We start from the raw sequence: 60,948 nt of genomic DNA on the forward strand, positions 1-60,948 counted from the left end.
TTTCTCTGGAGCTGAGTATTGAACTCGAATCTCCAACATTTATACCAGTGTAACGGCAGATGCCTTTAACCACTCAGCCATATGAATGCCCCGCTGCTCGCCTTGCAATTGGTCTCTAAGTGTTGCCTTTTTTGTTTAAGTTTGATTGGATAACGGTTGGTTGTACTTCCATATATCAAAATAATCAGGATCGAAAAAAAATTTGATTGAGCCATGTCCGTCCGTCCGTCCGTTAACACGATAACTTGAGTAACTTTTGAGGTATCTTGATGAAATTTGGTGCGTAGGTTCCTGAGCGCTCATCTCAGATCGCTATTTAAAATGAACGATATGGGACTATAACCACGCCCACTTTTTCGATATCGAAAATTTCGAAAAACCGAAAAAGTGCGATAATTCATTACCAAAGACAGATAAAGCGACGAAACTTGGTAGATGAGTTGAACTTATGACGCAGAATAGAAAATTAGTAAAATTTTGGACAATGGGCGTGGCACCGCCAACTTTTATAAGAAGGTAATTTAAAAGTTTTGCAAGCTGTAATTTGGCATTCGTTGAAGATATCATGTTGAAATTTGGCAGGAACGTTACTCCTATTACTATATGTATGCTTAGTAAAAATTAGCAAAATAGGAGAAGGAGCACGCCCACTTAAAAAAAAATTTTTTTTTAAAGTAAAATTTTAACAAAAAATTTAATATCTTTACAGTATATAAGTAAATTATGTCAACATTCAACTTCAGTAATGATATGGTGCAACAAAATACAAAAATAAAAGAAAATTTCAAAATGGGCGTGGCTCCGCCCTTTTTCCTTTAATTTGTCTAGAATACTTTTAACGCCATAAGTCGAGCAAAAATTAACCAATCCTTTTGAAATTTGGTAGGGGTATAGATTTTATGGCGTTAACTGTTTTCTATGAAAATCAACATATCTTTACTGAACTTAGTTCACGTACTTATCTCAACGCACTTTATCTTGGTATAAAAAATGAACGAAATCAGACTATGACCACGCCCACTTTTTCGATATCGAAAATTACGAAAAATGAAAAAAATGCCATAATTCTATACCAAATACGAAAAAAGGGATGAAACATGGTAATTGGATTGGTTTATTGACGCGAAATATAACTTTAGAAAAAACTTTGTAAAATGGTTGTGACACCTACCATATTAAGTAGAAGAAAATGAAAAAGTTCTGCAGGGCAAAATAAAAAACCCTTTCGAAACGGCGTCCACCTATAGAACTAAGGCCCACTCCCTTTTAAAATACTCATTAACACCATTCGTTTGATGCCCATATTGTACAAACAAATTCTAGGGTCACCCCTGGTCCACCTTTGTGGCGATATGTCGAAACGGCGTCCACCTATGGAACTAAGGATTACTCCCTTTTAAAATACTCATTAACACCTTTCTTTTGATACCCATATCGCACAAACGCATTCTATAGTCAACCCTGATCCACCTTTATGGCTATATCCCTAAATGGCGTCCACCTATAGAACTATGGCACACTCCCTCATAAAATACTCTTTAGTGCCTTTCATTTGATACACATATCATACAAACACATTCCAGGGTTTCCCTCGGTTCATTTTCCTACATGGCTATTTTCCCTTATGATGTCACCATATCTCTCAACTGAGTATGTAATGTTCGGTTACACCCGAACTTAACCTTCCTTACTTGTTGTAATTAATTTTATTCACCATGTAAGGCAGATATAATTCTATATTCTGTTTTAACCTAATGGTGTTGAATTTTTAGGCGCGCTTAAAAGCTTAGTAATATTTGTTTGGATTTTAACAGTATTTATTATTAATACTTCCACTTTTACCTTATATAAATGTAATCATATGTATGTAATTAGCGAGACTGGCTCATATAGCTTTATACAATGGTTTTTGTTATTGATATTCAGAGAAAAATTGCAAAGTTTACAAACGGCAATGATTACTAGGACATGTTTCTGAATTTCACTTTTTCATCAGCTAGTTTCTCGGGAGCTGAGTATTGAACTCGAATCTCCAACATTTATACCAGTGTAAAGGCAGATGCCTTTAACCACTCAGCCATATGAATACCCCGCTGCTCGCATTGAAATTGGTCTCTAAGTGTTACCTTTGTTCTAATTAATTTTATTCACCATGTAAGGCATATATAATTCTATTTTCTGTTTTAACCTAATGGTGGTGACTTTTAGTAACATTTGTTTGGATTCAAAGTTTACAAACGGCGATGGTTACTGGGACATATTTCTGAATTTCACTTCTTCATCACCTAGCTTCTCGCGAGTTGAGTATTGAACTCGAATCTCTAATATTCATACCAGTGTAAAAGCAGATACCTGTAACCCCTCAGCCATATGAATGCCCCGCTGCTCGCCTTGCAATTGGTCTCTAAGTGTTGCCGCTTTTATACTCAGTTGAGCAGAGCTCACAGCGTATATTAACTTTGATTGGATAACGGTTGGTTGTACAGGTATAAAGGAATCGAGATAGATATAGACTTCCATATATCAAAATCATCAGTATCGAAAAAAAATTCGATTGAGCCATGTCCGTCCGTCTGTCCGTCCGCCTGTAAACCCGATAACTTGAGTAAATTTTGAGATATCTTGATGAAATTTGGTATGCAGGTTCCTGGGAACTCATCTCAGATCTCTGTTTAAAATGATCGATATCGGACAATAACCACGCCCACTTTTTCGATATCGAAAATTTCGAAAAATCGAAAATGTGCGATAATTCATTACCAAATACGGATTAAGCGATGAAATTTGGTAGGTGAGTTGAACTTATGACGCAGAATAGAAGACTAGTAAAATTTTGGACAATGGGCGTGGCACCGCCCAGTTTTAAAAGAAGGTAAATTAGGAGTTTTGCAAGCTGTAATTTGGCAGTCGTTGAAGATATCATGATGAATTTTGGCAGGAACGTTACTCTTATTACCATATGTCAGCTTAATAAAAATTAGCAAAATCGGAGAACGACCACGCCCACTTTTAAAAAACTTTTTTTTTTTTAATTCAAATTTTAAAAGAAAAGTTAATATCTTTACAGTATATAAGTAAATTATGTCAACATTCAACTCCAGTAATGATATGGTGCAACAATATACAAAAATAAAAGAAAATTTCAAAATGGGCGAGGATCCGCCCTTTTTCATTTAATTTGTCTAGGATACTTTTAATGCCATAAGTCGAACAAAAATTTACCAATCCTTGTGAAATTTGGTAGAGGCTTAGACTCTAGGACGATAACTGTTTTCTGTGAAAAAGGGCGAAATCGGTTGAAGCCACGATCAGTTTTTATACACAGTTGACCGTCTGTCCTTCCGCTCGGCCGTTAACACGATAACTTGAGCAAAAATCGATATATCTTTACTAAACTCAGTTCACGTACTTATCTGAACTCACTTTGTATTGGTGTAAAAAATGGCCGAAATCCGACTATGACCACGCCCACTTTTTCGATATCGAAAATTACGAAAAATGAAAAAAATGCCATAATTATATACCAAATACGAAAAAAGGGATGAAACATGGTAATTGTATTAGTCTATTGACGCAAAATATAACTTTAGAAAAAACTTGGTAAAATGGGTGTGACACCTACCATATTAAGTGGAAGAAAATGAAAAAGTTTTGCAGGGCGAAATCAACAGCCCTTGGGATCTTGGAAGGAATACTGTTCGTGGTATTACATATTTAACCCTAGTTCGACCGACGCGTCACCGAGGTGACTATTTAATATTCTCCCCTCAAAAAAACATATCTCTAATACATTTTTTTAACTGATTTTCCGTAACATCCTAAGTTAATGAATTTTAAGCAGAAAAAATACAAAATAAGGTTTTATAATTTTAGTCATAGACAACTGTAACGGTTTGAAAACTTTTATTCTTTTGTTGGCCGACGTAGTCACCCATGTGACCATGAGTAAATACCAATTACAAGCAAGACATGTACATATGAAAATATTATTGGTATATCGTTTATGAGAACAGAGTTTTATAAAAAATAGCAACTTTATTCGCTGCACTGAACACATTTGACAATGGGCTGAATATGCTCCTGGCACACTGGCCTTTTACAAACTAAGCAAACTTTCCGGGAGTTCCGTTGTCTTTTATTCACTTGTTGGCAAACATGACACTTGCCTTTGATTTTCATTCGACCTGTTTCGTCACGTTGCTCAATTTGCAATTCCGATGCAAAGGGCAGAGATAAACGGGTATTCAGAACATCCTCCATAGCGGTACGTACGTGATAATGCTGCAGGATTCGGGGGTTTGATTCTCGCCGATTGACAGCCTCAGTGACCAATTCACGAGAAAGTTCTTTTAGATAAGTTCGACGGCTGATACTAACATGACTCGTTACATAATTATCCCTATAAATAATGTGTCCACCTAGTGCCATTACATCCAACATATTGAAAAATAGAGCCAATGGCCACCGGTGCGACTTTCTTTTGCATGTGTAAATTCCGAGCATTTGATCCATTGTATCGACACCACCTTTTGTACGATTGTAGTCGAGAATTATTTCAGGTTTGTTTGAAGCAGAATCGATTGATGCATTATTGTGCAAGGTAGAGAGCAAAAAAACATTTTTGTTGGCTTTGGCTTTGTAACTCAGGAGGACAGTTTCATTGCGGAACGCAAACTTAGATTCACCCAGAGGCGCAGATTTATCAAACTGCAGCTCTCTAGGAATGAAGCGCTTGTTTTTACGGACAGTGCCAACTAAGCTAAGCTTGATGTTCTTTAGCTCATAGGCAAGGTGCAATGAAGTGAAGAAGTTGTCCGTGGTAACATTTCGTCCACTATTTTTCCATGGTTGCACCAACTCAAGCACAATTTTTTCACCTAAATTAGAAGCTGTTGCCTGCCCAGGTTGCCGCCCTAAATACAATATACCATGCAAGGGATAGCTGGTTTCTGCATCACACGCCCAAAATATTTGTATGCCGTATTTTGCTGGTTTTGAGGGGATATATTGACGGAACGCCACTCTACCACGAAATGGATAAAGTTGCTCATCAATAGTTATATCACTGTGGGGTCGATAATGCTTCCGCATGTTTTCGTTCATAAGCATCCAAATTTCCGATATTGGAGCTGCTTTATCAGCTTCCTTTCGAGCCTCACGTGTTCTATTATCATCAAAACGAATAGTGCGAAGAATAGCTTTGAATCTATTTCTGCTCATCGCAGCACGGTAGAGTGGAAATGAATAAGAAGCCCATAACTCATCAATCGTCTCCATGCTGGACTTATGGACACCACAAGCTAATAAAATTCCATAAAATGCATCCATTTCAATACTGTCAGTTTTTTCCCATACTTTTGGGGGCGACTCTTGATGTTTCTCGTTCCATATTTGGGCCAGCTGCTCGCCTTTTCTGTTTGTGTTTCGCACTATTATATCCTTCATAACGTCGGAAAACAACAAATTAAACGCATCCAAGCGGCTCATAGCTCCTTGGCAAGCAGGCCCACCTAAACATAATCAAAAGCAAATAAATAATTATTTGCACATAATATTCTACTTCATTGGCTGACCTCTTTGTCTAAGTATATTGTGGCTACGAGTTTGACCTGTTGGTGATGGATTCTGAGACCACTGAGTTCCATCGGGCGCTTCATACACTAATTGCGACCCAATAATATTAACCGTAGTACTTTCTATTTCTTCATCGCTTTCTGGCTCGCCCACTTCGTCAATCACATCCCCTGTCTCAGCATCCGATGCAGTTTCGCCACCTGGTAGCCATTCATCACCTTCGCTATCGTTGCCATCGCCAAATTCAACGTCATCGTCATCATCAAGAAGCAGCGTCTCAATATCCGCATCCGATAATGCTCTATATAGCATTAATATATAGTACATATTTTCACCTAAAATGTAGATATGTACCTTCGATTAACGATGCGCTGTAGTCGGTTGTCGTTGGAAACCGCTCTTTCTGCGTCAATTTCAATTCCACTTTCCGGATTTTCATCTTTACTGGTTGAACTGGTTGCATTTTCGTATCTTAAACGCTTAGAATCACTAATTTTCAACAAATAAGGAACCGGATGAAATTTTTCTCAAACTGGATTCAATCTTTCACAACTGCACTAAACAAGAACTATGAATATAATCAGCTGAATGTTGTTGAATATAATCAGCTGTTAATGTTGCCAGATGCCCATTTTCATTAAACACCAGTTTTTTCTGAAGTTTGTTCCCTGCTTTTAAGCTGAATTTTCATTTTATTAAAAGTCACCGGGGTGACTGCGTCGGCCAAAATGAGTTGTAAAAATCGTCGGCCGAATGAGGGTTAATAAATTAGCGGTATCCGACAGATGATGTTCTGGATCACCCTGGTCCACATTTTGGTCGATATCTCGAAAACGCCTTCACATATACAACTAAGGGCCACTCCCTTTTAAAACCCTCATTAATACCTTTAGTTTGATACCCATATCGTACAAACACATTCTAGAGTCACCCCTGGTCCACGTTTATGGCGATATCTCGAAAAGGCGTCCACATATAGAACTAAGGCCCACACCTTTTTAAAATACTCAGTAACACCTTTCATTTGATACCCATATCGTACAAACAAATTCTATAGTCACCCCTGGTCCACCTTTATGGCGATATTTCGAAAAGGCGTCCACCTATAGAACTAAGGCCCACACCCTTTTAAAATTCTCATTCACACCTTTCATTTGATACCCATATCGTACAAACAAATTCTAGAGTCACCCCTGGTCCACCTTTATGGCGATATTTCGAAAAGGCGTCCACCTATAGAACTAACGCCCACGCCCTTTTATAATACTCATTAACACCTTTCATTTGATACCCATATCGTACAAACAAATTCTAGAGTCACCCCTAGTCCACCTTTATGGCGATATTTCGAAAAGGCGTCCACCTATAGAACTAAGGCCCACGCCCTTTTAAAATACTCATTAACACCTTGCATTTGATACCCATATTGTACAAACGCATTCTAGAGTCACCCCACCCACTTTTATAACGATATTCCGAAAAGGCGTCCACCTATAGAACTAAGGCCCACTCCCTTTTAAAACACTTATTAACACCTTTCGTTTGATACCCATATTGTACAAACGCATTCTAGGGTCAACCCTGGTCCACTTTTATAACGATATTCCGAAAAGGCGTCCACCTATAGAACTAAGGCCCACTCCCTTTCAAAATACTCATTAACACCTTTCATTTGATACCCATATAGTACAAACAAATTCTAGAGTCACCCCTGGTCCACTTTTAAGGCGATATCTCGAAAAGGCGTCCACATATAGAACTAAGGCCCACGCCCTCTTAAAATACTCATTAACACCTTTCATTTGATACTCATATCGTACAAACAAATTCTAGAGTCACCCCTGGTCCATCTTTATGGCGATATCTCGAAACGGCGTCCATCTATAGAGCTTAGGCCCACGCCCTTTAAAAATACTCATTAATACCTTTCATTTGATACCCATATCGTACAAAATAAATTCTAGAGTCACCCCTGGTCCACCTTTATGGCGATATCTCGAAAAGGCGTCCACCTATAGAACTTAGGCCCACTCCCTTTTAAAATTATCATTAACACATTTCATTTGATACCCATATCGTACAAACAAATTCTAGAGTCAAGCCTGGTCCACCTTTATGGCGATATCCCTAAATGGCGTCCATCTATAGAACTATGGCCCACTTCCTCTTAAAATACTCTTTAATACCTTCCATTTGATACACATGTCATACAAACACATTCCAGGGTTACCCTAGGTTCTTTTTACAACATGGTGATTTTTCCTTACTTTGTCTCCACAGCTCTCAACTGAGTATGTAATGTTCGGTTACACCCGTACTTAGCCTTCCTTACTTGTTTTAATTCATTTTATTCACCATGTAAGGTAGATATAATTCTATAATCAGTTTTAACCTAATGGTGTTGCATTTTTAGGCGCGCTTAAAAGCTTTGTAACATTTGTTTGGATTTTAACAGTATTTGTTTTTAACACTTCCACTGTTACCTTATATCAATGTCATCATATGTATGTAATTAGCGAGACTGGTTCACATTGCTTTATAAAATGGTTTTTGTTACTGATATTTAGAGCAAAATTGCAAAGTTTACAAATGGCGATGGATACTAGGACATGTTTCTGAATTTCACTTCTTCATCAGCTCGAATCTCCAACATTCATACCAGTGTAAAGTCAGATGCCTTTAACCACTCAGCCATATGAATTCCACGTTTCTCGCCTTGCAGTTGGTTTCTAAGTGTTGCCTTTGTTGTAATTCATTTTATTCACCATGTATTACCAATCGTCGGGCATACACTCGTCCGCCCATATTTTGCGAAGAAGCTGATGCATGCGCCAACTCCTCGCCACCGTATTTGAATAGCTCCGCAGGCAATCCATCAGCGCCCGCGGCCTTGTTGCTTTCAATCTGGTTATTGCTATTCAGGCTTCGTAATTATCGGGTGTGGGGACATTTATTCCATCATCATCGATTGCCGGATCGGGTTCGTCATCCCCGTGCGGTAAATCTCTGTCTCCATTTAGGAGAGCAGATAAGTGTTCCCTCCACAATCTAAGTACTCTCTGGACATCAGTTACAAAGTCGCCGTTGTCGTTCTTGCAGGAGTTTGCCCCGGTCTTAAAACCTTCCGTCTGTCGCCAAATTTTTTGGTAAAATGTTCGGGCGTTATTCCTGGTGTATAGCAGCTCAGGCTCCTCGCACTCACGCCTTTCTGCCTCTGCTTTTTCTTCCTGAAAAGGCGTCTCGCTTCCCTTTTTAACTCGCGATAGCGTTCACACATTCCTCAGTTGCGCCCGCTTTTAACGTAGCCCTGTAGGCAGCGTGCTTCCTTTCGGTTGCAATGCGGCATTCTCCATCGTACCAGTTGTTTTTCCGTGCCCGCCGGTAACCAATTTTTTCCTCGGCGGCAGTACGAAGTGCTCTGACTGCTCCTGCATTCCGTCAGGCTGAGTTGTGCTCTCAGAGACCAGGTGTGAGAGTCGAGTTGCGAAATCTTTGGCAGTCGATTGCAGTCTTTCGACGTCAAGCTTTCCTTGTGTTTTTTGTTCATTTGTTTTAGCCGCGCAGAGGCAGGTGCGTATTTTGGCTGCGACTAGATAATGGTCCGAGTCGATGTTGGTCCTCGGATCGTGCGCACATCTAAAACACGGGAGGCATGCCGTCCGTCTTTCACAACGTGGTCGATCTGATTGCAAGTATTTCGATCGGAGGCAGCCATGTAGCTTGGTGTATCTTTTTATGCATGAACCTCCTGCTGGCTATGACCATGTTTCGAGTACCGGCAAAGTTAATCAGCCTCAGTCCGTTAGGAGAAGTTTCATTGTGTGGGCTGAACTTTCCGACTGTAGGGCCAAAAACAACTTCTGTTCACACCCTGGCGTTAAAATCGCCAGCACGACTTTTATATTATGTCGGGGGCAGCGCTCGTATGTGCGTTCTAATTGTAAATAAAAATCGTCTTTCACCTCATCGTCTTTCTCTTCTGTCGGTGCATGGCCGCAGATGAATGATATATTAAAAAAATTTGCTTTTATTGGGATAGCGGCGAGACGTTCGTCCACAGGTGTGAACGCCAATACTTGGCGACAAAGTCTCTCTCCCACCACGAATCCGACGCCGAAACTTCGCCTATGTGTATGGCCACTCCAATGTATTTCACAATTTTTAATCTTCTTTCTTTCTTGCTTCGTCCAACGCACTTCTTGGATGGCGGTGATTTCAGATTTTGCTTTGACGAGGACATCAACAAGCCGGACATCTGCACCAATCTCATTCAGGGAGCGGACGTTCCAGGTGCATGCCCTCATTTCATTGACTTTCAAACCTTTGCCATAGTATCATCATAATTATAAATACTGCGAAAAATTTTATGAAACGGGTACCTTCAATCAGTGATGAGGTATATCGAAGAAAAAATATAGAAATCATTAAGCGAACACTGGAGGACGACTACTTCCCAACCCGTCTTATAAACAGATATATAAATAATCACTTCGCTAAAATTGAAAACAATAAAAAGGAGGCAAATACAATATATAAGACAGTCACCTTTGTACCAGGCTTGTCAAGCAGAATGAAGCGTACTAATATGTATGACAAAGAAAAAGTTAGAATAGCATATAAATATGACAATACTCTGCAACCAAAAATATATAGCAACCCAAAAAGTGAAATCGAAATATACGAGAAATCCGACGTAGTTTATAAAATCAAAAGCAATGGTGACGGGTCCCACGTATGGAATAAGGTATACGTGGGGACAACTAAATCAAAATTAAAAACAAGGATTTCCGCTCACAAATCGAATTTAAACAAGTAAGGAAGGCTAAGTTCGGGTGTAACCGAACATTACATACTCAGCTGAGAGCTTTGGAGACAAAATAAGGGAAATACTCCATTTATCAAAATTAACCTAGGGTAACCCTGGAATGAGTTTGTATGACATGGGTTTCATATGGAAGGTATTAAAAAGGATTTTAGAAGGGAGTGGCCCATAGTTCTATAGGTGGACGCCATTTCAGGATATCGCCATAAATGTGGACCAGGGGTGACTCTAGAATATGTGTTGTACGATATGGGTATCAAATGAAAGGTGTTAATGAGTATTTATAAGGGAGTGAGCCTTAGTTCTATAGGTGGACGCCTTTTCGAGATATCGCCATAAAGGTGGACCAGAGGTGACACTAGAATGTGTTTGTACTATATGGGTAACAAATGAAAGGTGTTAATGAGTATTTTAAAAAGAAGTGGGCCCTAGTGCTATAGGTGGACGCCTTTTCGAGATATCGCCATAAAGGTGGACCAGGGGTGACTCTAGAATGTGTTTGTACGATATGGGTACAAACTTAAAGGTATTAATGAGCGTTTTAAAATGGAGTGGCCCTTAGTTGTATATGTGAAGGCGTTTTCGAGATATCGACCAAAATGTGGAGCAGGGTGACCCAGAGCATCATCTGTCGGGTACCGCTAATTTATTTATATATGTAATACCACGAACACTATTCCTGACAAAATTCCAAGGGCTTTTGATTTCGCTCCGCAGTACTTTTTCATTATCTTTTAATTAACATGGTAGGCGTCACACCCATTTTACGAAGTTTTTTCTAAAGTTATATTTTGCGTCAATAAACCAATCCAATTACCATGCTTCATCTCTTTTTCCATATTTGGTATAGAATTATGGCATTTTTTTCATTTTTTGTAATTTTCGATATCGAAAAAGTGGGCGTGGTCATAGTCGGATTTCGGCCATTTTTTATACCAAGATAAAGTGAGTTCAGATAAGTTCGTGAACTAAGTTTAGTAAAGATATTTCGATTTTTGCTCAAGTTATCGTGTTAACGGCCGAGCGGACTGTGTATAAAAACAGGGCGTGGTTTCAACCAATTTCGCCCATTTTCACAGAAAACAGTTAACGTCATAAGATCTACGCCCCTACCAAATTTCAAAAGGATTGGTAAATTTTTGTTCGATTTATGGCATTAAAAGTATTCTAGACGAATTAAATGAAAAAGGGCGGAGCCACGCCTATTTTGAAATTTTCTTTTAGTTTTGTATTTTTTTGCACCATATCATTACTGGAGTTGGAAGTTGACATGATTTACTTATATACTGTAAAGATATTCAATTTTTTGTTAAAATTTGACTTTTAAAAAAAAATTTTTTTTTTTAAGTAATCCGATTTTGCTAATTTTTCCTTAGCACATATATAGTAATAGGAGTAACGTTTTTGCCAAATTTCATCATGACATCTTCAACGACTGCCAAATTACAGCTTGCAAAACTTTGAAATTAAATTCTTTTAAAAGTGGGCGGTGCCACGCCCGTTATCTAAATATTTACTAATTTTCTATTTTGTGTCATAAGGTCAACGCGCCAACCATGTTTCAGCGCTTTATCCCTCTTTGGTAATGAATTAGCCCACTTTTTCGGTTTTTCGAAATTTTCGATAACGAAAAAGTGGGCGTGTTTGTAGTCAGATTTCGTTCATTTTAAATAGCGATCTGAGATGAGCGCCCAGGAACCTATATACCAAATTTCATCAAGATACCTCAAAATTTACTCAAGTTATCGTGTTTACAGGCGGACGGACAGACGGACGGACATGACTAAATGAATTTCATTTTTCACCCAGATCATTTTGATATATAGGAGCCTATATCTATCTCGATTAGTTTATGCCGTTACGGATTACCGTTATGCGAACAAAGTTAATATACTCTGTGAGCTCTGCTCAGCTGAGTATAAAAATCGCGACCACCCTAATAACAACAAACCGGATTTAACACAACTTTGTATGACCACGGGAAACTATTCAGATTTAGAAAATGTAGCGGTATTAAACAAGAAAAGCATTATAATAAGCCTTTCATTCTGAAAATGTTGCACATTATAAATACTCCCAAAATAGCTACAAGCAATGCTGAGTCTCATTTGTTGGTGCTCTGTCCTACCACCCACGATTGCCACTTTGGTCCATTTGGACCAACAATTTTCATTTCCAACCCCATTGGGCCCGCTGTTAAATTTTTTTCAATTTTGGTCCTTTTTAGGCTGTAACCAAGATTTTGTACGTTTCGTTTTCACTGAGGTTAGAATGTACAACACTGCCCACAAAATTTTTCTTAAATAAGTAATGTTCAATTTACCTCATCGGATTTCTTGCCAAAACAATTACTGTCATTAAAATGTAGAATAATAATGGCATTTCACCTGGCAGATAATTTAAAAATAGTTGGATCTTGAAGCAAACCAATTTTCGTTAATTATTGATAAAACAAGCGGCTAAAAAGAAGTTCTTGCAAATGCACGTGCTCCTCAAAGAAATTTGACGGAGTTTGCCACTAATGAAGCCATTCTGGAATTGAAAACTAAATTAAAACATTGATACTAGTTTGTTTTGTATTAAGTGCACTTGCCACTTCCTTATGTTATGCGTACAAACATACCGACAAATATTGAGAATATGTGAAGCAATATAATCACGTACCAAACAAAAAGTGACCCTTATAAAATGTTTACAAATGAATCCTATATAAAAGTTTTGAAAGTCTTATGTTTTTTAATTAGTTTTAAGGAATTCCAAGACTATTGTGGTGTTAAGCCACGCAATATACTAGGCATTTATTCTACTCGTTGGCTCACCCTGGAAAATATCTTCTTGCGTACGCCTCACACTGCGATGCGGCCATATTTTCTATCCTTATATCTGGAAGCTAATGGCGTTTCTGCTATAAATAAATAAAAATAAATGTAAGGCCCGATAACCTCCGAAGAGATTTTTTACTTGTTTTATGCCGACTCCGAACGGCTTCTGCAAGGCAGAGACTGAGAAGCTTTTCATGACGAAATACAATCGGAGTGCTTGCCAAATACTGCCGAGGGGCGACCCCGCTTAGAAAAGTTTTCTTCTAATTGAAAAAACTTGTTTCTAAATTTTGATGTTGCTTTGCCCGTGGGGTTTCTGTAATACAACTGTCAAATTTTATCAGTCATTGAATTAAAAGTTTATATATATTTTCGGCCTGCACCAAAGAGTTCAATCAGAAAAAGTTTGTCTGCCGATATTATACCATCAATATAAAGTATCTACATTTTGGAAAATTTTAGGTACAATGACTATATCAAAATATTGGATATTTACAAAATTGCAGTGTACATAATTTAGAGTATAATTACAAAGCTTATAAACGGCAATGGTTACTAGGACATGTTCTGAATTTCACTTCTTCATCAGCTAGTTTCTCTGGAGCTGAGTATTGAACTCGAATCTCCAACATTTATACCAGTGTAAAGGCAGATGCCTTTAACCACTCAGCCATATGAATGCCACGCTGCTCGCCTTGCAATTGGTCTCTAAGTGTTGCCTTTTTTTGTAATTAATTTTATTCACCATGTAAGGCAGATATAATTCTATATTCTGTTTTAACCTAATGGTGTTGAATTTTTAGGCGCGCTTAAAAGCTTAGTAATATTTGTTTGGATTTTAACAGTATTTATTTTTAATACTTCCACTTTTACCTTATATAAATTTAATCATATGTAAGTAATTAGCGAGACTGGCTCATATAGCTTTATACAATGGTTTTTGTTATTGATATTTAGAGAAAAATTGCAAAGTTTACAAACGGCGATGGTTACTGGGACATATTTCTGAATTTCACTTCTTCATCACCTAGCTTCTCGCGAGTTGAGTATTGAACTCGAATCTCTAATATTCATACCAGTGTAAGGGAGATACCTTTAACCACTCAGCCATATGAATGCCCCGCTGCTCGCCTTGCAATTGGTCTCTAAGTGTTGCCGTTTTTATACTCAGTTGAGCAGAGCTCACAGAGTATATTAACTTTGATTGGATAACGGTTGGTTGTACAGGTATAAAGGAATCGAGATAGATATAGACTTCCATATATCAAAATCATCAGTATAAAAAAAAAATTCGATTGAGCCATGTCCGTCCTTACGTCCGTCTGCCCGTTAACACGATAACTTGAGTAAATTTTGAGGTATCTTGATGAAACTTGGTATGTAGGTTCCTGGGCACTCATCTCAGATCGCTATTTAAAATGAACGATATCGGACAATAACCACGCCCACTTTTCCGATATCGAAAATTTCGAAAAATCGAAAAAGTGCGATAATTCATTACCAAATTTGGATTAAGCGATGAAACTTGGTGGGTGAGTTGAACTTATGACGCAAAATAGAAAACTAGTAAAATTTTGGACAATGGGCGTGGCATCGCCCACTTTTAAAAGAAGGTAATTTAGAAGTTTTGCAAGCTGTAATTTGGCAGTCGTTGAAGATATCATGATGAAATTTGGCAGGAACGTTACTCTTATTACCGTATGTCTGCCTAATAAAAATTAGCAAAATCGGAGAACGTCCACGCCCACTTTTTAAAAAAAAAAATTTTTTTTAATTCAAATTTTAAAAGAAAAGTTAATAATAACAGTATATAAGTAAATTATGTCAACATTCAACTCCAGTAAAGATATGGTGCAACAAAATACAAAAATAAAAGAAAATTTCAAAATGGCCGAGGCTCCGCCCTTTTTCATTTAATTTGTCTAGGATACTTTTAATGCCATAAGTCGAATCTTTGTGATCCTTTTCAATCCTTGTGAAATTTGGTAGAGGCTTAGATTCTAGGACGATAACTGTTTTCTGTGAAAAAGGGCGAAATCGGTTGAAGCCACGATCAGTTTTTATACACAGTCGACCGTCTGTCCTTCCGCTCGGCCGTTAACACGATAACTTGAGCAAAAATCGATATAACTTTACTAAACTCAGTTCACGTACTTATCTGAACTCACTTTGTATTGGTGTAAAAATTGGCCGAAATCCGACTATGACCTCGCCCACTTTTTCGATATCGAAAATTACGAAAAATGAAAAAAATGCCATAATTATATACCAAATACGAAAAAAGGGATGAAACATGGTAATTGTATTGGTTTTTGACGAAAAATATAACTTTAGAAAAAACTTGGTAAAATGGGTGTGACACCTACCATATTAAGTGGAAGAAAATGAAAAAGTTTTGCAGGGCGAAATCAAAAGCCCTTGGAATCTTGGAAGGAGTACTGTTCGTGGTATTACATATTTAATAAATTAGCGGTATCCGACAGATGATGTTCTGGATCACCCTGGTCCACATTTTGGTCGATATCTCGAAAACGCCTTCACATATACAACTAAGGGCCACTCCATTTTAAAACCCTCATTAATACCCATATCGTACAAACACATTCTAGAGTCACCCCTGGTCCACGTTTTTGGCGATATCTCGAAAAAGCGTCCACATATAGAACTAAGGCCCACACCTTTTTAAAATACTCATTAACACCTTTCATTTGATACCCATATCGTACAAACAAATTCTAGAGTCACCCCTGGTCCACCTTTATGGCGATATTTCGAAAAGGCGTCCACTTATAGAACTAAGGCCTACACCCTTTTAAAATACTCATTAACACCTTTCATTTGATACCCACATCGTACAAACAAATTCTAGAGTCACCCCTGGTCCACCTTTATCGCGATATTTCGAAAAGGCGTCCACCTATAGAACTAAGGCGCACGCCCTTTTATAATACTCATTAACACCTTTCATTTGATACCCATATCGTACAAACAAATTCTACAGTCACCCCTAGTCCACCTTTATGGCGATATTTCGAAAAGGCGTCCACCTATAGAACTAAGGCCCACGCCCTTTTAAAATACTCATTATCACCTTGCATTTGATACCCATATTGTACAAACGCATTCTAGAGTCACCCCACCCACTTTTATAACGATATTCCGAAAAGGCGTCCACCTATAGAACTAAGGCCCACTCCCTTTTAAAACACTTATTAACACCTTTCGTTTGATACCCATATTGTACAAACGCATTCTAGAGTCAACCCTGGTCCACTTTTATAACGATATTCCGAAAAGGCGTCCACCTATAGAACTAAGGCCCACTCCCTTTCAAAGTACTCATTAACACCTTTCATTTGATACCCATATAGTACAAACAAATTCTAGAGTCACCCCTGGTCCACCTTTATGGCGATATCTCGAAAAGGCGTCCACATATAGAACTAAGGCCCACGCCCTCTTAAAATACTCATTAACACCTTTCATTTGATACTCATATCGTACAAACAAATTCTAGAGTCACCCCTGGTCCATCTTTATGGCGATATCTCGAAACGGCGTCCACCTATAGAACTAAGGCCCACGCCCTTTAAAAATACTCATTAATATCTTTCATTTGATACCCATATCGTACAAAATAAAATCTAGAGTCACCCCTGGTCCACCTTTATGCCGATATCTCGAAAAGGCGTCCACCTATAGAACTTAGGCCCACTCCCTTTTAAAATTATCATTAACACATTTCATTTGATACCCATATCGTACAAACAAATTCTAGAGTCAAGCCTGGTCCACCTTTATGGCGATATCCCTAAATGGCGTCCATCTATAGAACTATGGCCCACTTCCTCTTAAAATACTCTTTAATACCTTCCATTTGATACACATGTCATACAAACACATCCCAGGGTTACCCTAGGTTCTTTTTACAACATGGTGATTTTCCCTTACTTTGTCTCCACAGCTCTCAACTGAGTATGTAATGTTCGGTTACACCCGAACTTAGCCTTCCTTACTTGTTGTAATTCATTTTATTCACCATGTAAGGTAGATATAATTCTATAATCAGTTTTAACCTAATGGTGTTGCATTTTTAGGCGCGCTTAAAAGCTTTGTAACATTTGTTTGGATTTTAACAGTATTTGTTTTTAATACTGTAACACCAGCCTGGCCCTATTTGTTCTGAATCCGGCCCCTGTATCATTACCTATGTGTGTGTGTGTGCGTGGGCAAGTACTTTTGTGAATACAATATCGTATGTTAGAAATGCACTTTGCGGGACTATAAGGCAGTTCACTATGCGTATGTGTGCGTATCGGTTGCTAAGCAAAAGTAGGAGAAATTCAGCGATTAGATACAATGAGATACATATACACATGAAACTAGTCAGTTAGGCCAAGAACAGGAACCGTAGGGTATAAAAGGGTCATAACGGCGGTAAACTCCGCATTAAGGGGCGTTTCTTTTGCAAAGTGCGATCGGCAGCCAACAAAATTGGCATTAGAAAAAAAATAATAAAATAAAATTTTTCTATGTTTGGTGAAGTGTGTTGAAGTATATTTTCAAGCGAAAGTATAAGTCGCGAGTGGGTGAATAGTGGAGTGAGTGCAAAAAAAAAACTAATAAATCACTGAAAACTTTGAGTGGACGAAGTAGGTGCGGGCAAACCTAGAACCCGATGCAGGAGCGAAACCCCTGGGTCGATCGAGTAAGGACGCCTGAAGGCTACCAACAATAAGGCAAACCGCCACCAAGCACCCTGATCTTCGTGCATACACACAATCACCTACGCATACACACAATCACACACGCACACTAATATTTTATATGCCCGCGATCACCCGCCAATCACACGCCAACATCAACAGCAAGAAAAGTATCTGCGAGATTGTAAGCGGTGACAGGTGAAGGATATCAACAACCACCACAGGTTATTATATGCTAACACAGCTGATCAAGTAAGTGGAAAGCTAAAGAAAGTCATTGACCGCGGCAAGATCTCCAGCGGCCACCTAACAATACCCCATGGAAAACCAGAGAGCGTGAGAGCTGTGTAACCAGGAGACGAAGAGTGAGTGCGCCCGCTCCATGCGGAGAAAATACCAACGAGAAGGTCCCAGCGCAGCAGCCAGCAAGAAGATCAGATTCGAGTTCTCTCTATATGTATATATTTTTGATTTGCTTTGTTTGTAAGGTTCTTGTAAATGTATGCTCTCAAGCTTTGTAGGACACGTAACTAGTTAGGTATGCTTTGCTTTGTTTCTTGTTCCCTTTGCGTTTCGTTTCCTTAGATATCATTTCATTAGGCCAGCACGACATTATAAACTCAAATTTTGGTATTATTGAAAGCAAGGAAACCTCAAGAGGAAAATCTATTTCGAGGAGATCAAAATTCGAAATTAAAGGATGTTGCATAGATATTTCGAAGTTTGATTTCGTTTGAGCAATTTTCTAGGTGAGAAAGAAAAAAAAAAGGGAAAAGGCTCAGACCCGAGAACGAAATTCTTCTTGATGTGGTATTGTATGTCAAGCGTAATAAATAACGATCAGGGTAGCGAAAGGCAAAGGAAAACAGAAAAAGAAAGAAAAAAAAAAATAGAAATATAGATCTGCCGGTTTTTTTTTTTTTTTTTTTTTTTGCACGTAACATCGGAAGGCAGCCCAGGTGACACTAGTTATTCATTATCGGAATAACCCAAGGAGTAGAAGAAAAAAAAAATACTCATATTCGGCCTCAGTTTTTTTTTAGTTCAATTCACTATCAATTACACTTTTCTTGCTCTTCCTTTTTTTGTTTTTTTGTCCTTTTTTATTGATTCCTACCGTTTCCCGCTCGCTTCCGGAATTAACAAATTTGCTGATGTGATTTAAGGTAATTTTATTTTGATCCCGCCAGGGATTTGCTAGTATCTATTATTTATGCGAAATTTCACTTTTGAACGCAACAAATCTTGCAAGTTCTTTTTATGTTTTTTTTATATTAATTTTGATCTGCGAACATGGCCGGGTTGCTCTATTCAACGCAATAAATAAACAACTAACGCATGGTTGACCCGCTCGCTGCTCCCAAACACGAGCGAGTGACCAGGCACTAGAAAAAGAAAATCTAAGAGACCACTGAGCAACCATCTACAAACTTATGTATGGATGTAACCACGTATGTCTATCTCTCCCACTCTTTAGCTGGAGTCATTGGTGCCGTATGTCGTATCGCTGTATCCGTATACCTAACGTAATCAGCTGTTTATCGTTACGATGGTAAACCAAAACCCAATTGGTTGGCTACGATACGGTTACGACCTTAGCGGCACCAATAATCGATTGCATTGATTCTCATAAGATTGGTCGAATCAGCTGTTCTAAGGTTACCGATACGGTTACCGATAAAGCACCAATGTCTCCAGCTTTTAGCAGAATCCGCGCTCTGGTACCATAACGCTGGAAAACTGAGATGAGTGAGATCACATATACATATACACATATATATTCCAATTGTTTACTTTGAAGTTTTGCTTCTTTTATATCATATGTATGTGCGTATATTTATGTGGACATAAATATGTACATGGATAACATATGACCAAATACATACCCCAAATCTATCTTTTGTTTTAAATTCTAGCTTTGAATTTTTCGGTAGCAACCTGAAGTTGCGTTGGATTAACTTTCTATAAACCTAAGGTTTCTCGTGTATTTCCTTTTTAAGTTTTTTTACACGGATACGCGTGACATTAGTTCGTAGACAGCTAGGCTGTTATGTTACAAGAAAAAAAAAAAGAAAAAAAAAAAACTAATTATGATTTATTTTTTTTTAGAATAAACTTGATATTTCTTGAATTTCCATATATATATATATCTCATAGTATTAGTTATACCCAAAACTTCTTATTTGCCTTGTCTTGGTAACATTTTTTTTATTTAATGAATTACCTAATCCTTAGAATATTGAACTATAATGTAGTTATGATAGGGTAGATAGTAGAGGAGTACAATAAAATTTAATGTTGGTACCGTGAAATATACTTCAGTCTTTTGCCCTTAAAGATTGGATGATGGAGTGCTAAGCATATATCTCTGGTGTGGGTGTTACGCTAGGGTAGGAAAGGGGCCGTGGGAGCAAGGAAGAAATGACTAGACCACACTTGCATTAGGGACGGACTATCTAGTATTCGGATAAGGGGGCGTTGCACACTGGAGTCAAGGCGACGCCCAAGTCTGCGCAAGAAACGCCGCAGGAGGGGAGGGCCGACTCCAACGGACAGGACAGGACTTTTCTTTCTTCATCTTCCCTGCACCCAATTCCTATTTTCTCGCCCTTTTACTTTCTGTCCCGGTATCCATCACCTTTTTACCCCGCCCCATCCTTACCCAATCCTATTTGATTTCCTCCCTGATGAAACAAACATAACCAGGCATGATAAATAAAAATTTTGTTAATGTTAGTGCTATCAAGGAGGGTGGAAAGGGCCCCCCCCACCGACGAGCTAGCCCGGGCTCGCCAGCATGCCTGTTCACCACCACACCTTGATAGAAACACGCACCCACATAACAATGGCGCCCAACGGACGTGCCTGGAGGTAATGAGTCCAAGTACTTGTTATTCCCCGACTCCGTTTTCCCTCTCCACATCTTATTTGTCTTTTTCTACTTATCTTTTCGGACTGGTTAGGATCATGAAGGCAGCATCCGTCCAGCTTTCTGGAAGGGATTAGTGCTTGATTGAAATATAGATAAATCACTTTATTTAAGGGGGGTGTGATTAACACAATGTCGACAAGCCTTTCATAAGGTCAGCACACGTGAAAGTGGTGTTTGATATTGAGTGAATCGCAATAAAATTTCGTGTAAGACTCAGCCATTTAAGCTGCCTCTTATGCAGTCCAGTACAGCGTATGAGTGAGGTTTTGGCGGCTTACCAGGGGTAGATAGGGGTTTCGCGGTGAGGTGTAGCATCCACGCTGCATTTTACAGCACTCGCTACTGTTGTGCTGAACCCTACCAGAAACTTAACAGATTTAGATGACCTAGACGCCGGACGGAAGACGCACGGACGTGAGATTCCCACCATAACCCTGCCTAGCAGTAACACCAAGTAAGCACCAAAGTAATTACAACAGGAGGTTTATAATTTTCAGATATAACGATACATTTTTTTTGCTAGATAACAGTTTTATCTTCCTTCAGCAGAATTTGTTTAAGTTTTGGAGGTAGTGCACTTTTGTAATACTCACTGAGTTTTTCTCTTCTTGGTTTTTCCTTTTTTATTCGTGCCTATTAAAGATCTTGTAGTGAGGCCAAGTCATTGAAATCTCGATAGTGCATTCTAAAACGAATTACGCAATTGATACACACACGAATATAAATATTCGAATTCATAACATTAGTGAATATTGTAATTAATATTTTGTTATAATAGGTATCCTTTAACACATTTTTGAATGATTTTTATTGAATTGCATACACGTTTTTGAATTTTTGGGTGTACAACAATTGAATTGAAATTAACTTTAAAACTGTGGTTTATTTCCAAAGTTTACTGGTTGAGTTATCCATTGAAAATTTGAATTTTTCCAGTTTTTATTTCTAAGGTGGGGAGTCTGCTTCCATGTTTCTTGCGTATCAAGAAAAAAAAAAAAAAACTAAAAGTCGGAAGCGCACATATAAATTGAAAATTTTTATAATTTTTTTTTGTCCTGTTTTGTCTTTTAACGGACTATCTCGGCCATTTCGAATTCGCACTTTGGCGTGAATGGAAGATAAGGAAGAAGAGGATAGAGCCGTTGCAGGAGGTCTAGGGTTGTTAGCGTCGAACCGCAGAGTTACGCGTAATTTAGCGAGGCAAACAGAGAACCAGATAGCAGGGTCGCTTTTTACCCAGATTGATACTGGTATTCCGCTTCCAGAAGATTTTGTTCCCACTGAACTCCTGACCCGGTGTACCGCACGCGTTTTTGGAACTACGATTCCCGGCGTACCTCGGCAACCAACGATCCGAATCACAAAAGAGGTGACCTTTAATACCTCCGACAGCAGTTTGAGTTTCTCTAGGAAGCTTGACGAAGTGATGGAGATGTCGGAAGGAGAGGACCAGCAAATAGAAACCGTACCAGGAGTCGTACCAGACGGAGTAGGGATGCCCGTCAACGACGACGGGGCAGGAGGCTCGAAGGGAAGTGGTGGAGAATAAAGTTTGCCACCGACTACTGTCGAACAGCTGAGTAGATTGATGGCGATGGTTGCCCAGCAGAATGACATGGTCGCCCAGACTGATGAAAGAAAATGTTAGGAACTTGAGCAATAGAGTGGCGGAAGTGGAAACGTCAGCGGGAACACCAAGAAACACCCCAGAATAGAAAAGATAAGGGAACAATATGACATTTCATATCACCAGTTATTCACAGATTTTCATTGCCTAGTAACCGGTAGTGCCTTGAAATGGTACTTGCAAGTCTTGGAGGACCATGCCGACGAGCTCGACTTCGGGTACTTCAGGCTGAAGACCGAACTACTCACCCATTTCAAGACGGCAGAGACGGACTATGAGGTCATAAGGGAGATAATGGAGCGGAAGCAGCACGCACAGGAGACCTTCGAGGAATTTTATGGTGATGTTCATAATCTTACCTTCCGACTGAGAAAGCGGATCCCGGAGCAGGAATTAGTAGGGATAATTAGGGGTAATCTGAAGCCATACCTGGCTAATCTAACATTCGCGGCCAAAATACAAACCCTCGCGGAACTTAAGGCAGAGTGTAAACGAGCGGAAAAGGTGATGAAAGAGAACAAAAATAGGCCAAAGTTAGTTAACGAGTTGGAGTATGTGGGAACTGAGGGGCAGGAAGAAAAAAGGATAGAAGCCCTGGGGAGAGCCCCTTTTAGTAAGTCACAACAACCGACCACATCCCAAAATATGGCGTCTCCGTCCATGGGTCCTGATGCGTTGAAGTCCACGATAAAGTCTTTTTGTCCGTCTCCGTTCTACTTAATGTTATGTTTTTCATGTGGGATGCCAGTAGACTTTTTTGTAAAGAATCCTCTGGAAGCTAAAAAGGAAAATAGGTGTAAGTCGTCTTTTCATAACATGGTTTGTTTTTCTTGTGGCGGTGATTCTTCGTTCTGTGTCTTCAAGCCAAGTCAGGGAAATCCGAGGCTGGCAGAGATGTCCGGGAGCTCCTGCCAAGAAAAGAAGTACCCGGAAGCCTCGAGCCAGTAAGGTTGTTAAGGAGGGAAAGTAAAGAAGAAATTAAAGGGAACAAAAGAGAAAGTATGAGTAGGGAGAGTAAAAGTTTACATCAGAGGAAAGTAGAATATGAGGAAGCGAGGAAGCGAATATTTTGTGAAGAAATTATAAAGAGGAAAACAAGTAGGAACTATAGGAAAACAGGGAAGTTAAGAGCAAAGAGGAAGGAGTTCAAGAGGATAGCGAAGAAGATAGTGTCCACCATAGTGACAGTTAGAGGCGACAACAGGTTCTTCGCCCAGACAAAAATAGGAGGTGTGGAGGTGCTAGCGCTGCTGGATTCAGGAGCAGTCGCATGCTGTATAGGGAAAAACGCAGAGCTTTTATTAAGAGGCAAGGAAGCGTTGGTGAAACCCATCAAAGGGCAAAACATTCGCACAGCCAATGGAGAAGAAACAGCGGTAGTGGGAATAGTCACCTTGCCAGTGTTGTGGGATAATGTCACGAAGGATATAGAGTTTTTAATAGTGCCAGCTCTACAGCAGGAGGTTTACTTGGGGGTTGATTTTTGGCAGGCGTTTGATATGAGTGTCGTGAGTAAAGGTGTCCGTGCCAGTGTGAATGAGGTTTCAGTAGCAGAGCTCGCGCCCGCCGAAGGAGACCTGTCCTTTGACGCCGTTCCCCACGATCTGTCCCCCGAACAAAGCGTAATATTGGAGCAAGTTAATGCCAGATTTCCTTCATTTGCCGTATTAGGTTTAGGAAAAACAAATCTCGAAGAACACGTGATCGAGGTAACAAACGAGAACCTACCTGTCAAACAAAGACACTACCCCATATCCCCAGCTATCCAAAAGCTCATATATGGCCAGCTGGACCGAATGCTGGCCATGGGGGTAATAGAAGAGAGTGGTAGTAGTTGGAATTCGCCAGTGTCCCTGGTTGTAAAGGGCACCAAAAATAGACTTTGTTTAGATGCACGAAAGGTTAACGAGAGAACTATTAAAGATGCATACCCACTCCCGCACATTGACGGCATACTAAGTCGTCTACAAAATACGCGTTTCATATCAGCCATAGATTTGAAAGATGCCTTCTGGCAAATACCCTTAGAAAAGAGATCTCGAGAAAAAACGGCATTCACAGTACCCGGCAGGCCCCTGTACCAATTCACCGTCATGCCTTTCGGGTTGTGTAATGCCGCGCAACGCATGTGCAGATTGATGGACAAGGTTATACCCGCTTCATTACGAGAGTCTGTGTTTGTGTATCTGGACGATTTGCTAGTTTGTTCAGAGGATTTTGTGTCTCATATGTGTCTTCTTGGAAAAGTTGCTAAATGTCTGTGGGATGCCTATCTAACAATAAACGTTGAAAAGAGTAAATTTTGTTTTAGAGAGGTTAGGTACCTTGGCTACGTGGTAGGAGACGGATGTATACGCACAGATGCCAACAAGGTGGCAGCCGTGAGAGACTTCCCAGAACCCCGTACCCCGAAGCAGCTCAGGCGGTTTCTAGGTATGTCAGGCTGGTACCGCAGATTCATACAGGACTACGCGACCATCGCAGCACCGCTGACGACTGCCTGGCAAAAGACAAGATTAAGAAATTTACGATGACTGACGAAGCTAGACTAGCCTTTGAACGCTTGAAGCAGAGTCTAATCTCTGCCCCCGTACTGATACACCCAGACTTCAATAGACACTTTTATATACAATGCGACGCCTCAACGGACGGAGTGGGAGGGGTATTATTTCAGCTAGACGATGAAAATAATGAGCGCCCATCGCATACGTTTCGGCGAAGTTAAACAAAGCGCAACGCAACTACAGCATCACGGAGCTAGAATGTTACGCAGCAGTTTTAAGTGTTAAGAGGTTTAGGCCCTATGTAGAAGGACTTCCCTTCACGGTGATTACGGATCATGCGAGTTTGAAGTGGCTAATGAACCAGAAAGACCTGTCTGGTAGACTCGCAAGATGGAGTCTAAAACTGCAGGCCTATGACTTCGACATCCAACACCGGAAGGGAGCCCAAAATATTGTACCCGATGCCTTGTCACGCATGAATATGGATGAGATAAAAATTGACGACCGGACCTTAGACATATGTTTGGACTCACCACTTTTCAAAAGCGAAGAGTATGAAACTTTGAAAAGGACCGTGACAGACAACCAGCACAAACTACCGGAACTGTGTATATCTGACGGGTACGTGTACAAGCGAACGCAATTTAATAGGGGGGACGAACATCAGCAGACCTACGCCTGGAAACTCTGGGTACCGTCAGGGCTTCGTCCGGGGTTGGTGGAATCCTCTCACGACTCGCCATCGGCAGGACATGGCGGTATGCACAAAACCCTAACTAGGCTCCGCGAAAGATATTATTGGCCCGGCATGGTGACAGACGTACAGAGGTACGTAAAGGAGTGCCAAGTCTGCAAAGGCAACAAAACACAAAATTCATACCATAAGCCTTTAATGGGAAAACAGCGCATAACTGAAAGACCCTTTGAGCGTTTATTTATAGACTTTATGGGTCCATACCCACGTACATGTAGTGGCAATGTTTATATATTCGTGTGTTTGGATCACTTCTCCAAATTCGTGTTCTTGAGGCCAATGCGTAAGGCTACCGCGGCGGAAATTGTTAAGCATCTAGAAAACGAAATATTCCATATATTCGGTGTACCAGAGTATGTTCACTCCGACAATGGAAGGCAATTCATCTCCGAAGTGTTCAGTTCACTTTTAAAGAAATATGGTACCCAGCATGTGAGAACAGCGTTTTACTCTCCACAAGCTAACGCCGCGGAAAGAGTAAACCGGTCGGTGCTTCAAATGGTGAGGTCGTATATCGATGGCAATCAGAAGAACTGGGATAAGCACGTCCGCGACGAAGCGTTCGCACTCAGGAGAGTGGAGCACACTGCAATAGACTGTTCGCCATATTACGCAATCTTCGGTATGCCGATGATACAGCATGCTGCATCATACGGGATATATCGAAGACTTGGCGCCTTAAAGGATATGGATTGTGAGGTAGATGCGATAGGAGACAAATCCCAGCTCATTAGGGACAAAATCCTAAAAGAACTTAAGTTGGCACATGAGCGGAGCAAAAAGGTTTACAATACACGAAGCAGAGAAGTGATCTTCAAAGTCGGACAATTGGTATACCGCCGCAACTTCAAGCAAAGTTCCCAAGTGGAAAACTACAACCCGAAATTAGCACCAAAACAAGTTATATGTATTGTATTAAAAGTAATCGGGAACTCTATGTATGAACTTGGGGACATGAGTGGGAAGAAGGCGGGGGTATACCATGCTAAAGATATCTTTGTGGCGTAATATGTGGGCCGTGTGTAGTATTGCACCTGTGAACTCCGTGAATGTCTCTGTCTGTCACTTCATGAGTAAAGTTACGTGTACGTGTGTTGACGTAGTGACGTAATTTTTCTTAACGCAAAACTTGACCAGTGAAAGTACTTGACCACAATTCCGCCCATATGTGATTTTCTTGACGGTGGTAGTATTCCTTTTGACTTATCCGCTAATATTTTATTTGTTTTGATTATTCTTGCGATTATTTATTTTTTTTTACTATTATTTGACTGGCTATTTTACCTTTTTATTGACTGTTTTAGGGCTTATTTGGGCATGTTCTGTGATATACAATTTAGGCTGTAAAATATGTGATATAGACTTTAAGTTCCCATAGCTGTGATATAGCCATAGAAGTTCATGTATGTATGTACCGATGTTTTGTTTTAGTAATTGCAATCTGCACATGCTTTAATACCTGGCTACAAGTCGTGGGTCGAAGCCACACGTTGGGCTAATCCTAGACGTCAGGCGGCGTTAGGAATCCTTTACGCACACGCTCCATGCTGCAGGCAACATCGGCGGATGCGAGCCTGTAACGCCAGCCTGGCCCTATTTGTTCTGAATCCGGCCCCTGTATCATTACCTATTTGTGGGTGTGTGCGTGGGCAAGTACTTTTGTGAATACAATATCGTATGTTAGAAATGCACTTTGCGGGACTATAAGGCAGTTCACTATGCGTATGTGTGCGTATCGGTTGCTAAGCAAAAGTAGGAGAAATTCAGCGATTAGATACAATGAGATACATATACACATGAAACTAGTCAGTTAGGCCAAGAACAGGAACCGTAGGGTATAAAAGGGTCATAACGGCGGTAAACTCCGCATTACGGGGCGTTTCTTTTGCAAAGTGCGATCGGCAGCCAACAAAATTGGCATTAGAAAAAAAATAATAAAATAAAATTTTTCTATGTTTGGTGAAGTGTGTTGAAGTATATTTTCAAGCGAAAGTATAAGTCGCGAGTGGGTGAATAGTGGAGTGAGTGCAAAAAAAAAACTAATAAATCACTGAAAACTTTGAATGGACGAAGTAGGTGCGGGCAAACCTAGAACCCGATGCAGGAGCGAAACCCCTGGGTCGATCGAGTAAGGACGCCTGAAGGCTACCAACAATAAGGCAAACCGCCACCAAGCACCCTGATCTTCGTGCATACACACAATCACCTACGCATACACACAATCACACACGCACACTAATATTTTATATGCCCGCGATCACCCGCCAATCACACGCCAACATCAACAGCAAGAAAAGTATCTGCGAGATTGTAAGCGGTGACAGGCGAAGGATATCAACAACCACCACAGGTTATTATATGCTAACACAGCTGATCAAGTAAGTGGAAAGCTAAAGAAAGTCATTGACCGTGGCAAGATCTCCAGCGGCCACCTAACAATACCCCATGGAAAACCAGAGAGCGTGAGAGCTGTGTAACCAGGAGACGAAGAGTGAGTGCGCCCGCTCCATGCGGAGAAAATACCAACGAGAAGGTCCCAGCGCAGCAGCCAGCAAGAAGATCAGATTCGAGTTCTCTCCATATGTATATATTTTTGATTTGCTTTGTTTGTAAGGTTCTTGTAAATGTATGCTCTCAAGCTTTGTAGGACACGTAACTAGTTAGGTATGCTTTGCTTTGTTTCTTGTTCCCTTTGCGTTTCGTTTCCTTAGATATCATTTCATTAGGCCAGCACGACATTATAAACTCAAGTTTTGGTATTATTGAAAGCAAGGAAACCTCAAGAGGAAAATCTATTTCGAGGAGATCAAAATTCGAAATTAAAGGATGTTGCATAGATATTTCGAAGTTTGATTTCGTTTGAGCAATTTTCTAGGTGAGAAAGAAAAAAAAAAGGGAAAAGGCTCAGACCCGAGAACGAAATTATTCTTGATGTTGTATTGTATGTCAAGCGTAATAAATAACGATCAGGGTAGCGAAAGGCAAAGGAAAACAGAAAAAGAAAGAAAAAAAAAAAATAGAAATATAGATCTGCCGGTTTTTTTTTTTTTTTTTTTGCACGTAACATCGGAAGGCAGCCCAGGTGACACTAGTTATTCATTATCGGAATAACCCAAGGAGTAGAAGAAAAAAAAAAAACTCATATTCGGCCTCAGTTTTTTTTTAGTTCAATTCACTATCAATTCCACTTTACTTGCTCTTCCTTTTTTTGTTTTTTTGTCCTTTTTTATTGATTTCTACCGTTTCCCGCTCGCTTCCGAAATTAACAAATTTGCTGATGTGATTTAAGGTAATTTTATTTTGATCCCGCCAGGGATTTGCTAGTATCTATTATTTATGCGAAATTTCACTTTTGAACGCAACAAATCTTGCAAGTTCTTTTTATGTTTTTTTATATTAATTTTGATCTGCGAACATGGCCGGGTTGCTCTATTCAACGCAATAAATAAACAACTAACGCATGGTTGACCCGCTCGCTGCTCCCAAACACGAGCGAGTGACCAGGCACTAGAAAAAGAAAATCTAAGAGACCACTGAGCACCATCTACAAACTTATGTATGGATGTAACCACGTATGTCTCTCTCTCCCACTCTTTAGCAGAATCCGCGCTCTGGTACCATAACGCTGGAAAACTGAGGTGAGTGAGATCACATATACATATACACATATATATTCCAATTGTTTACTATGAAGTTTTGCTTCTTTTATATCATATGTATGTGCGTATATTTATGTGGACATAAATATGTACATGGATAACATATGACCAAATACATACCCCAAACCTATCTTTTGTTTTAAATTCTAGCTTTGAATTTTTCGGTAGCAACCTGAAGTTGCGTTGGATTAACTTTCTATAAACCTAAGGTTTCTCGTGTATTTCCTTTTTAAGTTTTTTTACACGAATACGCGTGACATTAGTTCGTAGACAGCTAGGCTGTTAGGTTACAAGAAAAAAAAAAGAAAAAAAAAAAACTAATTATGATTTATTTTTTTTTAGAATAAACTTGATATTTCTTGAATTTCCATATATATATATCTCATAGTATTAGTTATACCCAAAACTTCTTATTTGTCTTGTCTTGGTAACATTTTTTTTATTTAATGAATTGCCTAATCCTTAGAATATTGAACTATAATGTAGTTATGATAGGGTAGATAGTAGAGGAGTACAATAAAATTTAATGTTGGTACCTTGAAATATACTTCAGTCTTTTGCCCTTAAAGATTGGATGATGGAGTGCTAAGCATATATCTTTGGTGTGGGTGTTACGCTAGGGGAGGAAAGGGGCCGTGGGAGCAAGGAAGAAATGACTAGACCACACTTGCATTAGGGACGGACTATCTAGTATTCGGATAAGGGGGCGTTGCACACTGGAGTCAAGGCGACGCCCAAGGCTGCGCAAGAAACGCCGCAGGAGGGGAGGGCCGACTCCAACGGACAGGACAGGACTTTTCTTTCTTCATCTTCCCTGCACCCAATTCCTATTTTCTCGCCCTTTTACTTTCTGTCCCGGTATCCATCACCTTTTTACCCCGCCCCATCCTTACCCAATCCTATTTGATTTCCTCCCTGATGAAACAAACATAACCAGGCATGATAAATAAAAATTTTGTTAATGTTGGTGCTATCAAGGAGGGTGGAAAGGGCCCCCCCCCCACACCGGCGAGCTAGCCCGGGCTCGCCAGCATGCCTGTTCACCACCACACCTTGATAGAAACACGCACCCACATAACAATACTTCCACTGTTACTTTATATCAATGTAATCATATGTACATATGTAATTAGCGAGACTGGTTCACATTGCTTTATAAAATGGTTTTTGTTACTGATATTTAGAGCAAAATTGCAAAGTTTACAAATGGCGATGGATACTAGGACATGTTTCTGAATTTCACTTCTTCATCAGCTCGAATCTCCAACATTCATACCAGTGTAAAGTCAGATGCCTTTAACCACTCAGCCATATGAATGCCCCGTTTCTCGCCTTGCAGTTGGTTTCTAAGTGTTGCCTCTCTTGTAATTTATTTTATTCACCATGTCGGGCATACACTCGTCCGCCCATATTTTGCGAAGAAGCTGATGCATGCGTCAACTCCTCGCCACCGTATTTGAATAGCTCCGCAGGCAATCCATCGGCGCCCGCGGCCTTGTTGCTTTCAATCTGGTTATTGCTATTCAGGCTTCGTAATTATCGGGTGTGGGGACATTTATTCCATCATCATCGATTGCCGGATCGGGTTCGTCATCCCCGTGCGGTAAATCTCTGTCTCCATTTAGGAGAGCAGATAAGTGTTCCCTCCACAATCTAAGTACTCTCTGGACAGTTACAAAGTCGCCGTTGTCGTTCTTGCAGGAGTTTGCCCCGGTCTTAAAACCTTCCGTCTGTCGCCAAATTTTTTGGTAAAATGTTCGGGCCTTATTCCTGGTGTATAGCAGCTCAGGCTCCTCGCACTCACGCCTTTCTGCCTCTGCTTTTTCTTCCTGAAAATGCGTCTCGGTTCCCTTTTTAACTCGCGATAGCGTTCACACATTCCTCAGTTGCGCCCGCTTTTAACGTAGCCCTGTAGGCAGCGTGCTTTCTTTCGGTTGCAATGCGGCATTCTCCATCGTACCAGTTGTTTTTCCGTGGCCGCCGGTAACCAATTTTTTTCTCGGCGGCAGTACGAAGTGCTCTGACTGCTCCTGCATTCCGTCAGGCTGAGTTGTGCTCTCAGAGACCAGGTGTGAGAGTCGAGTTGCGAAATCTTTGGCGGTCGATTGCAGCCTTTCGGCGTCAAGCTTTCCTTGTGTTTTTGTTCATTGGTTTTAGCCGCGCAGAGGCAGGTGCGTACTTTGGCTGCGACTAGATAATGGTCCGAGTCGATGTTGGTCCTCGGATCGTGCGCACATCTAAAATACTGGAGGCATGCCGTCCGTCTTTCATAACGTGGTCGATCTGATTGCAAGTATTTCGATCGGAGGCAGCCATGTAGCTTGATGTATCTTTTTATGCATGAACCTCCTGCTGGCTATGACCATGTTTCGAGTATTTTGCGAAGAAGCTGATGCATGCGCCAACTCCTCGCCACCGTATTTGAATAGCTTCGCAGGCAATCCATCGGCGCCCGCGGCCTTGTTGCTTTCAATCTGGTTATTGCTATTCAGGCTTCGTAATTATCGGGTGTGGGGACATTTATTCCATCATCATCGATTGCCGGATCGGGTTCGTCATCCCCGTGCGGTAAATCTCTGTCTCCATTTAGGAGAGCAGATAAGTGTTCCCTCCACAATCTGTTTCGAGTATTTTGCGAAGAAGCTGATGCATGCGCCAACTCCTCGCCACCGTATTTGAATAGCTTCGCAGGCAATCCATCGGCGCCCGCGGCCTTGTTGCTTTCAATCTGGTTATTGCTATTCAGGCTTGGTAATTATCGGGTGTGGGGACATTTATTCCATCATCATCGATTGCCGGATCGGGTTCGTCATCCCCGTGCGGTAAATCTCTGTCTCCATTTAGGAGAGCAGATAAGTGTTCCCTCCACAATCTAAGTACTCTCTGGACAGTTACAAAGTCGCCGTTGTCGTTCTTGCAGGAGTTTGCCCCGGTCTTAAAACCTTCCGTCTGTCGCCAAATTTTTTGGTAAAATGTTCGGGCCTTATTCCTGGTGTATAGCAGCTCAGGCTCCTCGCACTCACGCCTTTCTGCCTCTGCCTTTGCCTTTTCTTCCTGAGAATGCGTCTCGCTTCCCTTTTTAACTCGCGATAGCGTTCACACATTCCTCAGTTGCGCCCGCTTTTAACGTAGCCCTGTAGGCAGCGTGCTTTCTTTCGGTTGCAATGCGGCATTCTCCATCGTACCAGTTGTTTTTCCGTGGCCGCCGGTAACCAATTTTTTTCTCGGCGGCAGTACGAAGTGCTCTGACTGCTCCTGCATTCCGTCAGGCTGAGTTGTGCTCTCAGAGACCAGGTGTGAGAGTCGAGTTGCGAAATCTTTGGCAGTCGATTGCAGCCTTTCGACGTCAAGCTTTCCTTGTGTTTTTTGTTCATTGATTTTAGCCGCGCAGAGGCAGGTGCGTATTTTGGCTGCGACTAGATAATGGTCCGAGTCGATGTTGGTCCTCGGATCGTGCGCACATCTAAAATACTGGAGGCATGCCGTCCGTCTTTCATAACGTGGTCGATCTGATTGCAAGTATTTCGATCGGAGGCAGCCATGTAGCTTGATGTATCTTTTTATGCATGAACCTCGTGCTGGCTATGACCATGTTTCGAGTACCGGCAAAGTCAATCAGCCTCAGTCCGTTAGGATAAGTTTCATTGTGTGGGCTGAACTTTCTGACTGTAGGGCCAAAAACAACTTCTGTTCACACCCTGGCGCTAAAATCGCCAGCACGACTTTATATTATGGCGGGGGCAGCGCTCGTATGTGCGTTCTAATTGTAAATAAAAATCGTCTTTCACCTCATCGTCTTTCTCTTCTATCGGTGCATGGCCGCAGATGAATGATATATTAAAAAAATTTGCTTTTATTGGGATAGCGGCAAGACGTTCGTCCACAGGCGTGAACGCCAATACTTGGCGACAAAGTCTCTCTCCCACCACGAATCCGACGCCGAAACTTCGCCTATGTGTATAACCACTCCAAGGGATTTCACAATTTTTAATCTCCTTTCTTTCTTGCTTCGCCCACGCACTTCTTGGATGGCGGTGATTTCAGATTTTGCTTTGACGAGGACATCAACAAGCCGGACGTCTGCACCAATCCCATTCAGGGAGCGGACGTTCCAGGTGCATGCCCTCAATTCATTGACCTTCACACGTTTGCCATAGTATCATCATCATTATAAATACTGCGAAAAATTTTGTGAAACGGGTACCTTCAATCAGTGATGAGGTATATCGAAGAAAAAATATAGAAATCATTAAGCGAACACTGGAGGATGACTACTTTCCAACCCGTCTTATAAACAGATATATAAATAATCACTTCGCTAAAATTGAAAACAATAAAAATTAGGCAAATACAATATATAAGACAGTTACCTTTGTACCAGGCTTGTCAAGCAGAATGAAGCGTACTAATATGTATGACAAAGAAAAAGTTAGAATAGCATATAAATATGACAATATATATATATAGCAACTCAAAAAGTGAAATCGAAATATACGAGAAATCCGACGTAGTTTATAAAATCAAAAGCAATGGCGACGGGTCCCACGTATGGAATAAGGTATATGTGGGGACAACTAAATCAAATCAATCAACTAAATCACAAATCGAATTTAAATAAGTAAGGAAGGCTAAGTTCGGGTGTAACCGAACATTACATACTCAGCTGAGAGCTTTGGAGACAAAATAAGGGAAATACACCATTTAGCAAAATTAACCTAGGGTAACCCTGGAATGAGTTTGTATGACATGGGTTTCATATGGAAGGTATTAAAAAGTATTTTAAAAGGGAGTGGCCCATAGTTCTATAGGTGGAAGCCATTTCAGGATATCGCCATAAATGTGGACCAGGGGTGACTCTAGAATATGTGTTGTACGTTATGGGTATCAAATGAAAGGTGTTAATGAGTATTTTAAAAGGGAGTGGACCTTAGTTCTATAGGTGGACGCCTTTTTGAGATATCGCCATAAAGGTGGACCAGGGGTGACTCTAGAATGTGTTTGTACGATATGGGTATAAACTTAAAGGTATTAATGAGCGTTTTAAAATGGAGTGGCCCTTAGTTGTATATAGGAAGGCGTTTTCGAGATATCGACCAAAATGTGGACCAGGGTGACCCAGAACATCATCTGTCGGGTACCGCTAATTTATTTATATATGTAATACCACGAACACTATTCCTGACAAAATTCCAAGGGCTTTTGATTTCGCTCCGCAGTACTTTTTCATTATCTTTTAATTAACATGGTAGGCGTCACACCCATTTTACGAAGTTTTTTCTAAAGTTATATTTTGCGTCAATAAACCAATCCAATTACCATGCTTCATCTCTTTTTCCATATTTGGTATAGAATTATGGCATTTTTTTCATTTTTTGTAATTTTCGATATCGAAAAAGTGGGCGTGGTCATAGTCGGATTTCGGCCATTTTTTATACCAAGATAAAGTGAGTTCAGATAAGTACGTTAACTAAGTTTAGTAAAGATATGTCGATTTTTGCTCAAGTTATCGTGTTAACGGCCGAGCGGAGTGTGTATAAAAACTGGGCGTGGCTTCAACCAATTTCGCCCATTTTCACAGAAAACAGTTAGCGTCATAAGATCTATGCCCCTACCAAATTTCAAAAGGATTGGTAAATTTTTGTTCGATTTATGGCATTAAAAGTATTCTAGACGAATTAAATGAAAAAGGGCGGAGCCACGCCTATTTTGAAATTTTCTTTTAGTTTTGTATTTTTTTGCAACATATCATTACTGGAGTTGGAAGTTGACAAGATTTACTTATATACTGTAAAGATATTCAATTTTTTGTTAAAATTTGACTTTTAAAAAAAAAAAATTTTTTTAAGTAATCCGATTTTGCTAATTTTTCCTTAGCACATATATAGTAATAGGAGTAACGTTTTTGCCAAATTTCATCATGACATCTTCAGCGACTGCCAAATTACAGCTTGAAAAACTTTGCAATTAAATTCTTTTAAAAGTGGGCGGTGCCACGCCCGTTGTCCAAATATTTACTAATTTTCTATTTTGCGTCATAAGGTCAACGCGCCTACCATGTTTCACCGCTTTATCCCTCTTTGGTAATGAATTAGCCCACTTTTTCGGTTTTTCGAAATTTTCGGTAAAGAAAAATTGGGCGTGTTTGTAGTCCGATTTCGTTCATTTTAAATAGCGATCTGAGATGAGCGCCCAGGAACCTATATACCAAATTTCATCAAGATACTTCAAAATTTACTCAAGTTATCGTGTTTACAGGCGGACGGACAGACGGACGGACGGAGGGACATGACTAAATGAATTTCATTTTTCACCCAGATCATTTTGATATATATGAGTCTATATCTATCTCGATTAGTTTATGCCGTTACGGATTACCGTTATGCGAACAAAGTTAATATACTCTGTGAGATCTGCTCACCTGAGTATAAAAATCGCGACCACCCTAATAACAACAAAACGGCTTTAACACAACTTTGTATGACCACGGGAAACTATTCAGATTTAGAAAATGTAGCGATATTAAACAAGAAAAGCATTATAATAAGCGTTTCATTCTGAAAATGTTGCACATTATAAATACTCCCAAAATAGCTACAAGCAATGCTGAGTCTCATTTGTTGGTGCTCTGTCCTACCACCCACGATTGCCACTTTGGTCCATTTGGACCAAAAATTTTCATTTCCAACGCCATTGGGCCGGCTGTTAAATTTTTTTCAATTTTGATCCTTTTTAGGCTGTAACCAAGATTTTATACGTTTCGTTTTCACTGAGGTTAGAATGTACAACACTGCCCACAAAATTTTTCTTAAATAAGTAATGTTCAATTTACCTCATCGGATTTCTTGCCAAAACAATTACTGTCATTAAAATGTAGCATAATAATGGCATGTCACCTGTCAGATAATTTAAAAAGAGTTGGATCTTGAAGCAAACCAATTTTCGTTAATTATTGATAAAACAAGCGGCTAATCAGAAAATATAGTTTTGGTGGGTAAATATTTCGATCGGTTATCAAACACTTTTCGTAATAGATGTTTGTCACTATTTGAGCCTAAAAAGAAGTTCTTGCAAATGCACGTGCTCCTCAAAGAAATTTGACGGAATTTGCCACTAATGAAGCCATTCTGGAATTGAAAACTAAATTAAAGCATGATACTAGTTGGTTTTGTATTAAGTGCACTTGCCACTCCCTTAAGTTATGCGTACAAGCATACCGACAAATATTGAGAATATGTGAAGCAATATATCCACGTACCAAACAAAAAGTGACCCTTATAAAATGTTTACAAATGAATCCTATATAAAAGTTTTGAAAGTCTTATGTTTTTTTAATGAGTTTAAGGAATTCCAAGACTATTGTGGTGTTAAGCCACGCAATATACTAGGCATTTATTCTACTCGTTGGCTCACCCTGGAAAATATCTTCTTGCGTACGCCTCACATTGCGATGTGGCCATATTTTCTATCCTTATATCTGGAAGCTAATGGCGTTTCTGCTATAAATATATAAAAATAAATGTTAGGCCCGATAACCTCCGAAGAGATTTTTTACTTGTTTTATGCCGACTCCGAACGGCTTCTGCAAGGCAGAGACTGAGAAGCTTTTCATGACGAAATACAATCGGGGTGCTTGCCAAATACTGCCGAGGGGCGACCCCGCTTAGAAAAGTTTTCTTCTAATTGAAAAAACTTGTTTCTAAATTTTGATGTTGCTTTGTCCGTGGCGTTTCTGTAATACAACTGTCAAATTTTATCAGTCATAGAATTAAAAGTTTATATATATTTTCGGCCTGCACCAAAGAGTTCAATCAGAAAAAGTTTGTCTGCCGATATTATAACATCAATATAAAGTATCTACATTTTGGAAGATTTTAGGTACAATGACTATATCAAAATATTGGATATTTAAAAAATTGCAGTGTACATAATTTAGAATATAATTAATATTCTGACCCAAGATCTTGACCCAATAAATATTTTTATTGGAAGTAAGACAGAAATATTTTTTGAAAGCGTTAACTTTACATATGCTCGACGTAGACCTGATATAAATGCGTTGTGTAAAATTATTCCCGTTGGAGAGGAGAACCACAAAACCTTTAATAATAACATTGTTAACTAATTTCTCGTACCTACATAGTTCAATGTGATCAAAATTCTATTACTACACAGTTGAAACTTTTTAGCCTTTTCAATGGTTAATCTGAGAGCTGGGGCTAGATTCAATAAATGTGAATTTTCAAATGTACAGGTTTCTCTAAAACAAATTATATGGAAAAAAAGTGTACCTTTCCAAACTTACACTTACTGAATCTAGGCAATAGATGGGAAAATTAAAGCGTAAGGGTGTATTGGTAAACGGGAGAGCAAAGATTTAAATCTGCGTATCACTAAAAAATTGGAACACCCAGGTATTGGAAACATTTTTTGTTTTAATTCTTAGGACTCATTTTATGATTAAATTAATGCAACGGAACTCTGGGGAAATTTAGTTTAAAAATACATGTACATTTATGTACATAAATAAAGCTGAACTTGTTTGGCTTGCGGCACGTATTTTCCTGTAACGTTTTTTGTTAAAACAAAAATTTATATAAGGCTTTTTGTTAAAACAAGTGTGTGACATTGTACTTTACAAAAGCAGATTAATTCTGGAAATGTAGAAATGTAATACCTAAAAATAACCTTTAACTTTGTTTGTTCAACCTTTTGTTATTTTTAACATATACATATTTAGACAATTCACAAAATTTTCTTTTCGTTTAATAATAATTTCTTGTATGAAACCATGGAAGCAGCCTGAAATTTTAGATCTTACAACGAATTCGACACATTTGTGACTTGCCGAATTGTTTGTAAACGAATTAAATAATACAAAACTTTGGTCCATTTCTTTGAGATTTGGTCCTTTTTTTCGATGAATTTTGGTCCCATATGAAAACATGGTGTGGCAACCCTGCTACCACCTTTGCACAAATCACACAAGAAGATTGCGCATTGCGCATGTAAAGGCCGTGACACAATGACATTTTTCATATAGATGCGTTTAAAGCTTCCATTACTGATACTTAGCATAGACTTGACTTGACTTGGCGTAAACTTGGCAACTTAGCCACGATTATACTCCACTTGGCGCATACAACCTGGCATCATAATCAGTGTTGAAATTTATTTTTAAATAAATGTCAATTTGTATGACAAAATGTCAAAATGAAATGGAAACAAACAAATGGCATCTCAAAATGTAAACGTCACTTAGAACTTACATAGAAAATCAAAATTCAACAGACTTCTAAGTCAAGTTAAGTTTTGAGTAATCAGTAACATGCAATGCTAATTTAACAGAACTGTAAGTGACAGTTCGCAAGCCAAGTCAAGTCTATGCTAAGTATCAGTAATGGAGCCTTAACACAAGCTTATGCGTGACAGTAACAGCACCACACTCAATGATGCAAGATGGCGTATTTGTAAACAAAAGTCAGCTGATGTTTATTTTCGCCGAATGTGTAAATTTGGGAGACCAAAGATAATATAATTTAAATTTTAAGATTTTATAAAGAAGAACAAAGAGAAAAATAAATTGGTTTTGATTTAAAACTGAAAACAGTTTTTCAATCACGCATCGGACTAATTTTTGAATTAACTTTCTTAATCTTTTCATTTTACCTCTGTTCATACTTGTTAAAATTATACTTGTTTCATATATATATTATCATTATATATAAATATCATTATATATATTATACGCTTTCGTCAATTTCAAAAAGGGAAAATGGGAAGATTACAAAACGTTCACAGACAATCGCTTCGATGCCCTCCCAATCCCGACTGATACCCATCAAGGGGAGCGTGCATTCCGCAAGGTCAGCGAAATCGCGTCGACTAGTTTTATTCCCGCCGGAATAATCCCGGAAATCCGGCCACATTTTCCCGCGGATGCCGCAACTCTAGTGAGAGAAATAAGAGACATTAACCAACGCATCAGACAGCTTGCGAATAAACACAAGCGGCCGAAATGGGAGGAGCACCTAACGAATTGTAACCTCTCTGCCGGTGTGCGTAAGCTATGGTCTTCCCTATTGAACCCAATTAAGTACAACCCCAGAACACAACGAAGCACTGCTACAACAACAACAACAAAAACAACAACCACATTGAACCTTCTACTCCTTAGGTGGGTGCCAATAATATAGATCATAATTTTTTAGGGGATTTTTCAGATTAGAACAAAGGTTTTCAACACAATTGAAACCGTCAGCTAAACCAACCCTAATGGTGAGTTTTTAATTTAAGACAGGTTCTGTAAAAAAATGTATTTTACCATATATTTATTATTTACATAAGTGTAGCATCTCTTTTATATATTTTTATTCGCCCAATACATTAAGTAATTAATTATCAGTATAGTAGTGTGAAAAAGCTTCCTTCTAATTCAAAATCATTTTCGTCATTAGGTGCCGACACCTTAACTTTGAATTCATTGAAAAATTTACCATCCGATTCCCGTTCCAAGTGAGCACATCTGATGATTTATTAACTTGCACCCCGTCATATTTTAGTTGAGGATATATACACTTAGTATATTCCAAGGGACTACTATACGATTCTGTGCGGGGCTTTAATTAATTAATTTATTTATTTATTATAACGTTCCTCAAAAAATTCAAATATTTGTTGCTTGCTCGTAAAATTGTTGAGCTCCAAGCTCAGCTTCCTTTTCATATGACTGCTCCACATAATGATGGTGATGAAAACATTGAATATGTGTGTGATCACCAGCACGTGTGGCAATATCCAATCATTGCTGCACACATTCCATCGACATTTCGGCTTCCCCGCAGTGTTCGTTAGAAAGTGAATGATTTGAAAGTAAACCTCGTGCTGCCATTGCACCATCAGCCTGTGTTTGTGCATGCAAATTTTTAGCGTCTTGCCATGTGCGAACATTGCCATTAACAATAAGTGGGTTTTTGATTAATTTCTTTAATTCAGACATAGCGGTAATATTAAGAGGATCTGATACCTTCTGCCACATGTTTCGTCCATGTAATGTCAAAAATTTCGCACCACATTTTTCTAGTTGACGTGCCAGTTCCACTGTAGATCGTACTGATTGCTCTCCACCGCCATTTGATCAGCGTAATTTTATCGATATGCTAAAATTGTTTGGTAGCACACGCCTTGTAGTTTCTACAATATCTTTCACCAGTTCTGGATGTCTCAGCAGACTACAGCCATATGCTTTAGAAATTGCCCATGATTGCGAACAGCCACAATTCAAATCCATGCCATCAATATATAGTATTTATTAACTAGGCTGGTAAGGAGAATTCATGCGCATCGCACGTAGCGAATTGTGATATACAAGGAATGTCCTCTAAACTTGTGGTAAATTCATTACCACGCGCCTTTTTACTATTTATAAATGAATCAGCAATGATTATTGGTGTCAATAACAATTTCACACCATGTTGACGAAGAAGCCGCCTGAATGCCAATTTGCACCATTGGCACGCTGACTTTGGAAATCCATACGATGTGTCCTTTTCAGTGTTAAACACATTTAAAATATATATATTTGGCCTTTGTTCTTATTATTCCAAGTTAATTTCGCAGATAATTACATTTATTTATATTTACCAATTTCTCTTCATTTCCACGCTCAACTTGTAAACAAATGTCAAATTCTTCTTCTTATGATTTGTTGGCAACATAATTTAAGAGTTGGCTACTTTTTTAATATCAGATGGCGCAAGTGTCGCTCAATCTATCGTTCTCCATAAAAATACGTGCAATCTACTCATAATGCATAAGCTTGTGTTAAACTCGTCTATATGAAAAACTGCTTATGTGACGGAGCTATAAACATTAGATAAGCTGTTTATCATTTTCATTTAGCCGCGCTTTGATATACGTATATTTGGTGTTATTTGTTAGAGTTTTAATTAAATAAATATATTAATAATGCATTGTTCTGTGTTTGTAAGTCAATCTCAAAACAGAATGCATATGTGAAGGGCATTTCGCTCCCGAAAATTTCGAAAAAAATATGCAATATGAAACGGGTGAGTATATAAAATTTCTGATAAAGAATTCATTTAATTACAATAAATATTTAAAATTTTAGGGCTATGTACCAAAAATCCACATAGCTGCTACCCAGCGCGTTTCCGACGAAATATTCAACCTATGCAGTCGCGTTCAAGGAAGCAGCTGGTAGAAAACTTGTTGACTGATTCAGATGGCTCAATGGATGTAAGCCAAACTGAGGATATCGCTGACGCACAAATCATCGTAGCACCAATAGTTGACGAGAAGGATGCGAAAATTCCGGCAGCACTTGGGCAAAGACAAAGAAATTCTCATTACTACCCTGCCTGTCAAACCAACTAGATGAATACTAGTTTGCAAAAAATCCCAACTAGTATGAGTTCTGTAATTTTTTCATATCAGCAACTGGTATTTTTAACATGGCGATGTCCTACGAAATATCAATTTCCAGTCTCTGCATCAGCATCATACCAATTGACAAACTAGTCAGCATACTAATCAGGCTCATACCAATTAACATACTAGTCAGCCTTTGCACCAGCATTATACGAGATGGCATACTAATTATTATATACATCAATATCATACCAACTGACATACTACACCTATCCCCAGATTTACACGGACGATCGGTTCCAGGCAAAACCGTATAAAGTGAAATCTTCATTTTCCTATACAAAAACCGTGTAAAGCGAAAAAACTACCCAATTCAGTCATTTATTTAAATAAAACAAAACTAAAACATCCCTGCAGTCAAACCAACTAGTTGTATACTAGAAGAATACTAGTTTGCCAAAAATCTATACTAGTATGAGTTCTGCCTTTTTTCCATATTACCAACTGGTATTTTTAACACGGCGATGTCCTACGAAATATCAATTGCCAGCCTCTGCATCAGCATCATACCAATTGACAAAATAGTCATTATATACACCAACATCATACCAGATGACATACTAGTCAGCATACCCATCAGACTCATACCAATTAACATACTAGTCAGCCTTTGCGCCAGCATTATTCCAGATGGCATACTAGTTATTATATACACCAATATCATACCAATTGACATACTAGTCAGTAGACTGGGTTTGCCCCCATACAAAAAAAAAAGTTGCTAATGTCCGCCCCTAAATTTGAAGATTATGTTGAGAGGGTTTCGGAAAAATTTTTTTGATCCTTCGAAATACAGCCAAAAAGGTTTTTTCGTTGTAACTTGGTTATTTGACGACCGATTTTTAAAATTGATATGCCATTATTTTGGCCTTGAGAAGCTCCACATTTCCGTTTAATACCCTTTTAAGCTATGAAGTCGCTTTCACATGATTAGGTCAGCTAACAAAATTTTACCACCCCCCCCCCCCCCCCCCTTATGTATATTTTTTTTCCTTACCAAAAGAAAGTACTTAAAAATTCAAGAAAATGTTGCTTTGAAACCATATTACTAAAGTAATAAACAAAGAAGTTATAGCACTTTCAATATTTATTGCAACTGTTTTTTTACCTGATTCTTATTATACTTAGACCTGAAACTCATGATATTTTTGCAGGAAAAATTGCAGGGTTTGGATTGAAAAGTTAATAAAGATATGCCAAATATCAGGAATAGGGGAAATCAAAGTAAATAAGTGAGTCAAACCTGTAGTTTCGTATTTATAATAATAACAAATCAACTTTTTTCTGGGTATTGGACAAAACCCACTTTTTTGTAGAGATTGAGGCTTAAGTAAACAAAGTACTATCTCGGTTTTTCCCACATTAAATCCCTCAAGCCAAGAGAACTGCTAGGGTTCATCATGGAAGTCGGATGGGATGAGGTGCTGACCAAAGGTCGCAGTGCAATCCTCAATAAATTATCTATCTATCTAACGGAGAAGGGACGAACCAGTAGTGGTTGACTGTGTAAAAACAGGCCAAGCTGCACTAGCGCCGTCCTGTTATGAGTGTTAATGGAGTTCAGAATGGTGGTAGTGATATGCACTTTACGGAAGTCATGCTTATGGCTGGATAACCGAACAATTTCATTTAATTGAGGGAATCATAACGGCTTTAAACGTTTTCGTTACTGACTAAAGGGATAATATCGGTAGATACTGGCTGGGTTTCCGGTCTTTCTCTGTTATTCTGGAAAGGCATAGGCTTGTAAGGACAAGTAGAAAAAATGTCCTAGGCTACTGATGCCCTCATAGCACAGGTGTTTTGGCATCGGTATAGGTCTTCCGTCTGGGACTATTGATATGGATGGCTTGGCCTATTCAATAACTTCTTTAACCTCTGTTGAGGTAACGGTGAGGTTTGATTCGTCATGCTTGTGTTTATGTGCCCGTTGATTTGGACAATATCTAGCATTGTCAACTGAAGTATGCATTGCAAATTGACTACAGAAAGCACTCGCGCATTTCCTTGAGCCGACAGACGAAATTCTAGTCAAATGAATTATTTAAATACTAACTAGTATTAATAACACCACAAAATTATAGCCAATGAACCATTCTAAAACTGACCAGTATGATAAACGCCACACAATTCTAGTCAATTAACTACTCATACACTAACTAGTATGAATAACACCACAAAATTATAGTCAATGATCTATTCAAAAGCTGACTAGTATGAATAAACCCACAAAATTCTACTCAATGAACTAGAATGTTTGCTGAATACTTTGGCTTTTGACTGCAGGGATCTTAAAAAACTTAAAACTAAGTATTCTTTGACCAAAAAATAACTAACTTCCGTAGTTTTTTTCGAAGTTTTTGGCATTTTAGAAACTTGAAATATTAACACAAATCACATATGTACTCATGAAGGTTCTCGAAAAGATAATTCAGTCGATAACTTACCAGTTCAAACCAAAAAAACTCGCAATAATAGCAAAAAGTATGGCTTTTTGTTAAAATTTTCATCAAACGATTTTCCTTCCACATGAACTACGTACTCTGCGTTTGGTTATGTACATACATATCCACAATAAGGGGAATCCCTCAATATTGCAATCAGTGTTGCCAAGGGGACTCAAAAAGGTTTTTAATGATTTGTGAATCTTCGGAGTTTTTCAAATTTTGCTGATGTATGTAAAAGCGAAATCGTGTAAAACAAGTACCGTGTAAATCGGGGAATAGGTGTAGTTAGTGTATTCTACATCAACATACCAGTTGGCATACTACTCAGCCTGTGCATCATTGTAATACCATGTGATATACTAGTCCATACTTGATCAGCATCCTACTAGTTAATAAGCTAGTCCTAGTTGGGTTGAAAAATTACTCGAAAATTGATAAATTACCTCAAATTCATTATATTTCGTATATATAAAAAGTATGTATATTAGACTGGGTCGATTTATCAACCGATATCGCGCCATTGATTTTACAACATTTTTTTGAAAAAAAAATTTTTTTTTTTGGGTTTTGGGGATAGTTTTGGTCGAAAAATTTACCCTTTCGCCATTATTTTTTTCGCAGGCTCGAAAATTATTTTTTTGGGTATGCGTAGTGGAACTTTTTTTCTTGAGCCCAAATCCTATCGATGGCGCGATATTGGTTAACTTTCGTCCATACAAATCGACCCATACAATCGACCCATATACATATGTACATATATCACATTAAAATTTATCACTTCAATACATTATCCCTTGGAATAAATTTTGATAAAAATACGTTATGTACCGAAAAAGTAACGGAATAACACATGCCGATTTTGTGATCGATCAGCGGAGCCGGCGGACCATATCCTGTGACGCAATCTCAAGACACAGGGCTAAGTTTATGGGCTCGCCATGGCCAGAACATTCCCACATTAAATCCCTCAAGCCAAGAGAACGGCTAGGGTTCATCAAGGAAGTCGGCTTGGATGATGTGCCGTGAAGGAGGTAAGGGCACAATAGACCAATGGTCGCAGTGCAATCTTCAATAAATTATCTATCTATCTAACGGAGAAGGGACGAACCAGTAGTGGTTGACTGTGTAAAAACAGGCCAAGCTGCACTAGCGCCGTCCTATGATTAGTGTTAATGGAGTTCAGAACGGTGGTAGTGATATTCACTTTACGAGAGTCATGCTGATGGCTGAATAACCGAAGAATTTCATTTAATTGAGGGAATCGTAACGGCTTCAAATGTTTTCGTTACTGACCAAAGGCATAATATCGTTAGGTAGTGGCTGGGTTTCCGGTCTTTGGTAGTGGTTTTATCCTTGCCATTCTCCGTTATTCTGGAACGGCAAAGGCTTTTAACGCCAAGTAGAAAAAATGTGCTAGGCTGCTGATGCCCTCATGGCCAAGGTGTTTTTGCATCGGCATAGGTTATCCGTCTGGGCCTATTGATATGGAAGGCTTGGCGTTTTCGATATCTTCTTTAACCTCTGTTGAGGCAACGGTGAGGGTCGACTCGTCATGCTTGTGTTTATGTGCCCTTTGATTTGGACGATATCTAGCATTGTCAATTGAAGTATGGATTGCAAACTGGCACTGGCGCATTTACTCGAGTCTGACAGACGAAATTCTAGTCGAATCAATTATTCAATTACTAACTACTATGAGTAACACCACAAAATCATAGTCAATGAACCATTATAAAACTGACTAGTATGATGAACGCCACAAAATTCTAGTCAAATAACTACTCATACACCAACTAGTATGACTAACCCCACAAAATTCTAGTCAAAAACTAGAATGTTTGCTGACTACTTTGGCTTTTGACTGCAGGGTACTTACAAAGCAATTGGCCGGCTGCTTGCATGCTTTTATATAAATTGGTCGCACCTATTGGATGAACAACAGAGAAGGTCATTTGGACCTTGGCGTATTTGGTAGAAAATTTTCCTGAGGGTTTATGGTGGTGTGATATACATATGAGCTTTTCGTAGATACGCGAATAGAGCAACGATTAAAAGCACATAGACATTGTAGTGTTTAGCACAAAGAAAAGAATGTATTTCATTTGGAGCAACGATTAAAAGCACATAGACATTTTAGTGTTTAGCACAAAGAAAAAAAGTGATGTATTTTCCGGTTTTCTACTAACACCTAGTTTTTTAATTCATTCCTCATAAGCGCCCTCGCCATCTTCGTTATTTTCATATTCAATATTATCCTCATCTTCGTTGTCATCTCCCTCCTCTACGCTCTAATTCTGAGATAAAATTTTTATATTCCGCCTTCGGATTATCGTTGTCGAGATTAATACGCATCTTTTGACACCTCTCGATATTTTTGGTAGCGTATTAGCAGTCGAGCCCTCTTTGGATAAAAGAAAATCATTAAATGTTTGCAAAACTTAAATTTAAGGAAATTACCTACTTTTCAAATCCTATGGCATGTAATAACGCGTTATCCTTTCCAGTTCACGGGCTTTTTCATGTTTTTCGCAATTTGTAGCGACTGCCTTTTGGGTTCCCTCTCTCTCGGCAAATAGTGTTTAGATATGTTAAAATTATAGCTGACCGATAAGAACGATAAAAACATTTTAGTTAAACAAATAAATTATTAATTAAAATAAAAGATATTTAAACAAAAACATGCTCGTGTATTTTGTAATAAAAACACCATATCAGCTGTGCGCTCAAGTCAACTGTGACGTAGCTGCGCAGAACGAAGCAATTTTGAACTCGTGAATGCGCAATCTGGGCAGGTGATTTGTGCCACCTTTGTATGTTCCATGGCTCAACTATATGGTTGGCTCATCTCATCAGCTGATTTTATTTATTTCATTGCATAGCCGATGGGATTGTCAAAAGTAGATGGCAAACATTGTGAATGATAACTAAGTGTGATATCTTCTGCATAGACGTCAAAATTCCAAAGTGATTGGATCACCTGATTTGTGTTCGACTATCGCTGTCTCATTCTATATCTTTTTCTATCACCCGCTGAAGATAGGCGCCGCCATATTGAACACCCTGTCAAAAGGCTAAAAAGTAGCCATATTGAACATTCTGTCAGGCATTTGACAGAGAAGATATCACACTTATTTATCATTCACAATGATGGCAAACTCAAAATGAAACCAACACATTGGAAACATTGTCTTACACATACAAAAACTGCTAAGTTTTATGTTTCCATTCCATACCATTCGCACCAACCACAATACACAGATTTTAACAATTAGAACAGACATATTTTGTTATTGTACAGATGAGCCAACCATATAGTTTAACCATGGTATGTTCTCTCGCCATACAACAACAACTACCCTGTTGGTGATAAATAGGGTTTGAGCATTGTTTACTATATAGTTTAGTTAAGCTGTCAAGGGGGAGGGAGGTTATGTTGCGAATAAAGTGGAAGGCACCCGAAGGCCGTGAAAAAAAGCACTCGAATGAAGTATAATGAAGGAATGATTTTCGGAGTTTTTTCAAAATTTGCCCAAAATCCTGAATCACAAAAGGGAGTGTAGTTAAGTACGAAAAAGAAAATATGTAGTTAGGTTTTGCTCCTTTTTAGCAGGAGATTTTAATTTTAAAAATGAAATATACGAACCAATGTTCATTCTATTACTTTTTTAGCAGGAGATTGTCATTTTAAAAATGTAATATATAAACCAATGTTCATTCTATTACTCATTTTATCTATGCGCCTTCACATATTCTTTATAATAACATGATTTTTATTTTTACCAATTATTCCTCAATGAAAATAAATGAAACACGTATAAATGTAGTCATTAATCATGTTTTTTACTTCTTACTTTATGTTAAATAAAATAGTTTAAAAAAATTTTAAGTTAAACGGTTTTATTGAAAACAATACTTACATGAAATAATAATAATACTAAAAGCTAGAAAATAATTAGGTAGGTACTAGTCATCACACTCCTCATCAATCTAGGGCGTTGATCAGGCAATTAAATAAAAGCGTTGGGCGCGTGAAATTTCTAAAAATGTGAGGCGTAGCATAACCTGATTAGGGTTCAGTTGGTCTTATATATGACTATCAATAGAAATTTGACGCGTCCAACGCTTTTATTTAATTGTCTGATCAACGCCCTAGATTGATGTGGAGTGTGATAACTAGTACCTAGGACCTACCTAATTATTTTCTAGATTTAGTATAATTATTAATTCAAGTAAGTATTGTTTTCAATAAAAGCGTTTAACTTTGACATTTTTTAATTATTTTATTTTCAAGTTTTTAGTCTTTATTTAATTGCCTATTATTTCTTATTCTATTTAGTTCATTTAGTGAATCATTATTACAAGGACTCATTCCTGACAATTTGTTACAATATAAGTCCTCAATACATAATCCTTCCAAAGAATTTACTCGACTCTGCTCCACGTATGCTTGTCCCTCCTCCAACTCCAAAATATTTTTATGTCACTTCTACCGGACCGTATGTAATATTTGTTCCAAATATCAGCCAAATCGACCTTCATAGGTGGCTTTCTATTCATGTATGTATTATGTGTTCCACATATGGACCAAATCGGAAAACAAATACGATTTGTTTGATATCTCGATCTTTGAGCCTTCTAGTGGCGATTTTTTTCATAAGTCGTTTTCTATTCTTGTATGTATTATGTGTTCCAAATATGAGCTAAATCGGAGCGCAAATACGATTTTTGTGAATATCTCGATCCTTGCCCCACCTAGCGTCGATTTTTTTTCATAGGTCGCTTTCTATTCTTGTATGTATTGCAACGAATTTACTTGCAATTTCCCTTACTTGCAATCTTCTGCTTACGTTCGAATCACTAACCTGTTGAATAAATAACTCCAATATTGAATAATGGAAAAATTGCCTTTATTAAAGTACTTCACAACAACACTTCTACTTTGCAATGAATAGCTTGCTTAATTAAACCAAAATGATTGATAGCTTAAATTAAACTGATCTATTGCCCGACAGATAGCGTGCTTAACTGAAACTGCCCATAGCGCCTCTACCGCTGATGCTTTTATATGTGGGTAATGTGGGTGATTTCCTCGTGGCATCTTCTAGGCGCTTCCAGAATTTACTTAGTTATAAATTTCTCAGCTACAACTACAGATGTATAAATTTTATAGCTTCTCTCATACCCCATGCGCTTGCATGTGTGAGCGACACTTCCACAATCACAATTGCATACCTTTAGGAGCATTTCAGATAAGATATCTGTATGTGCTTGTGCGTTGCTCTCAGATGAGTGTACCTACATATGTGTAGACATAATGATTGATTCGTTTATGTAGATGCATAATGTTTGATCTATGGATGTGCATGCAAGGCGCTGCTTAGCATCGGCTTAGTTTTGCTAATATTCGTAACAGTACTATGTGTGCCAAATATGAGCCAAATCAGACTACAAATACGATTTTTTTTAATATCTCGATCCTTGCGCCACCTTGCGGCAATTTTTTTCATAAGTTGCTTTCTATTCATGTACGAATTATGTGTACCAAATATGAGCCAAATCGGACCACAAATACAAGTTTTGTGAATATCTCGATCTTTGCGCCACCTAGCAGCGACTTTTTTCATAGGTCGCTTTCTATTCTTGTATGTATTATGCGTTCCAAATATGACCTAGATCGGATTACAAATACGATTTTTGTGAATATCTCGATCCTTGCGTCACCTAGTAGCGATTTTTTTTCATAGGTTGCTTTCTATTCTTGCTTGTATTGTGTGTTCCAAATATGCGCCAAATCGGACCACAAATACGATTTTTGTGAATATCTCGATCCTTGCGCCACCTAGCGGCATTTTTTTCTTATTATTGCATTGTCATCGGGTTCTGAACTATATTCCAAGTTTGAACCTTGTAGCTTATTGGGAAGTTACTTAAATTTCAGTTACAAAATTCGTGCCATCCAGCCACCCAGCCATTCAGCCAGCCTGTCAAATCAAGCTAAATAAAACCGTTTAAAAATAACCCTGTGTTAAAAATGGCCGAACTAATATCTCAATGTCATACTACCTTTATATAATAAAAATGATTTTATGCATGCAAACATTTTATACCTATGCATTATATCTAACTTTCTCGCTATATAAGGTAACAATTCCAGGGGCCGTTATCACCATCTTCGGTTAACCCTAACAAGCAAAATTATTTGAATGAAATCGCTCAGTGATTTGTCAAATAAAGTGTCACTTTGAAATAAAGCACGTTAAAAGTTTCCCTGCCACAGATAGATGGAAAATTTATTGAGAATTGCACTGCGAACATTGGTCTGTTGTGCCCTCATCAGACTGCGGCGCATTCCAGGAGGATATAGTCTCCGCTGATCGATCACGAAATCGAAATGAATACAAAATTATGTTTTTTATTTAGTTGAATGGCGATAGAAAATCGGTTTTTTTTCTAAAATGCAAGAAACTTCAAGAAGAACGTAAGTTTTTAATTATTTCTGTGTTGCTTTGACGTTGGCGTTGCGTTGCTTATGGATTGAAGCAATTACAGCGCGTGTGTTCAAAGTCAGATGTAGACTCAACGCAAGTGCCAAAACGACGCAAAAGTCATATTAAGCGTATTTCCTTTACGTGTTATTTATCAATATTAATTAAAAATGTTGGATCTTCTATAAAGTTGAAGTTAGGCAAGATACACACGAGGCCTAGCTTCGTAGACGCCTACAAAATATGGCATGCAGCTAAGATATATCTACACCTCAAGATTGCTTATGCTGTGCCTAATACGCGTCTATGAAGTTACGCCTCGTGCCCATCTTCTCTTAGATTATATTTGAAAGAAAAGTTTTTTAGTTTTAAACTTTGTTCATAATATTCATGTACATGTCTATTACTATGGCAGTCGCCTGCATACTACTATTTCATTATTAAAAAAAAATTAAATGCGGAAAAATGCAACCTTATCACGTGCTTTCTCTAACACGGGTGCCACACCATGTTTTCATTTGGGACCAAAATTTATCGAAAAAAGGACCAGACCTCAAAAAAAAAGGACCAAATTTTAGTTTTATTTTATGGGTATACAAACAATTCGGCAAATTACTATAGTGTCGTATTTGTTGTAAAAAGCAAAAATTGTAGGATGTTTTAGTGGTATCCCATATAAAATTTTAATAAAGGAGACATTTGGCTTTAGTTCAAAGTGCACAAACAAAAATAAAGTGTACGTTTAGGTATTACATTTTCAAATTTCTAGGATAAGACTATGTCTTTCACCAATCAAACGTTGTGAACCTAGTTTTGCTTTATTGCAATGAAATAAAATGTATAGCGCAGTTAGGTTTTAGTAAGGAACGGTTAAAAAATTTGCGTTGTAGCATACTCAATAAATCGTTAATGAAACTAACCAATTGTGTTAATGCTATTTTGTATAGATGTTTACATTTTCCCCAACAGTTTAAACTTCATACCAGAGCTTAGATTCAGTAAGTGTGAGTTTTGAACTCAAACTAAAAATGAAGCGTCTTAAAAGTTTCAACTATATAATAATTGAATATCGATCGAAATATCTAACCACTAAAACAAGCATTTTTCTGATAAGTCCGTTGTTTCATCAAAAATTAATGACAATGTGTTTCCCCGAACATTCCTTTTTAATGCCTCGCCATAATTATCTCCCAGGTGAAATGTCATTGTTTTGCTACGTTTTATTGACTGAGCAATTTTCGTGGTAATAATTCTATTGCAGTAAATTGAAAATTATATGTGGGTAATAGGTATGCGGCAAATTTTTTTAGCAGCGTTTTGAATTATTGTGTCAGTGAAAAAGAAATAAAAGTACCAAAGCCGTGCCGAAAAAGAACCAAAACTGAGAAAAAGGGACCAGCGGACCATATAGGGTTGGAAGGGACCATTTTTGGTCCAAATGGACTGAAGTGGCAACCGAGTTCTCAAATGCAAGCTTCCACATCAAATACATTGTCGCGTTGTGAAGCAAAGTGTTGTTGCATAAAAGCTTTTTGACCACCACAATACCACAGATTAAGTATAAAATTTCACAAAAATAATAATTTTTTTCGAAAAATCACACAGAATATCCACAGTCATTGTTTACGAATTTAATTGTTAAAATAAAGTTGAAAAAAAAAAAAATGATAAAAACTTTAATATAAATAAAAAGATTCTTTTAATAAGAAAAAAACGCATTATATATTCTGTATATATATCAATTGGTAAGGATTATCTCACTTTAAAATTTAAGCTAAATAATCAAAAAATTTTTTTTTGAAACTGAGTCGAGAACTGTGCGTGTGAATATGCGAATTTTCAGCGATAAGCTATTAGTTGCGCTACTTGGTAAGATTTACAATGGTTTTGAGCGTCGCCTACAGTTTATTAGTTCATTTATGGTTGTTATTGTTAAATTTTGTTTACCATTACGGTTCTTTAATTGTTTACACATTGTCTTAGGTGCTTCTTATATTGTTTTACTTCATGTTTAAAATCAGCCGATAAGCAAAAATCATTTGCGTAGTTATACCCAGTTGTACTTGTACAAAGGGTATTATAACTTTGGTTGGATAACAGTTTGTTGAACAGGTATAAAGGAATCGATATAGATATACACTTCCATATATCAAAATCATCAATATCGAAAAAAAAATTGATTGACCCATGCCCGTCCGTCCGTCTGTCCCTTAACACGATAACTTGAGTAAATATTGAGATATCTTCACCAAATCATTTTTACAAATATTGTTAATCATAAATCAAAAACCGTTAAACCTATCGTAACAGAATTTGGCAGAGAGGTTGCCTTTACTATAGGGAATGCTGAAGAAAAATTAACGAAATTGGTTAAGGACCACGTCCACTTTTATATAAAAGATTTTTAAAAGGGTCGTGGACGAATAAAATAAGCTATATCTTTGCAAAAAAGGGCTCTATATCAATGGTATTTCATTTCTCAAGTGGATTTATAACAATAAATAGGAAAACTTCAAATTTAAAAAAATGGGCGTGGCACCGCCCCTTTTATGACTAAGCAATTTTCCATGTTTCGGGAGCCATAACTCGAAGAAAAATTAGTTCAGAATAGAATCATATGTATCTATATATTAATACGCTAACAAAATTTCCATACAATCAATTGACAGGCTTTTCGCATACTTAGCATACGTAAAATCATATAAAAGTTATATGAATCGATTTGTATGGATGAGCCGCAGTGCATAGGCATATTTTTGTTAACAAATATTACTCTATTTGTTTATAATTAATAGAAAAATTTTGTGTAAATTCGAACAATCTCTCCAAATATCGAAATTTAATATTGGGGTTATTCCGGTAAATTTTAATATTTTGTTGTTATGTTATTTTCAACAATAAAACATAAGAAATATTTACATTAGTTTTTTCACAATTTTGAAATAATTTACATTAACAACAATAACGTGTCACAAAAACAACGATTTTAGCTAAGCCAAAACTAATATAAGGTACATAAATGACGCAAATATACACATACACGTAAACAAAAATTAACATCACTCACATAATATTTTTTCTTAACTCTAAAAAATTGGTACCACTTGCAATGGGTAGCATAGTCATATTAAACATAAAAATAGTATAAACATAAAGATAGCTTGCTGCAATCGCTTCTGTATCCTCCTTCTTGTTTATGACGATTTCCCTTTTTGGCACTATTCGTAGGCTCTCCAATGTGTATCGGACTTTTCCTCTTTTGTTTCTGTCTGTTATTGTGGTATTCGCGAGATCAGCTGTATGCCCACTTGTTGTTATGTGTTGTGATAATGCAGTGTTGTTCCATTTCTTCTGTATGTCAGCTTCGTGTTGTGTTAGTCGTACGCTCAGATTTCGCTTTGTGGACCCAATATGTATATACCCGGTTGAAATTTTCGTTAACTTTTTTATTTCCCATGCAACTGATTTCATACACAACATTATTTTGTGTAGGGTCTCGATGGGGCTCTTTGTGTTTGTAAATATGCTGGATAGGGTGCAGTTGGATTTATGTGCTATTGTAATGTTCGGCTTAATACTCATGCTTTTGCGAACAGTTTCCGTAAGTTTGGGGATATATGTAAAGCTTTAGTAGTTTGGTTGAATTTGTTGTTTCCGATGTTGGTGCTTTGGTATGTTTCGTTTCTGTTCTCATGTTTTTTGCTGTATTAGATTTTGTATCATATTATGTGGGTAGTTGTTGTTTCTTAATATTTGGTATATCTTTTCGATATTGGCATTGTGAAATTGTTCGTGGCTTATAGACAAAGCTTTGTTTACGAAATTTGTCGCTGTATTTAATGTATATTTAAAGGGCTGCGCTGAAAGGAAATTGATCATACGTCCCGGTGAAGAAGGTTTGGCATACCAATCGAATAAAAGGGATCTATTATCCACTTCGTCGACTTTAAAGCCGCCTTCGACAGCACGAAATGGAGCTGCCTATATGCCGCTATGTCTGAATTTGGTTTCCCCGCAAAACTTATGCGGCTGTGCAAAATGACGTTGAGCAACACCATCAGCTCAGTCAGAATTGGGAAGGACCTCTCTGAGTCGTTCGAAACTAAACGAGGTTTCAGAAAGGGTGACCCTCTATCGTACGATTTCTTTAATTTGATGCTGGAGAAAATTATACTATCTGCAGAACTTAACCGCTCTGGAATAATATTTTATAAAAGCGTGCTGGATGAGTTGTAGAGCGTTTTTACAACCTTTGACCTTCAACAAAACTTACGAAAGATTCTTCAGTTAAAGGGTGGTTCCGAACAATTTCAATTTAATAATTTTATTTATTGGAGTTCACTCTTCGATGGTTACAAAGTTAATAATCTTAAAAGCTAAAAACGAATTCAATGCTAGCAGAAAAAATATGTAGGAATATTCCATGGAAAAGCTCTGTTATATTACATTGACAATTACCGTAGAAAATCTCGTATGATTTCTTGAAATAGGTAAACAAAACAATAAGTGCGAAGAGACCAAAAACTATGCGTGTTGTTATGTGTGCATATGTAAAATTATATGTATATCTAACAACCCAAATGTATGAATGATGTAGCGACTAAGGCGATGACGACGGTGGATGGACAGTGGGTTGAGCATAAAGCGAAGAAATTAGCTAAATGCAAGCAACGACAACGACAGCGATGATGTGACGTTAGAATCGTAGGTATGTACCTATGTATGTATGCGAAGTAGAGAGTAATGCAAATTCGAAGACTGGTTGGAAATGCATGTGCGACGTAGGTTGAACAACAAGGAGGGGCGTAAACATCCAACCCCCTTGAAAGCTTGCTTTCAATTGTTACTGTTGATATGATGATGGTTCTATTGGTAGCTTACATACTCGAGTCACTGCTCTTTTGTATGTTCCTTCAGCAGTTTTGATAAGAACCACTCGTACTATGCCATAAGTTCCAATGAAAGTATCAACAACTCTACCTAGTGGCCACTTCAGGGGTGGTGTGGAATCGTCCTTAATAAGAACCATGTCGTTGATTTTTAAATTTTGATATGTTGTCCTCCACTTGATACGAACTATTAATTCCTTTAAGTATTCCTGCCGCCAGCGTTCCCAAAAGTTTTGTTGCATTAATTGTACTATTTGGTATCTTGATAACAACCCAGTAGGAATTTTTTGGACCGATGGTTCAACTACCGTGGTGAGATTTCTGCCAATCAAAAAATGAGCAGGAGTAAGCGCACGAAGATCGTCAGGGCTAGTAGACAAGGGTGTAAGAGGGAGGCTGTTGATCATTGCCTCAGCTTGACAACAAACTGTATTTAGCTCATCGAATGTAAGCAATGTTGCGCCGATAACACGTCGGAGATAATATTTGGCACATTTTACTGCGCTTTCCAAAAGTCCGCCGAAATGCGGTCACCGTGGCGGTATGAATCTCCATTCTATGCCTTCGTCTGCACAAGCTGATTGGACTGTATTAATATGTTTTTGTGATGTAAATTCCGATAACATCTCCTTCAACTCTCGATTTGCTCCGACGAAATTTGTTGCATTATCTGAGAAAATTGTGCGGCATTTGCCTCTGCGTGCAAAAAATCTCTTGAGAGCAGAAATGAACGCGGCAGTACTCAGGTCTGGCACCAACTCCATATGCACGGCCTTTGTTGTGAAGCAAATGAACAATGCTATGTATACTTTGATAGGGCCTTTGCTTCTAATTCTTTGAGTTATTGACAAAGGACCGCAATAGTCAACCCCAGCAATTTCAAAGGGATAAGCAGGCTGAACGCGTTCTGGAGGAAGTGCTGCCATGAGTTGCTGTTCTAGCTTGGGTTTGTTGCGATAGCATAAAATGCACTTGTGAACTACCTGCTTAACTATACTTCGAGCGTTGATAATCCAGTACTTGTCACGAAGTATGCTCAAGAGAGTTTGGCATCCAGCATGGAGGTGTTGACGATGCGTAGCTTCAACGAGGGTTCGCACGAATGGGTGTGCCTTGGGAAGGAGAATTGGGTGTTTCGTAGACCACGGCAGTGATGAATTAGAAATTCTTCCACCCACTCTGATTATTTTATCGTGCAGAAATGGCGATAATTGATTGAGTGTGGAATTACGATTGACCTCAGAGGTATGTAGTGTTTTGTAATCTTCGCCAAATTCTACAGTCTAGATATATCGGCACACAGTCATTAGAGACTCATCTAGTTCTTTGGCGGTGATTGGTCCCGATTCCACGAATCGATGACGAAGGGATGACGTTTAGCGTAAGCAATTATCCGAAGCAGTTTTCAGTACCTATGCACATAATTGTGTTCAGCTATGATATCTTCTTGTGGTGACGATGTTAATGACACACAAAGTGTGCGCTGTTCTGGAAGTTTTTGCGAAGCGGCAACTGGGTTGCGTGGCCAGAACTCGCTTTCCTTTGTCAAAAAATCTGGCCCACTGAACCACAATTTGTTATCGATGAGGGCCTCTACTAACGTTCCACGCGATACTAAATCTGCTGGATTCTCTTCGGATGGGACATGATGCCATGTGAAGTCAGCAGTAATGTGTTGTATTTTTGCAACTCGATTGGCGACGAATGTTGTCCAGCAATGTGGTTCGCGTTGCAACCATGACAAGGTGATGGTTGAGTCAGACCAACAGTGTACATTGCTCTTCTGTGCGCTGAGTGTTTCTAAAATCGAATGAAGCAGCTCTGAGAGCAACAGAGCAACACAAAGCTCCAATTTTGGTAGGGTTATCTCCTTCGTTGGTGCAACTCGTGACTTGGCACAGATAAGAGTTGAATGGATAGCATTTTCATCACAAGAAACGGCATACATATATGCCCCATAAGCCTTACCGCTTGCATCTGCAAAGGCATGTAAATTAGTGTTATTGTTAAAGTATACGTACCGTGGCAATTTGATCCGATTGACGAGGGTCAGTTGATGGCCGATACTCTCCCATTCTGTGCGAACAGAAAGCGGTAAACTCTCATCCCATGCTAGACGTAGTTTCCAGAGGCATTACAACAAGATTTTCCAATAGGGTAGCTTTCGAAGTTTTCACGTGCAAGTTGTTGTGAGCAGCGAACTGCTAGGAATGGGGCGCAGCTGGTACCGTACATTACCGTTTGAAGTTGATATGTTGTTAGAGGCTCTGCAGGAGAGTTACGCCACAATATACACTGCCATTTTGCATCGCGTGGATCAACGATGATTTGCCGATATATTTTAGTGATGTCGGCCATAAGAACGAACCGGTGAGTTCGAAACCGAAGCAGAATTTTTACAATATCGTCTTGTAGTGTGGGCCCTGCGTGTAGAATTTCGTTTAAGGACCGCTCATTTGAAGTGCGACATGAAGCGTCGAATACTACACGCAATTTGGTTGTCGAACTCTCCTCCTTTACAACGCAGTGGTGGGGAATGTAGGTATCTACCTTCGAATCTAACGCGCCCGGATCGACTGGTACCATATGTTATAGCTCAATGTATTCTTGCATGAATGCCTTGTACTCTTGCTGAATAATGCGATTACTCTGAATTCTCTTTTCCATGGCGAAAAATCTTCGACGTGCCGTTTCCAAGGAGTTACCTAACCCAGCAGGATTTTCTTTGAAGGGGAGACGTACGATGAACTTCTTCGTAACCAAGCAACGTATCGTATTTTCTCGAAAATGTTTTTCACACTCATGCTCAGTTGTTGCGTTATCGACAAGTAGTTTGTAGCAAAGGCCTTCTACATTCCAGAACCTTTCCAGAAGAGATTCAAGCGATGAATTCGTTAGTGACGACGACTCGGTGTACGTTGTTGAGGATGAAGTAAACACCGAGGATAATAAGAGCGAAGAAGACGTAGTGAGGGCTCCAGCCACTACCCAACCCAATTGCGTCTTTTGCAGAGTGGGTAAGTGTTTCTGCAGTTTTATTTGCCCCACAGACAGGATGTCGAAGAAAATGCCGGCACCAAGAAGCAAATCAATGACACCCGGGATATGAAATGTTTTGTCGGCCAAGTTGATGTTTTGAGGTATCCCCCATTCAGCAATCTCTATAGGGCATCGTGGTTGAGACGAAGAAATCGATGGCATGATGACAGCTTCCACTAGTGACGTAAATCCAGTGTGCATGGATTTGATTCCAATAAGAGCCACGTATTTTTCTTTCATTCGTAGTGCGCCTATTCCGCTGATTTCCATAGCAATTTTGGTTCGAGATAATTTCAGCATATTGGCGATGCGTTCTGGTATGAAATTAAGCTGAGATGCGGAGTCGAGCAGCGCTCGAGCCATAATTGAATTACCTTTATTGTTGTGAAGTTGTACTACAGCTGTAGCAAGGATTACATCATTGCTCTTCATATGTGAATGCAGTGACGTTGCTGGTGCTTGGATGGGGTCTGGTGATGTTAGTGTCGATGGCGAATTACGGTGAAGCAGGGTATGATGACTCACCTTGCAATGTTGGCATCGATTGGTTGATGGACACTTGCTAGACAGATGATTTTTACCCAGGCAATTCAAACAAAGATTCATTTTCTTCGCGACGTCATACCTCTGCAGTGGGTCCATGCGGCAAATTTACTACATTTAAAAGCACTATGTGTGGCCACTTCATCGCACAGTGGACATTTATTGTTATTCGCTGTGGTGACCAATACTGAGCCAGCCTTTGATGGACGCGCTGGGAATTTAGATGAGCTGTTTTTACTTGATACGTTGTTGCTGGCCTTTACCATGTTTATTGTTTGGCAACGGCGCTCGATGAACGAGACCAGATCATCCCATGATGGAAGTTGAAAGGCATTGGTTGTAGCACTATCCCATTTGACTGACACTTCCTCCTCCCATTTCAACTGTGTTTCATGGTCCAATTTGGCAACGATGAGGTGCAGTAAAATACCATCGGCGATTTGGGTGCGTGTTGCCAATGACTGCATAGCACGAAGATGAGCATTTATGGAGTCGATGAATTCTCGTAAAGAGGCAACTGTCGGGTGACTGATAGCTCCGTTGTCGAAGATGGCTTGCAAGTGCGATTGAAAAATGTACCGCTTATTATCGTAGCGGTTAACAGGTAACTCTACAGCCCATTGATAATTGTCGTGTGTAACTTCCAGCGACTGTATTAAGCGAAATGCACTGTCACTTAAGCAAGAGCGTAGGTATTGGAACTTCTCCACGTCATCAAGTCCTGTGTTGTTGCGTACTATAACCTTAAATATATTATAAAAAAAATCAAGCCATTCCGAGTGTTTCCCACTAAATTTCGTTAGCTGCAGCCTAGGTAATCTGTGCGATGCTGGTTGCGATGACGAAGACGAAGAATTCGGTGTAGGGACTATAGTGCTACTAAACCCATCACTCCGACGAAGTGCAGCTATACGATCGATTATGATGCTTTTTACTTCACAAAACGCCCCTTTGAAAGTTAATCGGTGATCTAGCTCAAACTGAGACTCATCAAGATGCTACAACTCCGATTGTAGTCTTTCAAATGTGGTGAAATGATGCTCCAAAAGCGCAAGTTTAGACTCCAGCTGTGAATACGTCAAAGTGTTCAATTGCTGCGCGTTTTCACGCAGTTCGGAGATTCGGCGACATAGTTGTTGTCGTTGCAGCTCCATTACGTGTATGCTGTTGGCATTTGATGCTATTGGTGTCAATTGGGCATTAGCATCAAATGATCGATCTTCGTTGGTCTGTGACATTTTGACTGATGAATCTTGTTAATGATGCGAGCCGGGGTGATCCGGCTCGAAGGACCTATGGATGAGTTGTATAGCGTTTTCTACAACCTTTGACCTTCAACAAAACTTACGAAAGGTTCTTCAGTTAAAGGGTGGTTCCGAACAATTTCAATTTAATAATTGGAGTTCACTCTTCGATGGTTACAAAGTTAATAATCTTAAAAGCTAAAAACGAATTCAATGCTAGCAGAAAAAATATGTAGGAATATTCCATGGAAAAGCTCTGTTATATTACATTGACAATTACCGTAGAAAATCTCGTATGATTTCTTGAAATAGGTAAACAAAACAATAAGTGCGAAGAGACCAAAAACTATGCGTGTTGTTATGTGTGCATATGTAAAATTATATGTATATCCAACAACCCAAATGTATGAATGCTGCAGCGACTAAGGCGATGACGACGGTAGATGGACAGTGG

At 38.8% G+C, this 60,948-nt stretch overlaps 1 pseudogene; it reads right to left on the reverse strand.

Moving 5' to 3' along the window:
* Positions 1-27,242: 27,242 nt before the first annotated feature.
* Positions 27,243-41,114, reverse strand: LOC137235129 (tRNA-dihydrouridine(20a/20b) synthase [NAD(P)+]-like; annotated as a pseudogene).
* Positions 41,115-60,948: the final 19,834 nt, after the last annotated feature.

This window comes from Eurosta solidaginis, chromosome X (genome assembly GCF_040869045.1).
Source record: "Eurosta solidaginis isolate ZX-2024a chromosome X, ASM4086904v1, whole genome shotgun sequence".
Taxonomy (NCBI): domain Eukaryota; kingdom Metazoa; phylum Arthropoda; class Insecta; order Diptera; family Tephritidae; genus Eurosta; species Eurosta solidaginis.